We start from the raw sequence: 70,560 nt of genomic DNA on the forward strand, positions 1-70,560 counted from the left end.
ATGAACGTAATTGGCTGGGTTGTCCGGTATCATTTCAATGACTTGACCACGTACCACTCAAAATGCTCATCCATTCATACGGAACCAAAAAAAACATCACTAAGCCTTCCCTAATCAATCTTCCAAAAGAGTTATTCCAACACCTGCTCGAATCCCTGGTAAGCATCTGTGATAAGAGCCGTGATCCAATAAGACCCATATTACCAGCGTATGTCAGAATCTGGATGGAGTTATAGCAGACGCTCTCCAATGTTTCCACTCCCGAGACTCGGATCCCTCACTTACCTTTTTTCTTTAACGGGGAGAGACGACGTCAAAAGACGAACACGTAAGAGGAGGATGGATACGGTTGCCTACAGCGTTTGTAAACCGTCTGGTTAACAGTGCGGGATTCACCAGGTCCGCTAATTCTGGGTGAAGGAATTAGTGTCCTGGCGCGACCTCGCTAAACCACTCCTCGACCTGTTCCAATCCAGCCAATGCACTGAGATGCGTATTACTCCTTGCAGGGGCGTGTGTGCTGTGCACTCTTGTCGTCGATCCTCTGCTGCTGCCGTCCCTGCTCCGATGTCCCCTTTCTTGGAGCTTTAGGGAGGGTTAGGAAAAAGTCCAGTCCTCTGTGCTTACGCCTCAGTCAGACAGATATGACCGGTATCAGCCTACTCGTCTTTATTCCTGGAGCTGTCGGTTGCGTCCCTGCCTCTGCCCATTGTTGCTGCCAACGTCTTAGAGTTACCTGATGTCCGAGGATGTTCCACTCGTTGATTTGAATTCGTAGCGAATGTCCTCGTCTATCCGGAGCACAAGCGGAATGGTACTGGGACAACACATGGTGGTCATCTCACTCAGGCTGCGGCTCCATGTCAGACGATTATTGATATTGGTATTGGTAATATGATATTAATAGATAATATTGGTGACGTTCACCAGTGGTCTTCTTCTGCAGCTCCTAGGAACACGTTTGTTCGGCATCAAAGCGGTCAAGACGTAAATGATTCGTGTCGCCTTGTTGAAGATCGCTTCTAGATGCCAGCTGTGGTGCTGTTAACCACAGCTCTTATTCCTCCAGGTATTTAGGTGCCTCTGTCGAGGTGATCGAGTGGACTCCAGTCTGTAGCTGTCCTAGCTGCGGGATATAGTGGGTACAGAAAATAATAAATCCAGTCTTTTATTGGGCTAGTTCCAGTCCGATTCACCTCTCGATCCTCTCTAAGTTCGCTGAAGCCTGTGTACTGTACTGAACCATCAACGTATAATATTCGTTAAGATTCGTACCACCCATTTAATTTTATAAAGTTTTTGGTCATATTTTGCAAAACTCCAACTAAAACTCCACCCCCCCGCTCATCAACCGATCATCGTTCAACTGCAACCACAGTTACCACAATAAATCATACATTGTTTGAACGCTTCACCGAGCACCGGATGCAAAATTTTAAAACCCCCAACCGACATGGCTGAGAAAACTTTGCACCGAACACCTACACCTGACCAGTGACGGAGATTTATGAGGCACCCGGTTCGCTCGTTGCCATCCTTCTTGAGCTGTAAAATTCATCTGATTGATTTGTTTGCGTATTATTTTGTTAAGCATCATCCATGCAGGCTACAGCGGATAATCCAGTGGAAATTTCAGCACAGCAACGCAAAACGTGTCAAACATGAAGCGAGCAAATCAAACAAATGTGAAGCATAAGAGTCGGGGGGGGGGAGTGTGAGGGGGGAGAGGGGGGGGGGGTTGATAGGAGGAAAAGCATTTGCACACATTGACACGGCGCGAGTGCTGGGTCGTGGCAAGTCGATCAAGCCGAAACCAGCCAAACGTCAAATATTGGCAGAGCTAAATCGTTGTATCAACTTCGTTCTTTCGGTTCGCTTCTTGCCACCGTGAGGCCACTGCTAACGTTCGCTCGTGCACGGCTCGGTTCGGTGGGTACGGCAGCAGCACGGAAGGAAAAGAAAGCAGCACTTGAGATGAAAATTTACCCGTGCGCGGGTAAAATAAAAGAGCAAGCGTGGGACGGCAGCGGCAGTCCGTGGGAAAATGCGATAAACATAAACAGTTGCACGTTGCTATCAAATAAAATATAAATATAAAAAAGCACACACACACGCTAGAAGATGAAGGAAATGCTCAACTCCAAACCCGCGGCGAGAAAAAGCAGATGAATGTGTGAAGCACCAGGCGAGCATAACCACCCAGGGCAAAGCGAAAGATACATTCGGCTGCGAGTGGTTGAAGGATGGTGGAAAACATTCGCTTTGCCAAATATAAATAAATTTTCAAAGCAAAAATCGAAACACAAGCATAGAATCATAGAACAGAATAATGCCGCAACGTGTGGACGGTGACGGTAGGGGTAAACGGACGGGGCGGGGCGGGACGGGGTTATGCAAGGATGAGTATCCCCCGGTGAAAAGAGCTCCCCATATACATCCTTATACGCACGCACACAAACACACACACACACACACACACACACACACACATATCACTATTAAACGCGACATGTGTTTGCTCATGAATATTAATGAGCTCCACGGCTCGGCAGAAGTACCGGGCGCCTCCATCGGCTTTATTTCGCTTTGCCCCAGCCGTGGAGCGAGCGTTTTGACAAACGTCTACACAGCGTGCTAAGAAACGCATGGCAAGGGGCGATGTTGGAAGGGATGAGCGATACGAGCGAACATAAATAAGAAAAGTGGTGCTTAGCGTTTGGTTTCGAGGGAAAGCGGGAAAAGGCGAAAAGTTTTTGGCCCCGCAAAACCTAACCCACACAACCCACCCCCATCGCTCCGTGTCATTCTGCCACTATTAGCTACGCGGTGTATTTGTACGTGCGTATGGGTGTGCGTATGGGTGTGTGTGTTGCTGATGAAATATATGTACTCTACACACTCCTTTTCCACCGTAAGATCCACCCGGGGGGATTTATAAAGCACTACTTCCTGGGTTCCGTTGTTGTTTCGTGGTGCAGAAAATGAAAATGAGCTGCTGAGTTTGCATAGGAGACAAAACCAGCACGCTCCCCCCCTCTCCGTCTGGTCCGTTGGGTTTGTGGGGTATTGTTTTCATCCTTTTCTCGCGTTTTTTTTCTTTCTTTCTTCATTCTTTTGTTTTGCGGTAGCGGAATCACACCCAATACACCGTGCGCCACAGATAACGTTCGCCCTAGCGTTATGCTTTCGTGTGAGCCTGCCGCCTAAGAAACTTCACCCGTACTTAATGGTGGGCTTTGCGATGGAAAGGACAATTTGATACCGTCATCGAAAGTAGCTTACGCAGTGGATTAATAATACGTTTGGATGATAGTTTTGAAAGTGGAAGAATAGTAAGAAGATTTCTCATTGATTATTGTAATAGGCGATTTGAGCAAATAACTGTGACTCATATGAACGCAAATATAAGAAGCTCGATCTACTATTTAACTATCAACCTTCAAGTAGGCAACCCGGTTACCCGGGTATTATTTCAACTTTAAAGTTGCAATTACTTTTGATTCTCTGCTTGTATTGACCTGAGTAATTTTCAGTAGCCTCCCAACTTTTTATTTCCGATTTTTTTTTTTGGTGCATACATTGTAATTACACATTTACAATTGCATACATTTAATATTACATGCTTACATACATTTACAGCAAGCAGTAAATATTTTATTTTGATTTATTTTAAAATTTACCACGTTTGATACCCGGGTAGTCCATACATTTTGTATGGAGAATGACGTTTCTCTTCTTCTTCTTCTTTTCATTTTTTTTCTTTCTTCTTCTTTGAAGGGTTTAAAAAAATCACAATCCTCTCGGTCGTCAACCCAGCCGCTCCGGTCATCGCTCCAACACTACTTCGGGCTCCTTCGGGATCTACTAGTCGACGGCAGCGCCCTCTCTGGACAAATGCCACAATCTCGATCGGCTTGGTATAACGATCACGGTCGGACTGTTTACATTTGTTAACAATCATCCCTCCTGCTATTCCTTCTAGATGATTGCTAGCTATTTGTTGCCAATTACATGAAGTCGAAATAACGCGATGTTAAAACCATATCCCTCTTTCCCAAACAAACCGATCAAAATTGTCATATTTTCGTTAAGTTTTTGTACCATTTCACGCTCACTTGTGCTTTGGTGAAGTACAGATTGCTTAGCGGTCAATCTAATTCAACGCATACAGCTAAATACTATACAATATATTATGACAATTTATGATATCAGTACCAGCATTACACTATACTTCTTAAACAATATGTTCCGCGCTTTGAATAGGCACTTCTTGCTGAAATACAAAACCAAAATACAAATGTCAGCGTTAATATTTCAACCGTGCATAACATCTCATTTATTTTGCTGTTATCGAGCGTCTGAACGTTAATTAAGTACATCCTTGACGAGGGTGAAGCAACAACGAAACAAAAAAAAAATGCACGCCTTTTCACAAAACCGAACGACCGTTTGCAGTGACAATCAGCGTGCCCTCTTCCAAAGCGCATCAGAGAAGCGTCTCATCAAAAGCCTATCCCTACGCTGCACAAGCACAATATTTTCTGCGTTTTGCTGCACGGTAAACAACCCCAACCCTATATGCAGGGAGCAGTGATTGTGAAAAGCTCCTTCTCAAAACGGACTTTCTTCGTTAAATTTTTCATTTTTTTTTTTGCAAGAAAAAAAAATGCCACCACGTTTGGAGACAAAACGGGCAAAAAAACCGGGCAAGTATAGAAAAAAAAAACGGTTCGGCAAGTGGAAAAATTTAATGAGCACCTGTGTGTTGCCCAACCGCACACGCCACACGTGGCACAACCGGTGGTACATTTATGCACCGTTGCACTGGCGAAATCGGTCGCAGCACAAACAAGGGAACGGGGCAATAGCTTCAAACTTCAAACAAAGTTTCACCGACAACCGTCCCGTAGCCGGTGTTATACTGGAGTAAGTGAAGAGAAATCCCGGAGCAAATGTATTGTTGGCTCGGGAGCAACGTATACACCCGCGTTGTTTGTAATGTGAGCGTCCGTATCATTAGTGTAAAAGTTTGTTCGTACGGAAGCACCAGGTATAGACACATCGGGGAAAAGCATATACAGTCTGTGGAAAAATGTCGTTATTGGAAATCGAATAAAGAAATTGATTGGAGCGGTGTGCGGTGGTTCTGTGATGATTCATCGGTTTTTATAGTTTTTTTTTTAATTATTTATTATGTTTTCCATTTTTTTTTATTTGCCACAATCCCTATAATCTTTAGTCCACATATTTTGCACTCTGTCGGTCAGAATTCTTCGTTTGCTCATTCAAAACTAGCAAATATTCCACTTATGTCAAAAGCGGTATGCAATTTTACCTCCCTCCCCTCTCATCCCTCCCTCCCCCACCAACCCCCTTTTTTGTCGTTACTGTTCAGCAAAACCAAACAAAAGGGACCTTATTCGATCCCTCTTCAACACTCACATCACCCACACCCTTACCACCCTTGCCACTCAGCCATTTTGTACTCAACAACCCCATTGTACAACCCCCTCCCGGAAGGGCACAGCTCGGTTTACAATTAACCCACTTCCACGTTGCTTGCCGACACCAGCCTGTCATGCAGCCGTACGAAACCCAACGTCCAGGCCGAACATAGTACATCCGCTCGTCCACTCCAACCCTTGAATGCACAACCATTTAACCCGCTCCAAACGTATCGAAATGGCGTCCCACCCCCTCCCAAAAAAAAAAAAACGAGCTTGGGAAGGGATTCAAACAACAAACACGCTTTGCAAACCACTTGTTCCTGGTTCCAACTCCACTTTTTCAAACCTCCCCCGCCCTTCCCAGGGAGTCACATCACCATCATCTCACCCCCAGACCCCCCCCTCCCTCCTCCCTTTCGCTCAGCAGCCACCGTCAGCATAATTGTGCAAATTTGTGTACATTTATTTCGAATAAAAACTCAAATATTTAACGTTGCTCTGCTCTGGAAAACCATTTTACATGTGGATGTGGAAGATGGGAAAGCGCACGAAGATGGAGACGGCGGGGAGAGGGTAACGGGATGTTTGGGGGGGGGGGGGGAAGAATGACTGGTAGCATTTTTGTTGTGTATGTGTAGGTGCCACACTCTCGTTTTTTTTTTTGTATTTACACCCACACTCGCACCAGTGTACTTCCTTTTGTACACCGGGGAAGTGAGTCCGTAAAGAGTTTTTGGTGTGCAGTTTTGAGGGTTTTTTATTTTTTTGGTTTTGCTCTTTCTTTTTGTGTTGTTTGTTTGCCGAAGAACGACACGGGTGCCCCCCCCCCCCCCCTTCATTAGATTGCCAAAAACTTCACCAATCATCGATTGGCAGGAAGAACAGGGTACAGGGCGGAGGGGGTGGGGGAGAGGGGGGGGGAGAGGAGGGAGGATGTAAAGTATGTGGGTAAGCATGTACCTTCCTGCAAACGAAGCGCGTATAATAGGCAACACCGTCTCTCTTCCAACCGTTTCGACAGGAGGCAAGGAAGCTTTCAAACACGCGTAACGATCCCATTTGCGCGCACACCTCCATGCATGTCCCCCCTTACCGCCACCCATTGCCCACGTTTTATTGTTACCCACTTTCCCCGCCCGTACGATAGGATAGGTCTTCACTTTTTCGTCTCCATTTTTCATTCATACCGCACACGCTGAATGAGACTCGAATCTCGCTTCAAAACATACTTCAAACCTGGCTTCAAATATTTGCTCTACCTTGCGCGCCCGCACACACCCTGACTCTCACGTCAGCGCCATTGCATTGCTAACTCCCCTTTGGGCAGCCAAGAACGCAACACGACGTAGGTGGAATGCCATTGGAGCAAAATTAAATTTTGCATGCGTTAAAACTTTGCCGGACAGGGCAAAACTAGTTGCATAAAACATGCAACATTCTAGGGCCCGCATACGCTTGGCTAAAAATGGTTAACAAACTTTTGTTTTTTTTTTTTAATTTTACAAAAAACTAGAGTCTAATAATTGACGATTTTTGTGTTGTGTTTTTGTAGCATTCGCTCTCTCCGAAGCGTGGTTGAGATTTCAAAAATATTTCCAAAAATAAACAGTAAAAAAAAACCATCAGTGTCTAATATGGATCAACAATACGCCCAACGTTATGCAATCCGCACTACGAAACGTTTTATTTATTTTCTTATTATTTTTATCGCAAAAATTTTAACACCGCTCCGGTTGGGAAATGGTTCTCTCTTCATTCTATGTATATTCATATCTGACTATTTTGAAAGGTTATTGCATTCGTTTTGTTTTTGTATAAGAATAGGGTTATTCAACCCATTCATTCATTTATTGTGCGTTTGACCGTGTATAGGTCAGCGTCGAATGGACCAAACGGTCAACGGCGCAGCGGGATGAATATTTTTAACTAAACACACACCGTGTCGCCATCTTTGTTCGTCATTAGTACGCTGTTGCGGCTCACTATTGCTGCTTTTCCATCGCGAAACATTTGCATTCTATCATACCCTTTGCATACAATCACACACAAACAAAATGTAGCATCCCGTTTCGGGATTCCTTAGCTTTCAGATCGTTCAAGGTGAAACGAGGGATGGAACTTACCAGGAAGGGTGGAAACGAACATTTCCAGATAGACTGGATGCACATGTGGAAATACATTCTAGTGTGCAGCATCACAAACACTTCCCTTCCCCCTGCTTGGACATCCAAAAACCTTATGAAAGACAAGCGCTTTTTCAACGAAACATAAACCGGCACGCAAATGGAAAGTGAATGAAAAGTAGGCAAACTGCAAAAAAAAAAAGCCGGTAAGGGGTGAAAATGGGTAAAGGGGATAAAATAAAACCAACCGCCACAACGGCTTAACGGTGGTACGGTACGTTAATTGGAGCACTTGCCATGAATGCACACTACCTCCTCGCTAGACGTGACGTGGTGTGGCGTCAAGCAGGTCTATGGGAAATGGGGTTTGAAAGAGAAAAACTTTTTCCCACGCCACATCTTTTCCTTTTCATACCACTTCTTCTTTTTTTTTTTTTTTTGAAAAGCCAAGTGGCCCGGTCGCAATGTTCATTTAGCATAATTTTTGAAAAGTAGCATCGAGCGCCCACTGTTCGTACCGGGAGGATGCTCTCGCTTACCTTTGTGCTCGAAAACTCTGCTCCAAGAGTTTCTTTTAAGCAAAACCCCGTAAAAGAGTTTCCATGGGGTGCCAACACGAAAGGACATTTTCACAGCCACTCACTCGCCCTTCTCCTTCTCCGTCCCTAGCTGCGTTTTTTTTATCCGGAAGTGAGGCGAAAACTTCCTAGAGTGCATTTGAATTTCAAACGGAAAGTTGCTATTTGATTTCGAGGCAGCTACTCCTTCGTTCTCTCTCATTTTCTCTCTCTCTCTCTCTCTCTCTCTCTCTCTCTCTCTCTCTCTCTCTCTCTCTCTCTCTCTCTATTTTGATGCAGATGCAGATTGTTTCACCTACCCTTCCAAATCGTTCCCTCACGCCTACGCATCGCTTCTCGTTTCTTTAATACCTATTCGGCCTAGCAATGTGATGGGCTTATGGCTTCGTTAGGCACTTTAGGCTAGAACGCACACTTCCCTGACTTCACTTTTCCTTCTCTGTCTATATTTCCTTCTGAACCCACCCTTAAAACCCATTCACTCGTCAGGCTTCGTTAAACGGAAGCATCACTTCACTCCATCCCAACAAAAGCAATGATAGAAGTGAATTTGGCCATCAATGGCAACACTGTGACACACACATATTGCGGTGTGAAAGATTGAAATTTTAGCGCTGGTAGTAGTGGATCGGTAGAACAGGTCTGGAAGTAGTATTCCTTTTTTTTGCAGAAAACATTCACAGCAGTGGCCGATCGGACCGGGGTTCTAACACACTGTTTGCTTTAACTTTGGAATGTTCGCAATAAGTAAAATATATCTAAAAACTCACATAACGCTCTCAAACATATTTAAACAATTTTTTTACGAACTGATCACACAAACTACGGCGAGGTTACATACATACATTTTGCTATCTAATCAGTTCACAGCCTCTTTGGATGGTAAAGCGATATCTATTGACCTGATCTGTTCATCAATTTTTATTCAATAATACTCTTCCGTTTTCGGAAACGAAAATTTCATTACTTAAAACAAAGAGTTTAAAGTTTCAACCATGACTTAAACCACAGATAATGGGTAATGAATTTCACCTATAAAATTCGTCGTGTACACCCTACCTCGACTCGAGCGATAGATGTAATGAGATTCATAGCTATACGCCACTAATCCAATAAAATTTGTTGGTTAAATTCGGTGTTATAGCAGTGTCTGCGTATGTTATTCCTTGGCTCGCATCGGATCTATATCTATTACAGCGTACAGCGTAACGTAACGTAACTACCTAAGAGGCAATATTCAATTAATCGTAGTTCCTACAATGCCTTTACATCTTTATCTTTATCTGAGACCTTTGAGGTACCTTTCATTTTTGCAACGATGTTTAAAAATCATCTCTAAACCTACAATTGCTTACGTGCGCAGACGACATAACCATCTCTAGTATGATAAAACGTACACGCGACTTATCCTTTCCGCATTCTATCCGAATCCGCATAATGTACCTGGCCCAATCCATGATAATGAGTTCACATTCATCCAAGTCCTGCGCAGATCTTTCTCCTAGCCGGAAAGCACGCCGCTTTGTTACTGCAATCAAAGTTTCGCATAATTATTCTAGGTTATGATGATGATTATTGAAACGTTCATACTTACATACCGCTCGGCAATATTTGTCTGCTGCAGGAGTCCTAAGCTCATTGCGTCATTAACCGGTCGATCTTTCTGATGAAGTGTGGTTCGATTGTGTATCATGCTGTTGTAAGCGAGTAGCTACTCTACATCAAGAATCTTATAATGACCCTTGGCTTCTTAGGAAATTACACAATTACACAAGTTACGAAGTAAGTCAACCAGCCATCTGCTATCTGCACCATGTTATGTGTTGCAGTGTTACATATGTTGTACATTTTTGTAGCATTTCCCTTGTTATTGTTTAGCTGATAAGAATGCTTGCCAATAAAAGCGGCTGGTGATATGAACAAGTACATTCACCAACGACAAAACGCATCGAAGCCTAAGGAACATTCCCAACTTATTGAACATACCGAATAACAACACGATCAAACAGCTTTCCAATGTACGCATAAACAAGTATTACGGCTACAACTGCCTCTATATCACGGCGCAGAACGAAGCAACACTTCCGGATAGCGTCAGTATCATGAGTAGAGCCTGCGCCTGGTCGACACAGGATCGTGATATCACCAGGGATGGAATAAGCACAACGTTGTTGTTGAAATGCGACAGCCGAGCGGCTCCATCTTCAGTGCCGTCAGCAGTAGCCCCACCGTTAACGGAAGCTGGCATCTATGAAATGAAAGAAGGTGTTAATGTGTTACCGACTAATGCAGTAGAACTAAATGTAAGTCGTAATACAAATTACACATCTAATATCATTTCAGAACAGTTTTTTTATTATTTGTCACATACCAAATCATGTCTCAGAGAACTTATTGGTTTTAATGTATAATGCATATTGAAGGCGTAACAGTATTATGCTGACAAGAATCAGTTCGATCGTTCGGCCAACACCTTTCTTCTTGGACGATTCTATTCCTTGTAACATTCCTCGAAATTTATCTGCATTTCGCAACCGTAAGGAAGCAAAATAATGTTGCTAGCCATTTCGACTATTTTCTGTATCATGTCCTTAAAATCGGACAATACGGATTCTTCTTCATCGTGCTTCAGATCAAAATTGATACGCCAGGACTCTAAGCGGCTGGTATTCCAATATATGTGCATGATTATACCTTCAGTGGTATTCTTGTCAATACTATCTGTAATAAAACACTTGACATTAGTTAAAAAACCGACAAAAGAGCTATATTCGAACAAAATATAAGAGCAGACAGTTTACCTTGTACCACTGCGATGATTTTGCCAATGTAGGTTTTAAAATCGTTATCGCACGGTACCAGCAGCGAGATGCCTTCGAACTCTCCACATTCGTAACCATTGGGCGGATGGTAATTCCGTTGGCAAAGGATGGTATATATTGCATGTTCTGTGAAAGTACGAGAAATCCACGGCTCAATACACATTGTTAATTGTGCACATTGTGCTTTTGTTAATTTTATACCTTTACGATACTTACTCACATATTCGCCCATCTTCGCCGGTGTCTGGTGTATTGTAATACAATATTCGCGATTTGGGATCATTTCTTAACAAAAATTTTTCACCAAACAATACAACTAATGGCTTGATTTCCAAGTAAATCTGTTGCGGCCAGTTTTTAAGATGACATATGCTGTTGAACTATACCATGACACAAGCTGTCAAATAACATCACAACAAGGTTTACGCATGCATGCGTATTTGTTCAACTAATTGACTTGTACAAACTAGTGATGGGAAGATTGGGATTCGGAAGCTTTTCCAATCCGATCCATTCAAGGATTCTATCGGATCGGATCCTGACTTGACGGGTTCTAAAAGGAGGGGAATTATATAGGGATTGGAGGATCCGAATGAGATTTTGTTTTGCTTTCGCACTATGGCAGGATTGATTATTTGTTAGACAGAGTGAGAAACCATGTTGTTTTGTTTTTTGGGATCCTGTTGGGATCCGTTGATGGATCGATGGTGACTGGTTGGGAAAGGCGCTGGTGTTGTGTTTTTTTTTCGCTGGCGCCAAGCAAAACCATCATATGACTGACGACATTCTTGTACGGTGAAGCGTTAGTTTTCGGTGGCATATGATCGAATCATCCGAATGATTTAAGCGATTTTTTATTGGTTTCTGGCATTGAGAGAGAAAATATCAAGTTTATATTTGCTTTTTTTGTCACTTGTTGCCCAAACGTTTAAAGCTAAAGCTTAACTCAATTCCAAGCAACCGGCTACCCGAGTGGTCAGGAACTTTTGGGGCTTGAAAATGGCAATGTACCAGTCCCCCCATCACCATCGCTCGTCGTATTCCGCGCAACATTTTGATTAGATTGGGATTCGGGATTCGAATCCCAAATAGGATCCCTACAAAGATTCGATTATCACATCACTTGTACAAACCAGTTAACACAGGTATATCGTTGCGTGTACAGTTCGCGCAAACTATTTGGCTTGCACAAGCCGAAAAATTCTGCAGGCGCAGACGTATTCGTTTTATTGTGGAATTTTGATCACACTTTTGCAATTTGTGCAAACTAGAATATGCTAACCAGTTAATACACATTCACTCTAATAATAAATAATAATAATAAATATTATAAAAAATCCCAATATTATTCGTTGTTCGAATGATAACCCATTGTTATCGTTACCATCATTATAGTGATCATTACCATCATCTCAGTTTCAATACTGTTGTTGAGGCTCCCTTTACTACCATTTATTGGAAGGATACACATCGCCTGAGCAATGTATGATTAAGCATCATCGAGGCGGCGAGACATAGTCGAAAATCGGCTTATAATATCCTCTTGAGTCGAATAAAAGATGACATTTTCTCCTGCCTGTTTACTCTCATAAGCATTAAGCATTATGTTGTAACGCTGTATTGAGCTTCATAAGACACACAAAACATTAAGGTGAAAAATTGGTCGAAAATACCTTTTATGTCACATAAAACATATGTTTTTAACTTTTTTTAATGTAATCTTTTTAACGAAATTGCATCAGGATTCGACTTACACGGAAATTGCCGAAAGGATGAAGGACTCGATGCTCATTCCGTTGTGAATGTTTCTGATATCGAAATCGGAAAGCCGGAAAATTAAACCTTTAATTAACTACACTCTCGACGAACACAGCCGATGCACACTGGCTTACACACACATACACACACACACTTCTTTGTACAAAAACACTGATCTCCTCTGCAGCTACTTGAAGCAAACTGATCGAGTGGTTCCATCAGTTCATACATCTATTTATTCCACCGTTCTTGAACATTTTTTTCCAAAGCCTCTTCGTTTAGAGTTTCGTAAAACTATTCACTCCACTTGCATAAAGTTCAGAAAGTTCGAATATATCGCTGCACAAAAGCTATAAATTAACAATTAACACCTCTCATGCACAATGCGCTTTTAAGCCTACTTCCGCTGTCACTGCGGCTCCTTGTGTCAACTGATCGCGTCAAGGTGTATATGTGGAGCTTAACGACACAATAGTTTTGCGCAAGGCATATGTGAGAACCGTGAGAAATTATCGATCATGTCGGAAGATTATATTAGTGAAGGGCAATCAGGAATGGATCCATCCATTGGATTCCTCTCCCGTGTCGAATCAGGTGTTAACTTCGGAGTCGACACCTGAAGTATCCACGCTGACGACAATATTGGATTTTCGGCTGTGTTCCACGAGATTTGTAGTAGATAATTTTTCTCAACTTTCCTTAAGATTTTCAGGTAGTTCCTTGGATTGTGTAGCTTTTTTCTAAAATTTTCACATAGTTATCCAACAAGTTCATTCTTGGTTGGCCTCAAATTTCGAGCTTTCTACAGTTTTCTTTCAACGGAATTTTCCCACGATATATGCAGTATTTCTCTTTTCCGTGTTCCGATTAAAGTATAGCACACTCTGGCGGATGTACATTTCGCACTCAAATCCCAACACTCCTTGTTGAATATTATTCAACGGTCGATTCGAATGCGACAGCTGGTTTCGACCGTTTGGCGATAGAGGGCGCCACATCGAGCTGTGCAACCGATCGAGCCGAACATCGATCCGAGCCGAGTCCGAATTGAGAGGATCAACGTCCAGAAGAAATGGCACTCTAAAAATCTAACCCGACGATGGAGGACGTAATTTTTTAGCTCCTTTTTAAAATAGTCAAATTGAGTCAATCGATCGAACATAAAGTGTGCTAAAATAAGTCCTGTTTGTGTGTTTTACTATGTTTGTGCATTAGTGTGTTAAGCAACGCTGTTGCTTGTCGCAACACACTCCTGCACCCTTATCTTTACGATCAGCCAAAGCATAATTGTGGCAATCGAGTGGACCCACTTTGAATAGTTCTGCCATTAGTCCATCGCAGCCAGCTACTTGGTCCCCTTGATAGCTTCGTCCAAGGATGGCGGAGACACCTCGTTATTATCGTGTCGACTGTCTACTGCTTTCCGCGCCTGGTCTAAAATCTCCTGCATTCACACCGTTAAGGTGTCCATCGAAGTAGCATTTCTACCTGTCGATTAACTCTCGCTTGTCCGTTAGGATGACTCCCTCTACGTTGCAGAACATAGCGATCTTGGGAGTTAACTAACCTGCGAGAATAACCCGCTCCGTGTCGTATGCAATATCGCCTAAAACTTACGTGTTTCCCACGACTAAGATAGGTGAAATAGGTGCTGCATTTGCAGTTTGCCCGACTCTTCAAAATAGGCTCTGCTAGTCCTAGAAGAGTCGGGTCTGCCGTCTTGTCAGTCGTGTGTAGTTGTCCAAGTTCTGCCGAGTCTCGAGTGCTGAAACTTTCCTGAGCTTGCTGCGTTGTTCTCAGGCATTGCTCGCTTGGACTCATCATAAAACCTGATGTATTGCCCTGAAAAAAGCCCCTCTATGATGGTTGGTCATCCTAAGCAAAATTTCAGCGTAATTTTCCCCCACACCTTTATTCCTTCCATCCAACCTTTTGTGTTGCACAGACCCAATAATAGCACAGCATTATTGTTGGACGATAGTAAACGAACGAGGACGCGAATCGTTCGCATGCATTGTTTCTACATTCATTAGACAAATCGCTTTCTACCATCTTCAATCAACTATCCTCCCGCTGACCTTCTCTTCCTCGTGCTCTCTGTACAAAATATGCCACTATGTCTGAAGCTGTACAAATAACTATCTTTCGATGCTGGACATACCACATAAACACATACACACACCATCACTCTTTCGCAAACTTCCACAACATCGGCCCACATTCTTTGCACGCCCGGTATGTTGACGCTGGTATGCTGGTCTGCATGAATGATGGAATTTCATCGTGATTTATGTCTGTCCGAAATTAGCATTCGATAAAAGTTACGGCTTGTGCACAGCGCCAGCGCAGGGTTTATTATCCTGTGCGATGTGTTAGCTTCTTTCGTTTATCGGCTTTCCTTGGCTACTGTTCTAAACGCGCTTATCGTTGGTTTCTGTGATGTCTTGTTCCTGCCCGCACTCCCAAACGTACGAGATACGTCCATTCTTTCGTTCGTGTTTCCTTCTTATCAATACACTCCGGCATTACATGTCGGCTGCTACGTACGGAGTTCAGCTTTGATGGGATCTTGCGGATCGAATGGCACCAGTAAAATGTTTGCCGACTGATGCACTATTTTATTGACTTTTTCGCTACTTGCAGGCTGATAACTTTCCTGGTAGACAATGTGGAAGTTGGAGCAAGCTTCATGGTTAGTATTGGTCATAGTGGTGGCTCATACGATTTATTTCTCAACCTGAGCCGGGTAGGAACTCTTGAACTCAGATTTTTTTCAAAAACTCTCCTATAACAAAAACTGAAAAATTCTAAAATGCTTTAGACATCCTAAGAACTACCACAAGTGAAATAAGAATTTATTTAAAGCAAGTTGTAGTTGTAGCAAGATTTTGTATGAAACCCTTTACTCCACTCCACTCCAGCCTATGGATCCAGAGCCAAAACAGTGCGATTCCCAACGGGATATTCTATGTTCGGTATATTGCTGACGAATCAACGAAAAATTTTTGTAGACATCGATTTTTTTTTCTCGGAACAAAATAAAATGATTAAAGCTTGTTTTTGCGGCATTCAAGGAAATGAAAAGGTTTTTTTTTATCAATTTGATATCATTTTTGCTACACTTATTTTTAGACTACCCGTACACACCTTACGGAATCGTTGCACCCACTGGACTTAACGAACCTACTCCGACCCGAAATCGCTGCACCCGTGGGTCGGAGTCGCTTGTGGTAGCTTGCACCTGTCTGTTTGCATTATAGAGACTTAGACCTCCCTGCTGTATTCGTCTCTAAAGCTGATTTTCGTGAATTTATCAGACGTAAAATCAGTATTTTAATATTTACATATGCTTCAGCAAACAAAAATTAAATTGTTGAAAGCATGCCTTGTGCTAGAACTATGTAAATTAAAACATGTAACACAACACTTGAGTTCCCAAGTAAGTAAAACTGTAGAACGCAATGAGCTCTTTTAGAATCCCGACCGAACTCAGCAAACAAAAATTAAATTGTTGAAAGCATGCCTTGTGCTAGAACTATGTAAATTAAAACATGTAACACAACACATGAGTTCCCAAGTAAGTAAAACTGTAGAACGCAATGAGCTCTTTTAGAATCCCGACCGAACTCAGCAAACAAAAATTAAATTGTTGAAAGCATGCCTTGTGCTAGAACTATGTAAATTAAAACATGTAACACAACACATGAGTTCCCAAGTAAGTAAAACTGTAGAACGCAATGAGCTCTTTTAGAATCCCGACCGAACTCAGCAAACAAAAATTAAATTGTTGAAAGCATGCCTTGTGCTAGAACTATGTAAATTAAAACATGTAACACAACACTTGAGTTCCCAAGTAAGTAAAACTGTAGAACGCAATGAGCTCTTTTAGAATCCTGACCGAACTTACTAGAGTAATTCGAATGTCAATGACCAACGAAACAGGTCAGGTCATGGTGGATGGTGCCTTTGCTACCACCAAAGGTTTGAGGCTCTCAGGTGAAGACACTGGGTACCATCTTCTGTAAGTCAATTCAGATCTTGAATTACGCTGATGACATTGACATCATTGGTTTACTTTTCTCCTCCGTAGCGAATGCTTGCCAAATGATTGAGCAGGCGGCGGATATCCTCGGATTGCAATTTTTCGAGGTAAAACTAACAAACAGTATCCTCTTAGCTGCGTTCGAAAGGAAAGCTCTAAGAAAGGTTTTGCTCGAAGAAGTCGCTATAAGATGAACTCTGTACTGAATTCACCAAAACTCTTTACGATTGGTCATGTCATGACCATGACACCGGACGACCGATTCCGCTAGGTCTTTTTAGGTCGCCCACATGGACAGACGTTGTTGTGGTAGCTCCGTCTGAGAAGGATTGATGATGTCAGATGATGATGGGTAATGGATTGTCAGACGAAGGACAGGATTCATGCAGCAGGCCAAGACCAAGAAGCAGTTGTAGCGCTTGATAAGTAAGTGATATCGATACTTAAAGGCGCCAACGATCTACATTATTTCAGGCATTCATGATGTTCAACCCGGTTAGGAAGATAGCTATACACCCGAACCCGAACGGTACAACCCAAAAATCTACACACACGCTGTTGGATAGTCTGTATAACACTTTGAGTTTATTTAAGTTATTGATTTTCTTTCTCGTCCATCAACCGTCCATTCGTCCCTTCGCACTATGCTACCACGTGCGCACTGAAACAATCTGGGTGTTTGTGTGTATATATATGCGAGATTGCGGAGAATGGTGTCTATTTCCGTACCCATTTATAGTATGCGGTATGCCAATTTTCACAACGATATCTCTGGGGGTCACAGGTTTCACACTATATTGATTGGGATTGTGTTTTTTTGTATTTTTTTTCTTTTATCTGTTACTAATTCTCTCTCACTCTCTCTCTCTCCCTCTCTTTATCTTTCTCTTTCTTTCTGTCTGCACGAAGGGATGACTATATGTATATATGAATATTTCCACCTGTTGCTATGCGGATTTCCGCCCATATTCGTACGTAATGGATCCGCCTGTATCTGTGCTATTGCATAAATGGTATCATATCTGTTTTGTTGCTGCTGCTCGTGTAGGTGAATAATATTACTTTCCGGTCGGTACAATGCACGGTACGGCGACGTTAAGAAACGAACTCAATGTCGGCCTATACTACCAGTGCAGGGGAATACTGAACTGTCTCGTTTTGTGTTTGTGGAATAGAGCTACATGAAGTAGTTTTACTAGCTGCAAAAGAAATATATTCATTCTATTTCGCACACCTGCTCTCTCTGTATGTCTGCCCACCTGTTACAGATCCTCGAACCCAACCAGACTAGGGGGGTGTGTGCAAAGTTGGCATGTTTCCAGATATCAACACATTCGTCCAACTCCGCACCAAACATCCGCCCGAACAGTGTGTAGTGTCTCGCAAATATGCTATGTATATCGTCATATATATCTACTTTTGGTTTCTTTTCTCATTTTCAGATATATGTATATATATATAATATAGCTATGTATATATGTATATTGTTTTCGCATCTCGTCGACTTTTCCCCTTTTTGTTTGTTGTTGTTCCTCCCCCAGTTAAGATTACCGTTTTCAAGCTATCTTCATTGCGCGATATTATTCAACGTGTCTCGCTATTCTCGGGTTTTCTGTTTGACTCTGCTTATTTTATATTATTACGGTTTGCCAACTGTCTCTTTTTTTAAATAATTTATAGGATGTTCGATTTTTTTCCGCTTTATACTTCATCTGCCCTGCCTATATTTCGATATTTTCATCTTCTTTTACCGGCTAGCAATAGCATTTCTATATTAATCAACCATATTACACGTACGTTGTTTCATTTGCTTTTCTATGTTTTAGCTGCAATTTAGTTTATATTTACTACTGTTTTTTTTTTTTTGTTTGTTCAATCAAGGTAAGTGTTATTTTTTGTGTTTTTTTTTTCAATGAACCATATATTCATGCCATTATAGTCACTCCATTCTGCAAGCACATTTTCCTCACAAAAGACGCCACCCTAATATGCCTGTTAATGCCAACAATAACTTGCCCTTTTATTCTGGGGATTTCGGTGGTGGGAGTGGGTTGGGTGTTGATGCATCCATCCCAACGTCCCAAATTATAACATAGCCATTTATTTAACAAACAACGACTCAATCGTAGTATATAATGGTTTGCGTTAAAGCATACGGTCAAACACTCCTTGTGTGTTCTTACAACTTTACTGCGCATTCGGTGTGGTTCTACTATTCGCAAAACATGGTAAGAACAACGACTTAGCATGTTGTGATTGGAGGCGGGAGAAAAAAACTAAAATTACATGAAACTGACACTTAACAAATAACCGCTTCTTTATCAAATCACTCATCTTGCTAGGTAGCATTATGCTCACATTATTAAATAAGGAACTTACGAGGAGTTGCCATTATGGGTGATGGCTGCGGTTGGAATGTCTAATGATATGTTACCATACGAACCTAGAAAGCACTAAACTGATTGAAACCAGTTCGGAGGAATTAGTAACAACTAACGTCTATTGCTGCTGGCATGCACGGGAGGTCGGAAGGTCCTGTCGTAAAAAGCCCGCATTTGGTCCGTGTATCCGAACCAAACCAGCTACCTGGCTCAAACTAAACTACATCTTAACAGCTTTGTATGCCACCGGAAAGGGTGGCGGATAGTAGTCGGAAAAAAACATAAAACCCATTAGTAGCTATCACTCTTGCTTGTGGACTCAACAACAAGCGTTTCAAAACCTGAAACACGCCCGACAACCAACTCATTCCCCTTTTTGTGATCTGTGCCGTTTTGGTCGAGAGGGTTGTACGGCTGCACGGCTACAGGGAGGGAATGTAATATTCATACTCTGCAGCTTGAAGTTATATCTATGCTCATCACCAATGCGCGCTTCAACGTACTCGCGTGCACGTGTACTGGAATGAAACGGCTGGCTAAGGAAGCGTACGTGGTCGCCGAAAACCGAAAACGAACCGACGCTCATACATGTATGTACAGTGGTGATGGCTTATCCGGGCAGGTGTGCATTACCTAACATAATAGTAGATAAGAGCAGCCGTTACACCTAGCCGTTGGGAGGATCCTAGCTTTGAAAGGGGTGAAGCTGTCTAAACTATTGGTAAATACTCTAGCACGTCCCGCAAACTACTCGTTCGAACCATCGCTTGAATCCACCTGTGCGTGAATGTGTATGTGGGCGTGCGTGCGATTGTATGACTTACGGTCCCTAAGTACCTGCCCTAATTAATATCTTACGCTGCAACACAGTTTTCACATACGCTACCCTCATACACACCCATGCACACCCCTGTTGTATACGGTATTGTTGCTGCTAACTCTGTTACACTTCACCTAACGCACCCACGCCGAACCAAACTGAACGCAATAAGTATTCGATCGAGCAAGCTTTGCAATACGTTTTAGATAACTACGGACATTGTTAGTGTCAAACGCTATCATTCCGCCATTGGTAGTAGTGCGTACGTTCAATTTGCTAAGCCCGTCATACTAGGTTGGCTACGACACTAGCGAGAAACAGTCACGCCTCTCTCTCTCTCTCTGTATATCTTCCTATCTGCCTCTCCCTCTTTGACCTACCCGAGTTCATGTCTGTGTCGTTTATTGTCCAACTAATATAATTCAATAACAGCTATAAGGTTCTATATTGTATGCATTCTTACGCACACATGTGTATGGGTGTGTTTTTGTATCAATACGTAGGAGTAGGTAGAATCCTTACGGGATTTCTGTGTGTTTATGTGTCCTGTGTGAGTATTTTGGTAATATACTGTAACTACCCTTCCATCCTTCTGACGGTCCCGAACTGACGTCAGAGCTTTTAAGTTTTGCTTTTTGTTTTCTGTTTTTAGTTCGAGTCGGAATCCGAATCGCTCGGTGCGATCGGTGTGGTCGCCATCGGTTGTTCCTCCTGGATAGGTTGCTTCGTAACGGTGGTCGCCGCAAGATAGGGATTCATCGACTCCCCTGTAGTATGTTCGATGCCAACACTGCACCAATGCGAATTAAAAACAAAAAATAGTATATCAGTAGGCTGCTATTAATAGGCCCTGTTCGTCCATACTCACCGATATTCATGGCGGGCGAGATAGCGCACATACTTTTCCGGTGGCTCATCGCTTTCCGAATCCTGTACACTTACGGAGCGGACCGTCGTGTGGGAGGCCTGCGTTGCCGGCATCGTAAACTCGACGTACGCGTACGGTGCGAGCTGCTCCGGGATCTGATCGAAGCTGGTGAGTGCCATCCGGCAGACGAGCTGATGCGTCGTGTAGGCACCCTGACCTTCCTTCGGCAGTCGTGGACACCGCCACACGATCGCACGATGGTGATGTTCGTACTTCGCCTGCCCGGACGTTACCTCAATCAGTGACTCCTGCAGCGTATCGACGGTACCCAGAATACGCTCGATGCCCTTAATCTTGCCCGTACGTCGATGGGCCGATTTTACCGAACCATATCTGCGAAAATTCGTTAGCGTTAGGAAATCGAAAGATGTGGGAGAACTCATCCAGCAAGCTACCTAAAATGTTTCTCTACGCGAAACAGATAGATCCAACACTCGGGAATGGGAAAGCGTATCGAAACGTCTTCGCACGGTATCTGGCCAAGTTTGCGAGATGCAAACCCGGGCACGAGTACGTCCGCCCGCAGCTCCACCTTGTTGCCCGTCACGCACCAGGTGGCCTTCAGCTGTAGGGGCAGCTCGCGATTCTTTGGCGGTCGGATGCGGAAGCGCATCAGCTCAATGTAGCACGCGTCTGGCGGCTTGAACTTGATCGTGCGGCTCCGTTCGTACTCGTCCTGCTGGACACAGGTGTGGAACTCGACGCCCTCCAGCCGGATCCACTCCTCCGTTACCACCGGTATGATGTCATGACGACCGACCACCTCCTTACCCTGGCGCCACAGATCGTTCACACCGAGCTCAATGTCGGGCATGCCTGAAAACGAGCGGGGTGAGCATTAAATTCACAACAAAACAATTGCGCCAACACTGTTTCCACACTTACCCGTGAGGAAGGCGAGGAAGAACAACCGGACGCGTGCGATCTGCTTCAGCACGTGCCCTTCTGCATCCTGTTCGACGTACAGCTCGTCCACCGCCGTCACCTGCACCTCCTCAGTCTTGTACGTCAGTGCACGATCACGGTGCACGTTCATCTTGAACAGTGCCTCCTCGATGGCCACGGAGAACTGCTTCATATCCTCGTAGTTCATCGAGCCGAGCTTGAACAGCTGCGAGATCTGGGGCGCATGTTCTACCGGCAGTCCAAGCTTCTTCAGATCGCTTCCCAGCTCCTTCACGCCCTGGTAATCGCCCTGGATCGCGTACGCCGCAAACTGGCTCAGCTTGTTCGTCAACCGCTCCGCCTTGGTCACCTGGCCTGGCCGCACACCCGGTCGTTCCTTGTAGAACACATACTGCAGCTTGACCGTGAAGATCTTGCCAAAGTTATCGTACTGCTGCGCACCGATCTCCGACACGGAGTAGCACGCCTGCAGCGGCAACTCCTGGAACGGTTCCTTATCGGTGGCCGCATTCAGCAGCTGCAGCACCGGGCTATCTCCCTGATACACCAACCGTATGAAGATCTTCTTCCAGAACCGCTGGCCGGTGATCTTCTTCTTGTTTGGCTGGCGCAGCTGCATCTCCCAACCATCGCCGTGGTAGATGACGCGCGGGAAATCTTCCAACGGTTGCGACACATCCTCATCGAACAGTGGCGTCGGAGGTGTTTCCTGCGAATCGGTACGCTCCAGTTGTGGTTCTACGGTGGTGAATAGAAAAGAAACCGATCAATAGTGGCAACTTGGCAGATATACTTGGGTGTACTTACTGTCCGGCAGGCTAACAGGGATCGGTTCACCTTCATCGCTACGCTCGAACGGGTTCACGCGCGGTGAAGAGTCACCGGAGTAAATGGAAGCCGTCTGCGGGCTCTTGGGTGGTGGCGCTAGGGCTAGCGCCGAATATTGCGTCTCCACGCCCTCCTTCGGCCGTATCACCACGTTGAATTCTCGACCTTCGTCCGAATCGCGCGAATGTGATCTACCGAACGGTGTGCCCTGTTCGAGACGAGACAATTCGAGGTTAGCAATCGGGGGCAGACGTTCAACACCCTCTCCAACGATACTCACCTCCGGAGCTGGTGGTGCCTGCATGCTCAGGAAGGGATCATCGAAACCATCATCGTTACCGAACCCATCGCCCTTCGCATCGTCGAACCCACCGCCGCCTCCCGTGGGTGCTCCAGTGCCCCAGGCATCTCCACCGAATGCGTCCAGGTCGGCGACATGACCGCCTCCACCGAGATCACCGTCATCGAGGAAGACGTTCTCTGCACGTCCCGACGCACCCGTCACCACCCCACCGACACCAACGCCACTCTGCTTACCCTCGAACTTGGCCGCGAACGAATCGAACGCATCCGGTTCCGGTGGGTGCGTCACCATCGTGTTGTTGTTGTTCACTAGGTTGGTCGCCCCGAACAGCTCGTTCGCGTAGGCTAGCCCACTGTCAACCGGTGCCACCGTTACCGGCTCGTCGTCGTCTACCATCGCGAAGGGATTCACCGTCGTGCTGCCATTCGTTCCGCCACCTATCAACTGATCCTGTAACGTTTCGCCGTAATACTGCGTCACGGTGCTAGCCGGCTCGTCGAATAGTGCCTGCTGCTGCTGATGTTGCTCCACATGATTATAATCAACATCGGTGTCGGTTGGTATTGCTGGTACACCACCACTCACCGGGTCTTCCGGTGCCGTATCCATCTCCATCTCCATACCGCCGTGCGGTGCGGTCGGCAGGTTGACGATACTACCCGACACAGAGCTGGGAATGTTGCCGGACGTGATGTTCGAACCCGTCGGACTGTACTCGGACGATACCTCCGAACGCATCGCATCACTCGGATCCGATGCTGGTGCCACCTCCAGCACGATCTCGGGCGACGGTTCCACGAAGCTTTCCGGGGCGGAATGTTCCTCTTGCAGTGAGGAGTCCTCCTGCAGTAACTCTTCCTGCACTGGTACTTCCTGTGGTGGTGGCTGCTGCTGTTGCTGTTGCACGATTGCCGGTGGTGGAGGCTTTGGTGGTGGTACTGCGGCAGGTGCAGCTTGTACCACCGTCGGTACGGTCGCCAAAGGCTGCACAACGGTAGCCAGATTTTCCGCCAAGTTCGGCACGAACGCAGCTTCCGGTCCGGCACCGGTTGCCGCCGACATCCCACCGAGCAGATCGTCCAGATCGTCACTGAGCAGATCCGGCTGGGAGGGTCTCGGTGCCATGGCGGCCGTAGTCGGTTGTGCCGGCTGCGAGAATAGCGACAGGATGTCTTCCTTCGTTTTCGGTGCGGGTGGCTTTGGTGGAGCCGCCGGTTTCGGGGCCGGTCCCGTACCAAACAGATCGAACAAATCCGGCTCCTGCGCGGTTGTGACCGGCTGCGGATTGACTGGTGACGATGCCAGCGAACTTTTCGGCGGTGCCGGTCGTGGTGGTGGAGGTCTCGGGCGGGGTGGTTTCTGCACGGCCGCCATGGTGCCACCACCACCGTGCGCTGGTGGTTCATCTGCAAATGGATTGTCACCGGCGCCGGTGAGGGTGGAGGCCGGATCTCCCGCACTACCCGTCATCAGGTCACCGTAATCACCCGGCGTAGGGCTGGGCGAGTGGAGATCACGCATAGAGACCGGACTGGGCGTACGCGTAACCGGTATCTTCTGCAGCAGGTTGGTGCTGGTCTGGTCCAGCTGGTCCGCGATCGAACTGATCAGCTGCTGGGTGGCGTGCGAGGGTGGTATCGGACGGGGCGGTACCGGTTTGTGCGGTCTTGCACCATCGTCATCGTACAGGCCGGCTCCACCGTCCGGATCCATCAGCGCGGCCGTGGTGTTCGAACCCAAGTGCAGGTGCGTTGGCTTCGGGATGATCAGATCATCCTCTTCGTTGATTGTGGTGTGGAAGAAGTTCGCGTTGACGCCACCGTTCGGTGCACCCGCCGTTTGGTCCGGCAGCCCACCCGTAACACCGGTGGCGGCCGCCGTCGACGTCATGACATGATCGCTAGCGAGAAACAGTTGCGCACCGGACGTCACGACGACTGGATCACCGCCACCGAACAGATCCATTGCGGCAGTGACCGCCATCGGCATATCCTCATCGCCCCCACCGCCAAAGTCCGCAAACGGGTTGCTTCCGCCACCCTGTGCGAGAAACGGATTGTCCGACTCGTCGGCCACCGGACCATCGTCCCCGAACAGAAACGGGTTCGGTGTCGGATCGCTGCCCCCGAGTGCCTCATCATCCATCAGGAAAGGGTTCGCCATTGCTGGTTTTGTAGTCCTGCGTGCGCTCACTTACTGATCAATCAGCTCACTTTCGAGCAGCTTAATTTCTGCCCGTCCCGGTCCCAAACTCGGCACGAACGACGTATCGAACGGATCGATCTCCTCCGGTTCGATGCCACCGCCCAGATCGATCGAACTGTTGCTGGCCTGCGGTGTTAGCACCTTCACAAACACGGAACTAGCTTCCGGCGCAACGTCCGACAAAATGTCCGACACGACACTGCTGTCCTTGGCAACCGGCGGTATGAGCTCGTCCTCCAGCAACTTCAGCTCGGCCCGGCCCGGCTGCAAGTTTACTGCGATGGATGTGTCGAACGGATCCGCCTCAACAACTGCTGCACCGCCACGTGCGGGTGTTAGCACCTTCTGCAGATGTTCCTCCTCACTCACGCCGAGCAGATCCGAACGGGTGCTGGAAGGGGCTGCCGCGGTGGAGGTGTCGGCCCGCGGATCAAACTCCGGATCGGACAGGCTGTGGTGCAGCGATGCACTGTTTAGTTCCTGCTCCAGCAAGCTGAGCTCAAGCTGTGTCGGTGCCACCGACGGCACAAACGACGTGTCGAACGGATCAGCGTCTACGTCCGACAGCGACGGTTCACGGTTGTAATACGGTGTTAGGGGTTTCTTCGCGATCGACTGCTCACCGTCGAGCTTGAGCAGATCCGGTGTCGGTACGGCAAATACTACCGACTTGCTGCGATTAGCACCACCACCCCCTACTGGACCACCGTTGCCGATGTGCAGACTAAGAGATGATTTGCGCTGGGCAAGGGATTGGAAGTCTTCCTCGGTACGCTGCTCTTCCTGCGTCGTACGATGGTCGTCCTCGCCTTCGGCACGCGGATCAAAATCAGGATCGCTTAGCGAATGGCTTAGACCAGGGCCACGATCCGTGAGGAGTTCCTCCTCGAGAAACTTTAGCTCGGTCTTGCCTGGCGCTACAATAAACTCAACGTCGGAGGTGTCGAATGGATCCGCTGTCGACGAGATCGACGCTGTTGGTACTCCTCCCGCCGTACACTCGAGTGGTGCGTGAGCGATACCCGCTAGATCCGAACTGCTGCCAGACAGAAGATCCTTTGTAAGCGCTGCCGCTTCTGGAGCGACCTGCAACGAGTTGGTTTGATCGACGGAAAATAGATCCGGTGTGCTCGGACGCTTCTCCTCCCGTTCGGCAGCCCGTGGATCAAAATCAAAGTCGTCCTCGGGTACTTCCGGTTCTTCCGCACGCGGATCAAACTCGTCGTCCTCAACGGCGGTGGCAGGTAGGATCCGCTCCACAAACCCGGTATCGAACGGGTCGTCTACGGGACCGTCCTCAAACTCGTCTAGATCAACTACCGGTAGGTCGGCGTTCGCTGGAACCTTTTCCTTGGAACCTGTCACACGGACAACAAAAAGAATGTGTTATGGAGTTATGAAGAATGGAAGATTCACGCAGAAAAATCAACACTCACCAGAATCTCCAATCAGTAGCTCAAAGTCGTCACCACCAGCGATAACAGGTGTACGTTTCTTGAGATCGTCAAACTCGTCTAAATCGAGCTCTGTTCCCGCACCGATGTCGCCGGTTGCCTCTTGGTGGAGTTCACCCTCTTCCTGCTGTTGCTCTTGGTGCTGCTTTTGAAGCGTCAGATGCAGCGATACGCTTAGATCGATTGGAACGTCCGCCGGTAAATCGGCCGAATCATCCAACAAACTAAACGCCTGCGGTTCCTCTACTTGCTGCTGTTCCGCAGGCTTACCTTCACCACCAAGCCGTGGCTCGGTGGTCTCGTTGCGTCCCTGCTGCTCACTCTCGTCGAAGCTTGCGAGCAGTAGATTCTGTATGCCACGTCTCTGTCGATTGCCCTTGGTCGATCCGGTACCGACACTCTCAACCCGTCCCGTAAGTACCTCAACGGCCGATCCGATATTAACGATCTTCTTGCCCCGCTTCGAAACTTCCGGCCCCTTGATAACCTTTTCTGCGTACGATGTGTCGAACGGGTCTTCGCCTTCGAACGATTCGAGCACGGGCGATTCGGGAACGTATGCGATCGGTAGCTCACCACTTGCTATCGCATCGATGTACCCGGTATCGAAGATATCTTCCTCGGCTTCCGAGTTCGGTTCCGATTCGGAAAGCTCAACAACCGCGTTTATAAGCTCCTCAGCCGCCCGCTGCTCCTCCTGGACCTTCGCCGCTTCTGCTGCCCGTTCGCGTTCCTCCTGCTCGCGTCGTTCGCGCTCCTCGCGCTCCCGTGCCTCCTGCTCGACCTTGGTCGGTACCTTCTGGAAGAACGAGGTGCTCTTGATGCGGTCTAGGTCGCCCTGGGTTTTCTTTAGCACCGAATCAATGCCACTGGTCAGTGCGGCAAACTTCGACCATTCCTCGTCGTTTTCGGACTTTTCGCTACCGCCCGGCTGGTCCTCGCTGTCCGATGGTGCCGCCGAGTTGAGCGCCGACTGGTTCTGGTGCTCCCGGCGGTACTGCTCGAGCTCCTCCTCGGTAAAGAGTTCCTGATCTTTCTTGGACTTTTTGCCTTTCTTTTTCTTCTTCAGTCCTTTGGGTAGCTTAAGCATTATCTAAACTACCGAGACATCGAAGCGTCTGAAAAGTGAGAAACAGGGCAGAGTTGGTTAGACATATGCCATTGTTGGGGTGTGTACAACTAATTCTACATTGCATCAAACGGAACTTTCCCATCGGCTTCTCAATCCGGTACCGGATGTTGCCATTACCGACACCAACACTTTGAGTGCATTCCCGACATATAGAAAAACATTACATAATCTACCGAAAAGCTGGCACACTTCCTCGGGACTGCTCCCGGTTCAAGGTCATTCGTATTTTATCCAATCAACGAATCCTTTTTTCCTCTCCATGCTGATGTAACAACTCCCATATATTGCCGGACATAGTGGGGCCGTCATCAGCATGCAGCATACCTTTCTTTTTTGCGGATACATTCCGCTCCCAAAACCGTAACCGAATGAAATTGCACTCACAAAGAAAAAAACAACAAACTTATCCTTCCGTGCACAACATCTGAGAACACTTCCGCGGTCGGTTGCACCGGGTCATTTTATGCTCCTGCAAGAAGATCTAACCTTTTTCTTTTTTTTTGTTCTTCTACCAAACAGCAAAGGTGATGACGCCGAACCAATAACGAGTGAGAAATTCTGTTCATGCAAAGGACACACTACACCACCGTTTTGCAAGGCACTTTCGTAAACGAGAGGACTTCAAGCGCACGGTAGAAGCAGATTCTGAGCTTCCAGCAATGCAAAAGAAAAATAATAAAAAAACCCCTCTTCGTCAAACAAGAACCGAGTGGCAGATGTGGAAGAACACGCGTGCGTACATGTTGTTTGTCTATCGATGGGACCCGTACTGGTGTTTGAAGGTATGCGTCTGAGAGTGCTAATGTGTGTGTGTGTCTATCTACAAAAAGAAAGAACAAAATTCTGAAGCTTTCGATCGAAATAGTACTACCTTTATCAAAGAGCGAATCTTGTTTGCTTGCCGTAAAATCACTTTGACTCAATTAAAATCTCGATGAATAAAATCGGAACCTTAGGCACTTGGGTCTTCGCAACATTATTGTAACGCCTAGAAAGAACTAGAAACCTTCTACAACATCACCGGTCCACATTCCGACATATGTCCAGAAGCAACTCCAACCTGCAAAAGATCTTTCCACTTCTTCAATTATGCACCCTAATTGGTAATGTCCGGACATTAGACGAGGGAGAGTTATCCACCACCAGGGTACGGTTGATTGGTTCTCGGCAAAAGTTTGATAGGCTGTCACCACCTCCAGCAGTAAGTGCGGATATTGGTCAGAAACCCACTTCTCGTTTGGCGGATCTTGCCGATTGCACCAACCAGACCTTCCAATCGCCTTTTGTAAAAGACTTCACCTTCCATCGCAATTCGCGCAAACGCTCCAAACACTTGCTCACTCCGTTCTCGCTAGCTATTCTCACGTGATGTACACATCTTCTGCGCTCGCAGTGGAAATATTCGCAACACCGAGTGCTTTTGTTCCAATCCCGCACCACAGGAGCATCATTTGCAAGCGGTAAGCAACGTTCGATAGCTCCAACAAGCGGAGTTATCGATTTTACCGGAAAGTTTGACACATTTTTTTTTTTTTTTTTAGGGGGGATTCAAACCTCAATCTGAGTAAAGCTTTTACACCGCTCCTCCGGCCAGTGGCGATGAATGGGAAATGACTGCAGATGAACAGCAGCTTAATGATACGCAGCTCGTTAATGATGCCTGCAGTGGAGTGTTAAAGCAGATTTGATGTGAAGGATGGAGTTATCTCCAGGACGTTATGCTTCGTTTGCTTGTTGATAACTCCCCATCCAGGTCTAGCTTAATTGTGTAGTGTCATGAAGTCTCGTGACCCTTATTGAGATATCTTCAACAGGGTAGTATTTTTCCCACTCTAGCTGGAATAGAAAACTACTCATTGATTTTGGTGTTTTCCCTCCAGTGCTCCAAATATGTTCATGTGTTACAAACGTTCCCACCATCCCTGTCGAATTGATCAAGATTCCTACTTACGTCTCCTCTTAAACGGTAAAGCATAGGTGCGCCTTTGTCGCAAGCGTGTTGACTGAAGTTGTGTTTCACTCCGCGGTCTCGACGTCCAGTGTAGCTGATCGCCCCTATCGCACAAACACGCACAACACCGTCTTCATAACCTGCAGATCAAATTTCAGGGAAAACGATTTGCGGTACAGCATTAGTCACCAGAAAATTTGCACAGAACAACTCGCGTCCTCCAACTGTGTATCCGTACTATCGATTGTTTCTATTTTTTCCCTTTATTCCCCCGCTAGCTTCTGATTATGTCAGTCGGACCAGCTAGCTCGGAAGAGGTTCTTGATCTCGTTCAGGACCCTCCTCAGCTGCTACGTTATACTGCAACACACACGCCCCTATGCTGAATGTGCTGGGGCAAAAGAACATCACTTGACGTTCGAGCCTGCCCCGTGTCTGTTCTGATGGGAACCCAAGTGGACAGCACTCGGCGTCCCATTTTCTCACCCTTCCTCCATCGCGTATATTGTTACTGTGTGCGTGTGTGTATGTGTGCGCGCCCGCGCACATCTGAGTGTACGTGTGTTTGTATGTGGGTGTGTGTGTGTGAGTTCGTGTGGGAGGATGAATTTTTCCTTCACTCGGCGAACAAAAGGTGGATTGAAGACAGTTTGACGGCGCGTTTACTAATCGGATGCTTATCTTTTTTCCCCCCCTTGCGCTGAACAATTATTCCCACACTGATACACTCGGACTATTATTTCCCAATATCCTTGCAGATGTAGGAGAGCGGGGACAAATTCGCCTGTACGTTCACCCTTTCCCTATTTCCCTATGGCTGTGGGATGTGTGTATGTTGTGTTAGCACTGGCTGAGAAAATCACCTTACTGCACGGACACGCTATCGGGAAGCCTTTCTGGTGAGTACTGACTGATGGCATCAGTTCGAGCACGCTTGACCATCAGCCTCGTTTTCCAGTGAGTTTGTGCGGAGCTGCGGTCCGTGCGTGGTGGAACGAACTTTCCGAATTTTTCCCGGCACATGCGCATTGGGCTAGTGTCAGTGTTCGTGCAATTGCTCTTGCACCGATCACGATGTGCTGATGACGTCGAAACGACAATCTATCGACTTTCCACCGTCACGCTACCGGAAAACCGACGACACTAGGCACAATTTTATTTGTCCATCATCCAGATATAGTTTCACAATAAGCTTAAAATGTTATCCTGAAAGTATTGGTTGTTGAGAAATTCCTAAAAGTAAAGATGAACAAGCGATTTGAAAAAAAAAAATAATATCTCTTACATTACCACCCTTCTTATCGATTTGTCCATTCACGTTCTGTTTCTGCTGGAAGGGTTTCGTGCGTCGGCGCAATATAGACTCGCCTTCCAGACTATCCTTCCAGTGTCGCTCGTAAGCCAGCGGATTGCATAACGTGCATTTTTTTTCCACCACCCATTCTCGAGCCGTGCTGCAACAACACCGTATGCGCGGGCACACACACCTACATCCAAACGGACGCACGCACGCACGCACGACATCTCTTCGTCCTCGATGTACCTGTAGCCCATCGTAGCTGACCTCCTTTGCCTTGTGGATAACACACAAGGTTCATAGATCTATTCCGCACAGATGACATAGTAGTTGGTGTTCGTTACGCCGAGTTTGTGCTTCCAGTGATTTGTGAACTGCTCTAAAAAGTAAAACAAAAATTAATGATGTAAAGGCTGTAAAATATATGCTCACACGAACAAAACTGCAAATCACACGTGGAGAGTTGACACTGATTTAGTCACTTCTTGAATGCACATTGTTCACATCTTCCTGTCGAAAGTTTCTCATTTACTATACTTCAAATCGATATATTAAATTTGGTTTTTAACAATTACGACGACATGCGTAATACTAATTCTTATAAAGTTATTGTTTTTTTTTTATTTTCACGACTCTTTGAATTCTTAATAAATGTTTATCAGTCACTTCCTTGCTTATCAGCGTGTAACCTACTTCTTTAGTTTCTTTTTTTGTTTTACAATTAATTTGTACCTATATGTTTTACTTAGCAGTAGTTCATCAATTGAAATATTTATTTTGATTTTTATGAACGCTCACACCAACGAGATGAAAACGAAACTGATCAATAGTGTTAAGTACGGGGCAACAATAGTATCACAGTGATCTAAATTTATTCGTTTACTATGTTCGTACACGTATGATACTGAGCACGCCTGCGCTGAACACGTGACATTGTTACACCAAGAACGTCTTGTTATTAGAAACTACAACGTGTTCCAATTATAACAAACAGGCTTTGAAGAATGATTTTAGGTAGTTAAGTTTAATTCATACATCAGGCCATAATCCATTGCAATCCATAACCATTTTGAGTGATTCTTAGATTCAAATATATCTTACATTGAATGAAATTAGAAAGGATGCAAAAAAAAGCTGTTAATATGCCTCAGTTTCTGGTACTGCATGAGGCTAAATAAACAGACAAAGCATTAGAAAGGATGTTTAAACCATCACGCGCAAAAGGAATATTCCACACAGGTTTAATGATAGCTAGAAACGTTTATAACAAACGGTACAAATATTCAACCAGCGAATTCTTTCTATATGATACTGAATGAATCAAGCCCTAGATCGAATGTCTAGAAAATCTTATACGATAAATCCACCATCCACATTGTTTCTACATGTTAACTAGTGTAAAATGCTAAGGAGAGTAAATTGTTACAACTTCAAGCAATGAAAGGATGATTGAAGTAACAAAATGAATGTTTGTTGTATGGAGTATGGAATCCTTGAATTATCTTAATGGTTATTTCAGTTTTCCTAAGATATAATTGATAGAAAAGTTCGTGCAAACAATTCTTGGCACTTGACACCTAAAACAAGCTCTTTTGTCGTAGTCGTAGAAGCTCAAAAGGAAAAACAACATTTCCAAATAAATTCGAAGTCGATGCATAAAGTAGCATTCAACAAATACAAACTTCACCAGACACATAAAAACGGAATAACAGCAAAAATGTACAAATGATGCATCAATAGCTCAATATCAATATATTGAGGTGCAATTTATGCATCAATAGCTCAACATCAACATATCAACATTAGCAAGAACTATAATTCACACTCGAATAATGCAACCGCCCTAGTGTAACTATTTCGTTTAAGCTGTGGATTAAAACTCAATCTTGGGCTTTGCCGTGCAAGCATCGTCATACCACCAAGCCTTAATGTTGCGATAATACTGTACCCTTTCCCGTGCATTCACGCTGTGCAGCTTTACGCAGAGATCGCAATATGAGTTCGTGTTCTCGAGTGCGTAATGTTCCTTCCACCAAAAGTACTTCACATACTCGATCGGATTGTCCACCAGGTATCGCAGATGGTCCACCAACTCGCTTACCGTCCCGTAGTCTTGCACGTTGATGTACGAACCGGGTGGCATAAACCGATTGTAGTCAGCACCACCGAACACGATCGGCACAATGTTGTGCTTCAGTGCGTTGTACAGCTTCTCAGTGACGTAGTCGACGCACAGTGAGTTTTCAAACGATAGATAGAACCAGTACACCGTGTCCAACATTTGATCGCATTCCGTATTCCCCCGGGGACATCTGGGAAAAAGGATGAAAAGAATCAGGCTAGTACGAAAGACAAGTAGGGATTAAGGCAACGGCAGTACTCACTGTAATGGGCCACACTTTCCGTACACATCCACCTCCAAACCGACCGACTGCATTTTCTTCACGAGTCGATCGCGTCCGGACAATGACCCGCAGTGTGACACAAACTGGGCCGCCATTCGTTGTTTGCCTGCCACCGTTTCCGCGAGGATTGTGTTGTTATACTCGTAGAACCCGTTTCGCCAAGCGGGACGCAACGCCGGGCTTATCACTTCACCACTTTCCAGATCAACAACGTTCATGTAGTTGAACAACACGTCCGAATCCAGTCGGTACGTCATCGTCCAGTTGAAGTAGGCCCCGTCCAGACGGAGCGTGTGTTTGGTGTGTGCCGGTGACTCCATATCGGCGGCCACATACACCTGATGCGGGCTGCGAACCACCGGCATGGGCCCACCCCAGCGCGTGGCTACGTGGAACACGACCGCATCGTAATCCGTAATGGACGGCAATAGTTGATGGTTGGTGGTCTGCACACAATCCGTTACCGGGCAGTGCGTCATCGAAAAGTAGTCCGGTTCGATCGTTTCAGCCGGCAAACCCCAATGCTTATCCTCGAAGAAGCTCGTGTAGAGCAGTATGTAGCGAGTGCGTTTACCCTGCCCAACATCCTGCTCGATCTGCCGGGCCCGGGCACGGTTGTGGTCGTCCAGCACTTTGTACGAGTTGATTGTTTCGACCAGGCACGTCTTGTAAATGAAGAATAGGAACACCACCAGCAAAGCCGCCCACAACAGCAGTATCGACTTAAGATGCACCTTCCGACTGTTGAGTGGTGCGCAAAATGCGTTAAAGAAATGCGTGCGAGAAACTCCTTGATTATGAATACGTGACTTACTCTAGCAGGGCAGCCATGACGCACAGCTAACAGGCGGATAACACTTCGACTGAAGACCGAACCAGTGAATTGTTGGTTATGTCCATGATCCATCGTGTTTATCGATCTCCACCGTTCTTTATTTCCTTGTTTCGTTTCCGATAACGACCGGGGCTCTGATAAGAACAAACCTCTTCAGCCACATTACCAATATTTGCTCTTTCTCTTTCTTGCTAATGACAGCTGTCAGCGGGTGTGAAGCGTATCGTTACTATTTACAATTCGATAACGATATTTCACACATTTTATTTCACAGAATCTAAACGCTCAATTACGACTTGCACGACAACGAATCGAACGCTCGAACGTTCGTTTGGGAAATGAACTCGAACAGGGAAGTTAAAATAGGTGTATTTTTCATATTGTTCAACAATTGAATTAATAAAATTCGTACACCTAAATCTATAATCTGTAATAGTTGTGAAGCTTGTTTTATGTTTAATCATTGTCTAAGTTGCAAACTACGAACTGCCGTTTTCTATGGAAGTAATGTAATTAATGGGACTTGGCTAGTTAATAGTCTTGAGCAGCTTTAATGTTTGTAATGTTTTGATTTTATTTTTATACATAATTTGCTGCACCAGCTGCAGACAGATAGTTTCGCGTTCATCGGACCGAATGGTCGCATTCGTAGCGGCTATGCGTTCGGCTTATCGCCTTTCCAGTTCGGTTTATGGGTCGATTTGGGCCTGCCCTTAACAAACCAAAGCAAACAAGCGTTTGAATGTTTCCGTTTTGCTTTCTGTTTCCCATGCAAACACGTGCGTACGATGGCGGGATTGCTGTTAGGTATTTGTTTATTTTTCCTTTTCTGCTTACCCCAGCTGATTCGTGTTCGGGTTTAAAATGTTGAAAGATTTTTCCAACTGGAAACTTTTGCTATCTCGGTGTACAGATATTACGTCATCGCCCAAGCAATGGGTCAAAACAGATCAAACATACTGCGACGGGTTCGAAGAAACGATGGAAATGTCTAAAATGTTTAACTCAAATGTACGTGCGTTTTATTCTTTCAAATCTAATGTTGGGGTTCGTAGTCCCCAGCATCTAACAGGAACAGGAAGCACCACATCCAACCGTCGCGCTCGTGCCCTCCTCATTGATCTGACCACCACCGGTACATCCACATCCACCCTGGCTAGGCTGCAGTTGCCCCGACTCGTCCTGCCGTCGGTCGTCGCTTCCGACCTGCCCCGAACCGAGGCACCTACTCGAGCTGGTGTTACAGCTGCAGGTGCAACCGGAATCACACACCCGAGCGCCGCAACTGCGCTTACTCATCATGCGCAAACATTTGCAGTCTGCGAGATAGGGAGAAAGAAGGCAGAGGAACAGTAAAAAAAAAAAAAACATCGTAGCAAACATACTGAGGACGACGAATTGAATAATAGTTGGGCCAAAGTGGGAACTGATGCGTTACCTTGGCCGCACGTTCTGCAGGGCATGATGATAGCTTTGTAGTTTGGCCGTGCAATGAAGATACGGTCCTACTTGATAGTGTGACAGTGGTAATCACGGAGCGGTACAAACGGGTTGAGCTGATGGTGAGTGGGTCCGGGTATTGATCGATGGTCTAGTAATGCACGTGCTGCCCGTATATTTCCTATCGACCACTCCAGCCGAATCTGTTTGAAGTGCAGCTATAATTGAATTCGGAACAGCAGCCCTTCACGAGTCTACGGAATAATGCACTTTCAAACTTTGACTCCCGCTAACTTAAAAAAAAAACAATCCTGGGAACAATTAGCCTCCAATGCCGAGAGGTTAGATAATCCCTGTTGTGCGTTATGCGCTAAAAACAACAAAATTCGAACTGCACCAACGCACTGTCGATCGGTAACTAATTGCCAATTGGCAACATGCATCCGGCCATTGACTGCTTGCTGGTTTTGTTTTATTTTTTTCTCTCACACATCGTGAATCTGCAACTGCACGCACGCACAATTTGATTGAGGAAAAAATAGAACTAGCACAGCTAAAAATGCACGCTGTCTGACTCGTTTCGCGTGTCGGAATGATGCGACACATTCCTATACACTCGCACACATGATCTTGATGACCTTCCTTTGCGTGAGATAGTGAATGTTTTGTTTTTTTATTTTTGCCATTTCATGTAATGATAATTGCATTCAACCTTGTTAATGGGGAGTCACGCAGCATGCAATCTGCACTCGTAAGCGAGACATTTATACGCTGATGTTTAATCTTTCAATTTATTACCAACAAATTGTCCCGTTTCTTATACGGTCACCGTAACGATTCATTAATGCATTCCTTATTTACCGACGCGAATGGACGTTCCGTAACGATTGACCTCTGCCCGTTTGTGATGTGTTTGGGAATGTGATGGACGCGGGGTTTTACTGCCCCTGGAACGGATCCTTCGCGATGTACTTATCCAGCGCCGCATTGCTGGCGGGATCGAGTGCGGACAGGGCGGTAAAGCCCTCCTCGTCGACGAAGCATATTTCGTGCCCGTCCGGATCGGCGAGAATGATAACGCGCACCGTCGCTTTGCCGGGTGTGTCGAGTGTGATTAATGGCGTCAGTATGGTGCCATTAGCCTGCTGAATTAGCTCATCGATCCGTGGCTGCACATCGTACGGCACAGCAAAGGCAATCCGTCCATACGCTTTTGCACGGTCCAGTGCTTGACCGGCGTTCAGCTGCCGTAATTCCAGCACAAACTTACCTTGATCGTACGAAAGATCAAGCCGATTCGGTGACGCGTCGGTTCCGACCGGTACCATCGCAAGTGTGTCGGCCCAGTAGTGGCGCGATTTGACCAGATCCGTCACATTCAGTGCGACACGCTTCACCGGATCCGCCGTGGTTGCTTCCGGCACCACAAACACCCGGTAACCGTCCGGTGAACGGAGTAGTGACGGTTGGTCAGCACCACCTTGCTCTACCGGATACCCATGCGCACGGGCACGCTCCACAATGTCCGGAGACGCAATCGTTAGTCCGGCAAAATCATTTCCCAGTGTGTACTCCTTTACGCCATAGTTGTACGTGAGCTCGATCACGAAGTGGGACGCTTCCGGTCCGTAACCGATCATCGTTTTACTCCATCGATTATCATACGGTCTGCGGGATCGCAAGAAAGAATTAGTCGGAAATTCCCACATATTCCTAACACAGCTTACCCATTGCAGGCGGCATCACAACCTTCCGTAAACTCTTCGTGACGTAGTACCTACAAAAGTAACAGATAGTTATTTCATGATATAAAACCTCAACCACACATAACAGAGCATTACCTTCATGCCGAGTATTTCGCGGAAGAAGTGAATGTTCTTCGCCCGGTTACCAATCTTAAACACATAATGCAGCGCCCGAGCGGAAATCATCTTCCAAGGTGGGACACGTTCCAGGTGGCTGTGAGATTCCGGTTGAGATCACACGGTTCTTATGTACTCTCTTGTCTGGCTGGTATGGGCAGGCCGGCTCGAACACTCGGTGTTGTTTGACCAGTGGACACTGCTAGAGTACTTTGCTATTTGCTCGCTGTCCAAGCTAGAACAATGTATCGGTTGCGATGGAAGGGATAATGATTTTACTGCTCGAGTGGGGGCCTAAAAATAAAACAAAACGGTGAACTGAAATGAAGCGAACGACAGCGATACTGTGTACGGCTGGAGATAGTGATTTTTATTTGTTTTGGTAGAGGATGAAGCTGTGATCTCGTCGTGTCATTTCACTGACGCTAATGTTTTCGTATTAAAAAGTGCTATAAAATATGGAAAATTGTTTTTGTTCTATTGATTAATATATAATCGTTCGATTGCTCTGCTCATAATCATCTGTTCGTTTTTATTTTGTTAAATTATATAATTTAAAATACTGTTTTTGAATGTCGAGACCATGCCCTAACCGTTTTGACGTTGTATGTTGACATTTGCGATGTTTTTTAGTCCGTCATTTCGGGCACGGCCGCACTGTTTTATTACGAAATGCACTCGTTCCTTATGTTATTAAAATAAAACTGTAATCCTGCATAACGGCTTTGATTTTATTATTCACTAATTGTTAATTTATCTTAAATAAAACGTAGATATTTTCATCGCGCACATATCATCGCAGACGAACTGTCAAAATTAACGAAGGGAATATTACAGCGGATCATATTATTATGGCAAGTCAATTGTTTGATTTTACCCTCCAGGGCGTAGCTACAGCTCTGCCGCATGCGATTTTATCGCTTTGATTTTATTTGAAATTTAACTTAATCACGGAACTGTCATTAACGTTAAAATTCATACAAAAGCATGCTGCCGCGCCTTAGTGAATCCCCATACATCAAGCGTTCGTTGCAATATACCAAATATGAACGACATCAATCTTACTATTTCCACCTGAACAATTTGACCAATTGAGCAATTGACCTGTGGTACAGCATCGTGAACGTTTTTATTTCAGACGACAGTGGATATTCTTCGACTCGTCGTGTGTTTGACACATCTGCTCTACTTTGGCACATTTTGTATGCGATCTTGTATGCATACGCCCAGTGGGCAAACTTGTACGCGATCCCGCCGTTTCCCCTGGTTTCACTCTCGCGAAAACCCACAAGCGCGTACTTCCCTCCAAGATTTGTGTACGCTGATTCATGCTGTCTTTTTCACACGTACCGCGCTGATCGTGCCTCCTCTTTCTGACACCACAGCATACCGCTTTTCTTTGCGCTTCTTTGCTTCACACATAGCCATCCGCTATACGTGTGTGTGTGACGAGTTGGCACACGGCAAAGGATTCCATTAAGCAGAGTGTCATTTGCTGAAATGTTGTCATGTGATGTGTTGCATATTTATTCCCGGATCTATCACGGTGAGTGCTATTTTAATTATACACGATAAATCGTAGCAAATATGTTTCAAGGTATCTTCATCTTTTAATTAAACAGCAAATCATCGGACCGTGTAAACGTCGGCGTTGTATTGATACACCAAATGTGCAGTTTTGTTTTCTATCCCAACAACCTTGAAGATTGAGAAATTTTTAGTGTGAACAGGATGGTGACAACATTCATCATTCACCATCAGTGAAATGAGCAGCATTATCATCGGCTGATCATTAAAGTGTGCAGTGGTAATGAAGTTAACGAGTGCGCGGAAGGATCTGTCGTTGTCATCAAAGCAAACAAGAGGATTGGAAAGTTCCTTGTGAAGCAGTATGGGAACAACATTCATCTTCAGTTTGCGACGGTCCGGTGATCAATTCACCTATGCAATATGCAGCTTAACTAAAGGTGATAATAGTTGAAAATATTAAGTGCTATCATTTAAAAAATAATCAATAAAATGTGCGATTAATTATGCATTAAACCGAAACTTTCTTGCGAGTCACTTTTCAATCCATCCGAAAGCACGGCTAGGGTAATGCGCATGTAGTAGTGAGAAGCACGGCAGCAGCGGCGCAACACACGCACACTATGACAGCGCTTGGACGCAAGTGGGTCATTTAAAACTCTTATAATTGTTCCCAAGTAGACCCCCAGTGGGCAAAATTGTATGCAATCCCATACAAAAACAACAGGGTCAATTAAGGGTCTACTTGGGGACAATTATAAGAGTTTTAAATGGCCCACTTGCGTCCAAGCGCTGTCGTAGTGTGCGTGTGTTGCGCCGCTGCTGCCGTGCTTCTCACTACTACATGCGCATTACCCTAGCCGTGCTTTCGGATGGATTGAAAAGTGACTCGCAAGAAAATATCGGTTTAATGCATAATTGATCACACATTTTATTGATTAATTTTTTTAAATGATAGCACTTAATATTTTCAACTATTATTACCTTTAATTAAGCTGCATACTGCATAGGTGAATTGATCACCGGACCGTCGCAAACTGAAGATGAATGTTGTTCCCATACTGCTTCACAAGGAACTTTCCAATCCTCTCGTTTGGTATGATGACAACGACAGATCCTTCCGCGCACTCGTTAACTTCATTACCGCTTCACACTTTAATGATGCACCGATGATAATGCTGCTCATTTCACTGATGGTGAATAATGAATGTTGTCACCATCCTGTTTACACTAAAAATTTCTCAATCTTCAAGGTTGTTGGGATGGAAAATAAAACTGCACATTTGGCGTATCAATCCAACGCCGTCGTTTACACGGTCCGATGATTTGCTGTTTAATTTTAATTAAAAAATGGAGATATCTTGAAATATATTAGCTACGATTGATCGTGTATAATTATAATAGCACTCACCTACTGTGATAGGTCCGGAAATAAATTCAAAGCACATCACATGACAACATTTCAGCAAATGACACTGCGGAATGGAACCCTTTGCCGTGTGCCAACTCGTCACACACACACGTATAGCGGTTGGCTATGTGAGAAGCAAAGAAGCGCAAAGAAAAGCGGTGTGCTGTGGTGTCAGAAAGAGGACGCACGATCAGCGCGGTACGTGTGAAAAAGACAGTATGAATCAGCGTACACAAATCTTGGAGGGAAGTACGTGCTTGTGGGTTTTCGCGGGAGTGAAACTAGGGGAAACGGCGGGATCGCATACAAGTTTGCCCACTGGGCCCTTAATTGACCCTGTTGTTTTTTGTATGGGATTGCATACAATTTTGCCCACTGGGCGTGCATGCGCTCACAAGTTGCAGATGCATTCTGCACCGAAAATGGAAGTACCGACTCCAGATCTCTTTTAAAACATTTTAATTTAAATGTATCGCAATGTCGTATCGGCTTTAACCACTTGAAATCGTTTTAGACCACCAGCAGATTGTTTCGTTTCTAACTTTTCCTTCAATTCGTTGCTGCAACGGAAGCGGTTTGGCTAAAACTTCTTTCCGAAAATCTCAAATTTAATTTGCATTTTAATGACTTAATTAGTTGGATTTGATGTGAGTTTATTGGAAAGCGCAATGTCACCCAACCGCCAGCAGCATTCCTCGCGTGGCGCGTGGTGTGAGCAGCGAAACCAAAAGTGCGTTCCAGAGAGTCCGATCCCTTTCCGTGCGGTTGATGGGTTTTTCGTTGCATCTCCCCATTCGTTTCGCCTGCAATGTCATTGATGGCGGTCTTGATGCTCATAAAAATCCAAACCCCTCTCCACAGATAAGAATGAGCGAGTTGACAGCGAAGAGCACCATTACCATAAAAACTCCAATCACGGTTAGAATAAGCAAACGTAAAAACGAAAAGCAAACCCCGTCCGAAAATGGACCGTAAAATTTAGCGTGAAAAAGCAAATCGTCCGGGAAGTGCTACCGGTCCTGCCGGGTATTCTACGCTTACCCCTTCCAGGCTCGTCTCATGCGGTGCAGAGATGATGTTTCAATTTTCCGAACCAAATTCGAACCAGAACACAGGAAGATTTCGGTTTCGGTTTTGCGTTCCCGATGTCTTTACCCTTCGTTTTGGGTTGTTTTTTTCGTTCCCGCTGTGGGAATTTTTAAGTTCACAAATTCTGGCGAATAGTGTACCTTGGACCACCCGGTAGCGGTGTACAAACTGCTGGTGTTTGGCAACATTCTTGCGAAGAGTGATCGTCCTACAATTGGAGGGACTTCTAAGCCTAAGCCTTCAATACCGTGTTAAAAACGATAATAATACACACGGGACAAGCGATTTAGAGTCAAATGCGCTGCAGAGCACAGTTTCGTGATCATTCTCACTCTCTTGCCGATTGGGTAACTTCCAAGTTGGCTTCAATTTCGTACCTTCATTGCGACCGGGGTGGTCATACGGAATAAGTCTAGATGCGTGAGTCATAATCAACGTGACGCTACCGCGATAAACCATCCGCGCGTCGGAAGTACACGGCGACTGAGCACGATAACTTGTTATTCTTGTTCTGGGCGTACCCGCAGCTTCAGGATCTTTGAATCGTACCGCACCGACAGATCATTCCGAAGCATGTGATGATGATGACTCTATTATAGCATCGTGGTTACCGTTATTGCAGGCTAGATTACAGCAGGTCCTGCGTGAGGTATTGTGCTGCATCATGCTCGGAGAAAGGAGACTTCGTCATCGTTTCGCTTATTTCTTTGCTTGAGATTCCACCATCAAACTCTGAAGCATTCTTCACATTCCTAGTCACATGCCGAGACGGTTTCTTGTTATCCCAAAAAAAAAGAACCTCTCCGACGGGTCTAGTCTGTTTGGGTAGCTTAATTTGCCTACACCCTTTAGCGTAAACTATTTCCTCATCGATCCTGAACCAACGGGGGTAGAATTTTGATAAATTCCACTCACCGGCAGGACTTCCAACGGAGAAAAGGAAACAAACGAAACCCCCCAGCGTTTATCTTCCTGAGATCACCGCGTTTTGCACTGTGTCTCTCCATCTCCTACTCTCCCATAACTAAGCTGTCACGTAAAGCTGGCCTATTAAGATAGAGGAACTGCATTTGGGATGATGGTTTCATTAGAAACCAATCGTTGCGTTGGGATGAAAAACTGGCTCGTTTAGACGACAGCAACATCTTCACCACCGTTTCCACTTCCACTGTACGGCTGATCTTAACTGATGGGTGCGATCTGGGACTGATTGCCACACGCTGAACTACGATTTCCGCGCACGGGGTTACCGACAGTGGGGGTGAATTTATTTATTCATCTCAATCCCGGACCGGGCCCAAAGCCGTCACTGCTACCGTTTCGTTCACTTCACCATTTGCCCCAGTGTTTCGGGTGTGCTCATCTTTCGGTTAGAAGTTGCAGTCCTCTGCTCCTGTGCTTCCGCTGATCGATTCGTCCGCTTCGATCGCTTAATTTAGCGCCAATTTGCTACGGGATAGATTTCGATCTTCGATCTTCGCGGGCTGTCGCGTGGTGGTGGTCCCCAACGGTACGGGTTTTTTTTTTGGGTAGTTTGTCCCACCCGTTGCGGGACTTACTGACCGACTAACGAGCGGTTTTTGTGTGTTGGAGTTTTTTTTCTCCCCCCTCACTTGGTACTTGGCTTTCACATTAATAGGGAGGATCTTTTCTGTTCGCTTCCGAGTGCGATCGTATCTTGTGCCGTATTTTCCGTGTTGGTTGTTTGTTTTATGCTCTCGTCCATGACTGAGTACAATTTTGAAGATATACTGCACAGTGCGACGCGGAGTGGTAAGAACTTTAAATATAAATATAGCTACATTTATTGAACTATATCTTAGGAACTCACTCAACGCATGTATTGGAGGAATATATTGTTCAAAATATTGGAGAAAAGAGGAGTTCTGTAGTTATCAGCAATTCAGGTTGCTGAGATATCTAAACGTCCAAAGGACGACCTAATTGATAGCCACGAATTTCAACGGGTATTCGACGCCACTTTCCGCATAAAACCAATGTTTTTAATGCAATCGTCTACAAACCACCAGCTATTTCCCATAGTGATGTGCAATGTTTCGGGGGTTTCCAGTTGGAATTCATGCACTGACATCTTAACTTCCTTCGGCAGCTCTTTTGCAGTAGCGTCGTACGGTTTGCAGTATTGTAAATCCTTACTCGTCAAACTATGAATGACTCTTCACCTCTCAGGAATTCATCTCCAGCGTTCGGGTGTCTTCTTCCTGGAGGTCCTGCCGCTATTTTGTGCGTGCCTTAGTGTGTTAGGGACCCGATGTCTGGATCTCTGCGTCAGTTTTTTTCTTCTAACATATCACATCCCGTAACAAACGTGGAGCTCAACGATGTTGTTTGCTGCTGTTCGCTGATCGAAAGATAACGCTGGAGCACACGTAGATTCGGGGTCTGAGATTGCGCGATGGGGGTTTTGCTGTTTTCTCCTTCCATTACTGAGCCGATGTCGTCATGCGATATCTTGATCCAGGATCGTCCGATAAGCGTGACTTAAGAACGTTCTCGTGCAGCAACGGTTTCATTGCTGGTTCTCGTATGCGCCGAAAGCACATTTGCATTGTGCCGCGTCGTGTGGACGAGTTGCAGTCGTTACTGGTTACGCTTGGGACCTCACGCTGCGTGCCGCGTGGTGTGGCCTGGCATGTAAAGGAGGTCCTGTTTTGGGCGATTTGCGAGATTTAGGTAAGTAGCTACTGGCAGAAATAACGATCTTGCTTTTTTTGTTTGGCAGGGGAGTACCTGTTACGGTAAGGGTAACACAAAACCCCCTCTAGGACCCATCACCGTTGATGATGAAACACCACATTCACATTTGCGATCGGGCCCAATTGTCGACCTGTTTTGTGTACGACCGATGTCATCCCGCAGTGGCTTTTGTCAACAGCTGCCTGAGCTCCCAAAATGAAGCAAAAGGAAAAGAGAGAAAGGAAGAGATGGAGAGAAAACTCCACCGAAAGGTGCGTGGACGCACTCGCTTCACCCTTCGGACCCTTCACCTGCCTACCGTCCCGGTCCCGGTTGGCTTCTGGCTTTTAAACCGCAACCCGGACCCGGTGTTGCCCAAAGGTGCGATTGATTGCTTACATGCGGGCGCATTTGCAATTTTACTTTCGGGGGGGCAATTTATGGTCTGTATGGGTTTGTGGAAGGATACGGCGCAAGCTGCTGGAGGTGCATGTGAAACACAGGACGATGGATGCGTTATCCAGCCGGTCGTGTGACACCTTGTTTTGTGGTGTCAGAACGCACGTAATAAACGTGCAAGTGTTTGATGTGCAATCTTATCCTTGCTTCCATGACGCGTTGTTTTAACAGCTACCATTGTGTTCGCTCTTACGCAATATTAAGAAGTTCTTAAGGGGTGTTTAATAATGACATTATAAAAAGGACTCATGAGACCGTGAGAATTCGTGAGAACACAGTGTAAATAAACTTTAAAAGCATAAAATTTTCCACAATTTGCTTCTTGACTCTTACCAGAGTCAATTTCAAGAGAGTCTCTTAAATTGAGAAGACGAAAAACAGCAAGCGACGAACCCTTGAGGACGATCATAACTTTAAGTTAAAGGAAAACGAGTGAAGGTGAAGGGGGTAGGGGTAGGGGGGGGGGGGGGAATGAGAAACAGAGATACAAAACGATAACGATAAGTAGAAAGTGTTGACATAGCGTTGGTTTTGTTTTATTTTAAAAGCCCCCGTGGGACCCTGCTTCGGACATGGGGCGAAGCGAAGTCACTGTTGTGGTTTATTTTCTGCCTTCTTTCTCTCTTTTATTTACGATTTAGACCAATTGCTGCTGGCGTTACGTAGCCGGTGCCAATCTGACCACCGGCACAACTTGACACCTACCCAATCGCACTGCTTGAATGTTTGCGGTCCACCATATTAACGCCTGTCACGAAAGTAAACACATAATTATGTATGCACCCGCGGTACGATGTTTTTTTTTTGGGGGCCGGGTGTCAACCGACCGATGGGGCCACGGGGCTGGCGATCTAGGCAGCCGGCCACACTTAATTTATGCCGAACTTTATTTAACGACAGACGATGGGGGCCTACCTAGGATAGTAAAAGGGCCCAATTTGCAGCTCGTTAATGCAAACCGAACATCGAGCATGGAGTACCGGGGAGCGGTGTACGGTGTCTAGCCGTGCGACAACATGAAACGCGATTGCCGAACATTTTTGCATCAGCCTGGCAAAAGCTGTGAAAATTGCCCACACATAATTGGTGCTAATTATATGCACGATGCGTTTAAAGAATAGGTTCGGCTTAATCAGGTGTCGGAAGTCTAGTTTAGAGACGCGTTAAGGTGTTGAGGTGTTGATGCCACTTGATTTTTTTTCCCCCGTTGTTGTTCAATCTTTTTTGCAACGTTCATCAGGTTGTCGAGCAGGAAGGGTAATCACTTTGCGATGAGGAAGGCGTAAGCAACAAAGCACATTTGGTTTTATTTCTACCTATTAAAAACGGACAATATAAAGATGCAAATATCTCCATCAAAAATCCAGACTGGTACAATTGCCTGCCGGAAAGAGCTTGAAGACCTCTACTCGCGTTATTATGATCCTTGAGGGTATTATCCAATCGTCTGATGAAGAGTTCCCAATGACAATCCAACTCTGTGAAGATGAGCAGTTGTCGCTGACGTAAATGTCAGCGGCAATGTGGGAGTTGTTAGTCCGTAACCGCTTCGGGGAATCCGTTAGTTTCCTGTTGAAGATTCTCTTCTCTGACAATCCAAAAAAGAAGATGAGCAGTCGTCATCATTGGAGAACGATTGGTTGACTATACTGTTACTGCTGTCCGACATCTTCATCAGGTGCTCCAGACATCTTATTCTTCCAGCCTTGGTCACCTTCTGAATGTCTACTCCACCCAACAGCTCAGCTAGCTGAGATGTTTTTGGTTCTTTTCGATACGCCCTGATCCCAAATACGCGAACTTGATCTCGTCCAGGACTCCCCCAAGAGGACTACTAAACCTGTTAGAATGCAATGCATAATATTCTCCAATTTCTGATGAAGATTATTATAAGATTCGCCACAATAGTGCTGTTGTCCAAAGTTACGATCGTTCGTTATCAGAACTTCTCTACTACTTCAAGATCGCCACCATCAACAGATACTCTGCTTACCAGACGGGCAGTTCTGGTCAAAGTTCGATCCTCAATTGATAAATGTTAAAATTTGTTTTGTTTACTCATTTAAAAACTTGAAGAGTTCGGTAACTTCCTTTACGGGCGCCAACCTGCTCCATATGTCATATGTCATGATCAATGCGCCTAAAAGCAGCTCAAATGGTGACGAATTCAGCTTAGCGACCTGGTTCTATTGGGAATTGGAAGGGAATTGGCTATTAGGAGTTGATTCCACATAGTTAAACGCTCTATTTAGTTGTGTACTCTCAATAACTGGAACGTTTGAAGCTCAGCAATAGCCAGATGTTTGTTGTGTTCCAACAGGATTCCTTGAGGCCACGCATGTCTGTAGTGACTTGTTAGAAACTCAGGGATATTAAGTTGGAAGTTTTATATTTAATATCTTAAACTAAGTCACTATCATCTTTTTCTGGTATTGCATAACAATTCTGAGTAGTGAAAAATTGGGAATTTATTTAAAATGGAAACAAAATCTCCCATTTCCTATTTCCCAACGTAAAATGTTATCCAACCGGAACAATTCTCAGCAGAAACCAAAAAGGAAACCATCGAAAGTAAATGTGCTCCCATTATGCAGGTACCAGTAAAGCATGGAATTTATAGATTTCACGATACGCAGTGGCGTTAGCGATTGAAATTGACGATTTATTTGTGCTCCAACCCTTCACGGTTTGTGTGCCGTTCGAGCAGCCGTTAAAACAGGAGGTCACACGAGGTATTAATGCGGCCTAATCGATACCATTTCATGTTCACCCCGTGGCTTTGCGCCATCGCAGCCGCGTGGAATTTTGGGATCACCATTTGATTAGCCCTCTAGTGACTGGGGGTTGGGTTTTTTTTGTTGTTGTTTTTTCTAGCCTTCACAATACAGCGCGGTGCGTAGACGACGAACCCGAATTTAAAAGAAAAAAAAGCATGAACAATCGTTGGATTGGGAAGGAGTGTGAGGTGGGATTAAAAAAGGGGGAAAGCGATATAGTGTTGGGGACTAATGATTTGTGAAGCGTGCCCAACAGTTACCTTCAAACAAAAGCCCCTACGATAAGGACGGGGGGGTTGGGGGTGAAATGTAGTCTAGTGGTGCATAAATTAACTTGCTGTTTTCGGTAATATTCGGCTCCCCTTTTTTCTCTGTTGCAGACCGTAGCGCCCCCGGTGGTTGTGACGGCTGGAGAGCGCGGTAAAGGGGCGTTGGTGGTGGGTCATCTAATTCAATTAACAAATAGCCAACAACAGCGCGCACGCACGGCAGCAAACGCAGTGCGCATTTGCCTCGGAATGGTTCCGTGTAAGGGCGTATAATTATTATGACATCAAATTAACATGTAATAAATTGTTCGGAATGTTCGCTTCGGCATCGATGGCCCTTCCGCGTCTCGATATGGCTGCAGGTTGTTCGGCATGGAATCGACCCAGGATCCGATAGAAACATTAAAATAAACTAGCTAGAGCTGGTAGGAGAAACGATTTAAAAAAAGGCAACTCGAAAAAAAGAAACCCTTCCACCGCTGGCCGAGAATATGCAAATGAAGGGACCGAAAAAAGGGACAATGTTAATTGCTTAACAAGCATATATTCTCCCCCCGAGCGATGGGCGAGGGCCTGGTGTTGGGATTTTTCTACGCGGTGGGGCTTTCGCATTGCTTTACCTAATGAATCATGCTGGATTAGTTACTTTATTTTAATATTTCCCTTTGTTGCTAGCTTGACTTTTCTTACTCCTGAAAGTGTATCTTTACTTAAGATTATTCCCTGCACATTTTAAACGTCTTTGCGCTTCCATTTTATTTGGACACCTTTTGGGGATCATTAAAAACGGGTCACATAAAATCAATGCTTACACTCATTCGCCAAACATTAAAACATGCTTCCTCACCAGTGTTTGTGTGTGCTTTTTTTTATTGTTCTTGTGCTATTGCTTTTCGTCTTCCAAATCCTCCAATTACCGCTACCAAACCACTCGCAAACACACCGTGAGAAAAAAGCTCCGAGGTCAAACCAATTATGCTGGATCTGAAACTGCAGCACTGCGCGATAATCACCCAAATGCGGTTCCCAGTTCCTGGGGGACCGTGGGGAACCGGAAAACCTTTGCCGAAAACTGAACCAAAATTATGCTTAAGTAAACCGAAAAGCGCAACTAAAAATATAGCTTCAACCAAATGGCTGCCGTGGTGGCTGCTTTGTTCGGGGTGCTACCGTGCGGGCAAATTACCCCGCAAACGCTTATATTTGGCCTGCATTTCCTTCGGTCGGTGGTGACAAACTGTCGCTTCCGCTGTTTATTACCGTAGCCGTCAGGACCTCTTCAGGCTGGGCCTGCGTGGAGGACCTTTGTTTTTGGTTAAAATATGCAAATTACATAATAACGTACGTGTGTCAAGGGGTGTCCGTGAGCGGGCGCATCGAAGTTTGAAGAGTTGTTCCGGATGTAACGAGACATTAGAGACTCCTTTTACGAAAGGTTTGCAGGACAGCTTAAGGCGAGTATAAGGCCAGTATAAGGCAGAAGGGCCTACCAATCACTTGGAGATGATTGTTTAAAGCCATTAAAGTGTTATTTTAATAACTCGGGAGATAGATATACAGCCAGTTTGTTTGAAGACAATAATAAAATTAAGCATTTGTATTCTCTTGGAGCTGTCGGGTCTCACAAATTACCTGTGAACGGACGAATGAGAAAAGCCTCAAATCACATGCTTATGTAATCAAAATATAAAAATATGTTTAACATTGCTTTTTGAACGTCAACGTGGGCATACATGGCACAATTTGTGGCACACTCAATTAATTTAGGACTGGATTATAGAATCTGGAACTGGATCTTATTTTAAAGTTTGTTGAAGTTTTTGATTATCGATTATTATTGGCAAAACTTGACTTTTATCTAAATAATTTTAATCACGTACTGTAAACAATGTATTCTTGATCGAATATTTCCTATTCTATATTTGACCATGTTTTCCTCGCGGAATTATATACAAAATTGACTTTATTTTGTATTTATAAGGATATATCTCCTCGCTTTTATACATGGAGTAAATCGGAGATTTCAGGGAGCATATCTCAGGCATCAAACATCTACTGATAATGCCCTCAATGAAACCTCACCATGCATTTCAAGGATATCAGCTAGGGTTTTACCTCGGAATTGCCGGGTATAAAAGACCATGTCCATGACCATGACCATGACAAAAGAGATTCCTTTGGTTGACATCGTAGAAGCACCTGGACCTGTCTCAATATGTGCGGAGATGTATCCCATTCCTGTTGCCACAATTGTAGCAGTCGTCTGATAGTTACAGCCGAACATCTTCAGTGATAAAAAGATGCAGTGATGTCATTCCTGTTATCACACAGCATGCATCATGTGAAGAGGTGCGAAAGGCACTGCACATACGTTGCACATACGTCAAGCTCGGTATATCTTCTATTCAGGTCGTTAGAGGGTTAGAAACAAGTGTTGTAATTTTACGAAGAGTCAGTCATGTTTAACAACAGTCAAATATTCATGACATAATTTCGTATATCTGCCCTTACATGATGGCTTATAGTACGTTGTGTTGCTAGCTCTTGATTGGATAGACCACTGCAAGTACCTAGACCAATGTCCTTCAACATTCACGAATCTTCATAGTAGAGATTGAGACTCTCTTGTTCAGATTAACCGAATACTATTAGTGGAGGCGCTGGTCTTCATACGACAGGATCGATCCAGGATATCATAAGAACTAATACCTCATACACAGGACTGACTATCAAGTTGTGGGTAAATATAGTTAAAGTAAGCCAGGAATGGCAATCTCTTGAGGTTGTCGTTCCGCTAAAGAAGATGACCGCAATTAAATATTGATGTTTTATAAATTATAAATAATAAAATAGGTAGAAGTATTTGTGTATTTTTTTATTAAAATTAAGTAGTAAATCAAATTATAGCATTGTTTGAACTATTAGGATTGTAGCTAGGAAATTAAGCACCAAGTGTAGACGAACCGGATAATGGAAATGACAAAATGAACTTTTAGAATGAACTTAGAAATGGACTGTAAATGGACTTAGAAATAAACGAGTTTCAACCGGGCCCCTAAACGTGGTTACATCTATCCCTTGAGAAATAGCAATATCGAACAGGCATGTTAAAAAAAGGATAGGAAATGCCTTGATATCTTTTTATTATGCTGCCAGTAACGTTGACCGCGTGAAAGGTTGGAATTCTGTCCAATTAGAAGCAGTACTGCAAAATTTCCCATTAACACGATTGTTGCCGCTTAATTAGATCGCCTGTTTTAAAAAGTGGTACTTTTAGAAGTAACTTTGAAAAACAAATATAAATAGTGCCCAGTTAGGTTCCCGCTCAAGTGGCTCTCGATGACAACAAGGGAATCCTTAGCCCTGCTCATCAACGGTTGCATTATTTTCTTTCGCTTCTGCTCCAAACTTGCTCATGCGTAGAATGATCCTGCTAGTACACCTGTACCTGTATTCCTTTCTGCTTTCTCTCTCTCTCTCTCTCTCTCTCTCTCTCTCTTTCTCTCTTACTCTCTCTCCCCTCACCTTCCTCCCGTGAGATACATCCAAATTTTGTCAGCACGATCGGCACCTTAAGCAGCTTCCATTCCAGCAGCCTTTTTTTGCCAGGGTTTTCTTTTGCGCACTTCGCTTTGAAATCTGTTTGAAAGGGCAGGATTAAACGCAAACCCCTCATTAACCGGGCGCAACATGGACGGGTGCGCATGGTGCGGGTTTTTGGGACGCAGCGCAAATCATACCTTTGATTTTAATACCGAATTCGTGCCGTGGGTACGATCGTATGAATTATCACTTTTGATTTTTATTTAACTCAACATGACACGATCAAAAGCATCCTATGGGGATGCTGTAGAAGGGGGGGGGAGTTTGTTTGGGAGATAATAATAATTGAACGCAGCTCCATGGTCGATGGTCGAAAGCGACCCAAAACCGAAGTTAATTTTCGCTCACCTAACCACTGGGCACTTGCCGGTTGCTTGCTTCTGGTCGGATGTTGGGATGCACCGGCACCGGTCTGGCAAACATCTCCCGGACCAACCCCTCCGCCCCCTCCTTCCTCACCCCCTTTTTACTTTTGCGCCGCGCTGTCGCGTGGCTGCTTGTTGGCCTGCCCGCCTGCCCGCCCAAACGCACCACAACAACCACACGGTGTCCGGTGTTTGCGAATGGTAGCTCGCGGAGCAAACCGTGCAAAGGAAATAAAATAAATAAACTACAAAAAAACGTGATACGCTCGCGTGGCCCCGCGCGCTCGGTTTGGTTGCCAGCCCGGTTCCTGGATCCGACCGACCGAACGAAAAAAAAAACCCGGGCGTAAAATTATTCGCCAGCGGCCTTTAAAGGGAACGCCAAACATCGCTGAAGCTGAAGCATAAGAAAACGCGAACGGACCAAAAAAAAATGCGTCGCGTCTCGTCTCGTGGTAATATTTGGGTTTTGCGAAGCAAGCGATGGGAACCTCGGAGAGTCGGCCTTGCAGTTGGGATGTTGCCTTAGGACGGGAAGACGACGCTAGCGCACAGTCTTTGAAGCGTTATAAAGCGGCGAAGAAGAGCTCGGCCCGAAACAAAAGGGGAAAAAAAACGAAAAACCAGCCCTCGTCGACACACGAAAGGAGCAAAAGCAAACGACTGCATATTATGCTGCCCCTGCCTTCACCCAGGGGGCCCCGGAGGGGGGGGGGGGGTTGTCGGTGGGCTGCAGTGCTCCCTCCCCCAATTCCCTGGGAGGCGCCTTATCGTGGATATCATCATTCGTCATTAGCGAGCAAACCGAGGGCTCCCCGGCTCCAAAGGCTAATCTAATGCGCCCCAAAACGAAGAAGACAACGGCGAGGAAGAGGAAGAAGGAACTGGAGTAAACCAAACGCAAAACAATGTTTGCAAATCGCCATGTCACCTTGTCCCATCCGATAATTGTGTCGATGGGATAACCGCGAACCGCGTTGGCCACTATCACCGTGGCCCGGGGTGGTCCTTTCAATATTTCTCGTTGGCGCAGCGGACGCGGGGGGCGTGACGTTATATCGCATAGGGGGCCGCATTCTAATTCCCCGCAGCGGGCCGACGCAAATGTGCATTTTAGAAACCGACAATTGAGCCACGAGACCACCCCAGTACAAAAAGTTTTTGTTTTGCTGTTCGTTTCGTTTTTAATGTAAGCGATCGTCCGGCAATGGGGGTTGTCCAGGTTTTTTTTTTTTCTTGGGGAGATCCTGACGCTTGCTAAATGTCATCCGTGATGCAGTTGTTTCGCTCTGTGGCTCAATGTTTAATTCGCGGTGGATTAGTGTTCGCCGAGGGCGTTAATCTTAGTGCTACAAGCCACAAAACCATGCACACAATGCACACATCGTGCAACTGTGGTGGTCGGTCCTGGTTGTGGCCCGTTTCCGGTGCATCATCCCCGCGAGGCAAAAGGGGGGGAAAGCTTAACAACGAACCAAAACATTAAAAATCATTGCAATTATTATTAAGAACCCAACTCCGTCAGACTCCCTGCCCAAAACAACCGAAATGGGCAGAAAATGTGACGGCGATAATGGTGCAGGCTTTAACTTCCTGACATCCAAGCGAAAAAGGGATGAGCGCTGTGGCGCTCATTGATTGAAAATTGATTTACGTCCCACGGCGGGGCCAAACGAATCGGTACCTAACGCAGGCTCGTGACCGTCCTGTGCGGTCCGGTGGCGATGGCTTTGGTTTTATGATGAGGTAGCCCGGTCGGTGTGCTTACGGTTTGCAGCACTGCCAACGTTTACGCCTTAAATCCTTTTTCCGGCCCCATTGCAATGAAATCTGCGTAGAATTCGTTTATTTCTTTGGGTGGGGTGGGAATTATGTTTTTCGCTTCTCCACTCGTATTTTTCGTTTTTTTTTTTTGGTTGGTTGGTGGGTGGTCCTGGCACACTGTCAGTGGAGTTAGCATTAATGGCCCTTGCGACTAGTGGCGCTTGTTAGTTTTAATTGAATTTTGGGCCAGCGTAATAGATGCAATTGGGGAAAAAGTTCCAATACCCCTTTTTCCTTTCCACCCCTCTGCTCACCCTCTCCCCTCGAAGTGGGACGTGGATGTGACGCATCCGGATAGGCAGTTGGTGTTGATTGATGAAGTAGGGCGGACACACGGGAGCGCAATTAAAAGTCACTTAACCTGATGCGGGTGATTTACACCGTAACGAGCTGCTGTCATCACGTGGTCAAATTTGTCTTTCACGCGCGCCAAATAAGAAGATTTTCGTTTTCAATATTTTCTCATACAACTCTTTTATACAAAAAAACAAAAAAACAAAAAACACACACACCCGAATGGAAAGTGATTGTTTTGACCGGCAAACAAAGTAATCGTGAGATAGTACCTGGTACGAAGCGTTCCTGGTGACGTTGATGGATTGGTTTTGATTAATTTGTTTTTCGTTCTTCTTGGTTCGGTTTCTCTTTCAAGCGCTCTGGGCACGCTTATGAGATGGCTGCGGGACCTGCCGAAAATGTGGAAAAGCTTCAGGTTTAACAGGCTCTCTTCTTCGTTTGGGCTCATCAAATGAGATCTTTAAGTGACAGGGATACTGCATACTGTATCGTTCCAGTTACTAATGAGTTCGAGGTTGAAAGTAGGAGAATAGTGGAGTCCTACAGATGTAGGTTTTACTGGACCTTTTAAATTCTTAGCGAATTACTCAGATAAAAATCATCTATTGAAATGAATGAATATTATATAAACAATAAAGTCTTAAAGCATTTGGCACAAGTTCTTCAAGGTGAGCTTGAGAACTAGTCTGATTTGTACAACAGCAACAGAGTCAATTGAAATGGAGTGGTCGAATTAGGATGATGTAGTTCTACGCACCATCCAGGAGCAACAGGTAACACGAGATCTCCAAGTCTCCACCTATGTCAAGGAGCTCAAGGTACGTATTCGGTGACTCCGACACTATAAAGTAATGTAGAGTCGAGAACTACTGGAAGTAGTCTAGTAGTCGAATGATGAGGTCATAAAAGTATTAAACTTCCAGGAATAATAGCTCGTTTTCCAAGAGGATCTCCACATCTCTACTTGTTTCAAGTTGCTCGTGGTAGGTTTTTGAAGAATTTCTCTCATTATTGCTGACTCCGACACTGTTAAGTGATGTAGAGTCGAGAACTAATGAGATCATGATCAATAGGACAAATTGAAATAGAGTTGTCGAATGAGGATGCCATAGAAGTATTAAGGTTCCAGGAATATTAGGTAAGTAGAGGATCTCCAAGTCTTCACCTATTTTAAGTTGCTCGTGATAGGTAGGTAGTGGTAGTGATAGGTAGATAGGTAGTGATAGGTAGTCTCTCATTATCGGTGACTCCGACACTATAAAGTGACATAAAATAAGTAAATTCAGATGCTTAGACCTTGAACTACTATACGCAACACGTAATAAAGTAGTGTCTCTCCTTTTAGTCCTCTTAGACAAGTCCTCTTGGTATTGAAAAAGCAACATCTATTGCTGATACAACTTACCTTGCCTATATAGCTGAATATTTGTGAATAGTTATACCTATATCCAGGATCGTATCGGTGGAGTTGTTTGAAAAAATAGAAAATAGACAACTGACCTATTGTAGGCTTTTAGCAGATATTCGACATGATCTACATAAAACATATCAATGCAATCAAACTTTTCGTTTCTAAACACTGTTTTATCGAACGATATGTGAATAATATTGAAAACTCCAACCAGCTCCATGAGGAAATCTGCCGTACACTCTGAAAGCTCGATTAGTGTCAAAATCAAACGTCAGAACTGTCAGTTTTGTAGCGAACTGTATCGCAAGTGCAGTGACCTCAGCGATCTCCGGGTGTGTAATTTCGTGCCCATCTCATCCCCAAATGCCACCAGCGGATGTAACAAATCCTTAGCCTCCGTCCCGCCCATTTCCATTCTTTCTGCGTTTTTATGATGCGCAAACGTCATCACCAATTACCGATTATCGATATTTATGCTAAAGCAAGAAAAAAAAAAAGAAACAAAATAACCCCCAACACGAACGCACATGGATGCGAAAGGTTAAAGCGTTTATCAAAACACAACGCAGGACAAGAAGCGGTGCCTCCCAATCGCATGCACATGATGACAGAAAATTATACGGCTAGCTTTGGAATTAGATTTATAAGATTACACCGGTGCGGAGCTAGTGCGAGCGCGGTTCGAGCTAAGCGGTTTCGGGGTTTGTAGCACCGATTGCGTGCCGGGTGCCACAATTGCAGGGTTTCGGCAGGCTACCGCACAATAACGCAACATAATCACTGACGCAATAAGCGCAGCAACTCCCGGTGCACGGCCCTTTTGCGGGGTGCTGTTCTTAGTCGCTCTTCCTAACGATGAGGTGTCAATTGGTTGCCTGCGCAAAAGGGCTCGCCCTGATGGTGTTGCCGTGCAGCACGCTAACGAGCGTCCAGCTCATCACCGCCTGCCACGGCTGGGATGTGAAATGGGGGATGTGAGGTGAAGGAAGATTTTCATGCTACGAAGGGATAAAAATGATGGGTTCCCGTATGCAACAGTACGCACGGGAATGGCACATTATCGCGATCATATTTTATTGTACATTCGAGCGTACAAAAAAAAAATCCCAAAACCATCGTTTGACCGATCACAAATCGTGCCGCTTCTGTGATGATACTACCACCCAACAGGAGTTAAGACGCAGCAATTTTAAAATATAAAATAAAAATAAAAAAAAGAAATTCCTTCCAAAGCTGTCACATGCGTTTGACAATATGAGGAAGCTTTAATACATGGAAGTTAGGGGTAGAACTAAATGATCACGAATAATTATCTGTTCCCTCATCATCACCTCTGTTTAACGATGCATGAAACCGCCTGCCGGTAACGATGTGTGATTATGTCGCTTCCCACACTCATCTCTGCCGGGTCATGATTACTTGCCGCTTTTCTCATCTCGTTTTATTTATATCTTTTCTTGTTGTTGCTGTGGTCGAGAACGAATTTAAACGATGATTTCCATTCTAGCCCCGTTCTAGGGTTTAACTCGTTCGTCCTATGAAAACCTTAGATTGGACAAATATTTAACCACTTTCCACTCACAGGGCATCTCTCTAGCGGAAGCTGCCCGCTGGCCGGGATGGAGAGGCAGCAAAGCAAAAAAAAAACGGACGTTTAAGGGAGGCACTCTCTGGCTGCTGTTTGATTAGGTTCGAAAGGACGGAAGTGGCGGAAATGTGATGTACCCCTTGGAGTTTCAATAGGAGAAAAAAAATTCCCCCCTCTGACCGTGACCGTGCAACGGAAGCTGGTGCTGTGGTATGTTTATTTTTCTCATCGGGTAAAGGTGATTCTTTAACGGTGGATCGACAAAAAATTCGAAAAAAAAGGATTGCTCAGCTACCGGATCGAAGCATTAAGGATACGGATTGTTTGGTAAATGGAGGATTTTTTTTTTCTCCACGACACTCGATACTTCGATCTGTCTATTTGCATTTGCGTACACTCGACAACGCGAGAATAACTGTGGATTGAAAGGACTTTGACTTCCGGAGCTCTTGAAAATAAAAAAATCCCCAAAACCGGAGCAAACTTTCTTAGAACGCATAATTCTTCAATATTTGCCGTGAAGTAACGCAGCGAAAATGCGACCCCAAAAACGCATAATTAAATTTCCAACCGTTCCATTCCTGACGGAACGGTACGGATGGTACCCCCGGTGGTGTAATCTTCCCGAAAAAAAAACATAAAAAAACAACCTCCCCACGGCCCAACGCAGCAAAGCCTACCGAGAAAAATAAAACACAACAACGACGCAGCACATGAAACGATAAATAAATTCGCCACGCGAAACGTCAGCCTGTTTCTGGGGGGGTGGGTGATGGGAGGGAGGGGTGGGGGTGGCCTCCGTGTCCAACCGTTCAAACCCACCGTTTTGCTGCAGTCCGTTCTCGACTTGCCGTACGGTTGCTTCTCACGCTGCAGATATTCGCGCGGTTCCCCGGGTTTAACGCACGACGCCACGTACATGTACTGGCCATTCGCTGTTTAAGATACGCGCCACGCGAACACCCTTGTTTTGTTGCTGTTGTTGTTGCTGTTGGTGATGATCGAACGCTTGCGCGAAGTGCTGCCGAATGCAACTCTTTCTTTTTTTTTTGGTTGCGTGTGTGTTTTGTTTTATTTTCCCATTTTGCATCTCCCATTTCTTCAGTTCGCGAGCGCGCGCGCGCTCGCGAACGCGTTAGTGTGGTGATGGATATGCAACGGGGTACCCCAGAGTACCTATCGTTTGAAAGCAAGAGCCCAAGACAGAATGCAAAACTGCAAACATGGGAAAAAACTCACAAACAGCCTGTGGAAGGGTGATGAAGGGGCAGAGAGTTTGAAATTGGTTCAGAAGTAAAGAGAGACAAAAAAGCGAAAAATGTTAAGCGACCAGCGTACGGCGGCACAGTGATCGGTAAGTCACGATCCACGAAAAGGTACATAAATTACCCGTGGCGATACCGGCCCGGGTCCAGCATCCTCGGAATATAAATATATAACCAAATAAATTAAGACTGCTCGCGGTGATTGGTTGCACCTCGCCGTTCCTCTGTACCACGGTGGTGGTGAGCTTCAAGCAAGGGGTGAGGGCAGGGGGATGAAGGGTGGTAAATGAACTTGTTGCATCGTACTAATGCACGCAGCAGGCCGGTCCGTGGTGCACAACACCCCACACGAATATAATGGTCGAGTTTCAATCAGGATGGTCCCTTTTATCCTGCTAGCTGGCTGGAAGCCCTTTAACCATGTTGTTTTTCGGTTTTTGGGATCTCGGATCTCGGGAATTATATTGAAAAATATGAAAAATCGAAGCCGGCAGCAACGTACGCCAACGAACCCGCTCCGAACGGGGTGTATACTGTGGCGATTATTTATCAGACATTCCCCGCACCGAGTACCGTACCGTATGTCCGGGAGCTGCATCGTACCATTCTTAGGTGGTACCACCGGAAACACCATGCGGATCTTACACACTTTGGAAAGATATCAGAATAACAGAACGAACTTCATGGTGGAATTCTTGATCACATCGTAAAAATCCCACCACGCTGTCGTGCCTAGAATTTGCGCCAAGGATGAAGTTATCCTTGCGTGAGGTACTTGAGGATTGCTATACAACAACAAAAAATCACACACTTACCAGTGGGGATGAGAAAAAGAGGAAGAGAGAGGATGACAGAAAGAGAGAGAGAGGAAGAGAGAGAGAGAGAGAGAGAGAGAGAGAGAGAGAGAGAGAGAGAGAGAGAGAGAGCAGGTCATCAACGCCTTGTTTGGTGTTAAGAACCCGATTGAAAAGCTCGTTTTGTTAGATGTTGAACCGATTCGAACCGTGGTGCGTCCGGATACCAGAATTGGAGCAGAACAACCAAGACCGACCTGTTAAGCCACCGGATATGTATATCATTTTTAGGATCTGCAAAACTCCACGTTCGCCCCTACCCCCCCCGGTACTAGCGCCCAGCGAATCACGCACAACCAAGATCAATACTCATCCGGGTGGATTTTTTTTTGCGTTAGTGTCCAGCTCCAAAAACCCTTCCCCCACGTATTGTTTTGGTTTTTGGTGCTCCGGTTCGCATAATTGGCGAAGATGGTTTCGGTGCGGATGCTATTCGTTTCCTGTTTCCTGGAACAGGCCGCGGGCTACTCATTTTTTTGTGTGTTGTTTCTTTCATTCTTGCAGTTCCCTTGCTGCACGACGTTCTGTGCCATAGCAGAATGAACAAATATAATGCTCAGCCCAAGAACTTTGGTCAGCGCGTTTGTTCTTATCTTTGAACGGTCGCGGTTGTTGTTCTTTTTTTTATTCGTGTGGGGGAACGAGGAGGATATCTTTATTCGTCGGTCTTTTGTAGCAACAACTCAACTAGATCGCTCGCGATATCAACAACAGTTCATTTGGATGCCCTCAATTCACAAATGATGTAATACACGCCGTCTTGTAGCAAGGATCCCTGCATCCTTCATTATCAAACGAATCAAATCTTTCACAACCACCAGCAAAGCTTCCAATCAGGCAACGCATCATAACGTCCCGCAAGGTCCTTTTCTACCATCGTCACGCGAAACGATACATGCTCTGTCAGCAAAGCGGGAACGAAACAATTAAAGGATTGTGAAACCAGAAACCACAAACAAAACAGCCGTGTTTCTTTAAAAATCATGCCAGCATAATAGAAAACCCACCGAAACGGACCCAAGATCCACGATAGATTCCTGATGTTTCTGGAGGGTTTTTCTCCGGTAATATGTTGTTAATAGTCGTTGCAGCAAACTGCAGCTTCATCGTTCGTCCGTTATCGTTTCGTTGCGGTGGACGTCCATCATCGGAAAGCATTATTTTTTTTAAATTTTGTTCCCACTTCCAACCCCTCCCAGTGGTTCATAAATCGGTCGGATTATGCGTCTGCCCTTCCATTCGTCCTTGTGCCCTTGCGATTGCTTTAGCGCATTAGCAATTCCTTTTTATCGCTGCTCCATTCCTTTCCCCCCGGGGGTTTTGCGTGTAGAGGATGTTTCCTCACGGTCCAACGTATTTCTATCGCCGTTTAAGTAATTTGTTATTCATTTTTTTTTATCTCTTATCCAGGTGTAAGGGATATATGGACCTAAATCGAGATCGAGCTAAAAGGGCAGACGGAGTATATCTTAAAAAAAACGGCTGTCTGATCGATCGGATGACTGTTGAACGAATTGATAAATTCCATTCCTTCAGTTTTTTAGAATTTAACAAGCCAGCAGACACTTCAATTGTAACACACCGTTTAGAAACCCAGCCGCAGGAATCAAATGAGTAGAAAGACGAGAATGATAGAAGGGTGCAACAAAAAAAAATCTTCCTTGATTTATGATGAAAAGGGACGACGCATCTTTTTGAGGTGCAAATGTATGCTCCGGAGGTTGACAGATCGCAGTTTGCAAGGATGTTCTTCTTGACATAGAGGAGGGGACTACTCGACTGGAAGGCTGCTCCCGATGAAGGTGTTCCAAATTGCGTGCTGTTTATTGCAGAAATAAGGGCTCATTCAGATATTACGTAACGCTGATAGGGGGGGAGGGGGTCAGTATCAGCGTTACGATTTGTTATATAGGGGGGAGGGGGGGTTTAACTTTTTGTTACGTAACATACAATAAGATCATACTAAGTTTCCCGCTTCATAGTCTATGTATGAAAAATTAACTTATTTAAGGGATTTTTATACAAATTCCATGTTATCTATTCACCTGTCGTTTGTTTAAAGGTCATGTCTCTTGGTATCTTTTGAGAACTTCTGGTGTCTACTCAGATGGTGATTTTGCAATCTTGTGTGTTGTAGTGACAGTTGATTTTAATGGAGCTGAATTTTACGAATCACTGTAACCGTTTTTTTCCCTAATCAAATGCAATTTTTTATTGACATTCTAAATTAATGATGTTCAATTGGGTGTTTAATGATAGCAATGGGTTTGAGTTTTGAGTTTTCCGGCACTTGGTGGTCTTGGCCTGCTGCAGGATTTCTCTTAACCACCTACGGACAAGCGCCGTCGTTAGCCAATCCATAATCCCGATCTGTCTGTTGAACTCATCAACGGCATCCCTCTAACTTCATTTGGACCTACGAAGCCTCCTCTGTCCATGAGGACTACCTAAAACGGCTTTTTGAACAGGGTCGTCCGGTGTCATTCTCATGACGTGATCAGCCCACCGGGGCCCAGGCTGGTTGAATCCGCTGTACGACGGTAGGTTCGTCGTACAACTCACAGAGCTCATCATTGTAACGGCTTCATTGTCCTTCCACACATACGGGGCCAAAAAACCTTCTGAGCATCTTCCTCTCGAACGCGGCTAAGAGAGATTCGTCAGTTTTGAACAAAGTCCATGTCTCAGAGGGTCGCAAATTGACAATTTTTGCGTTACGTAATAATTGAATGAGCCCTAATAGAATATTGCATAATTGAAGGAGATGCTCGAGAGCAGGTGATGAAGATGTTGACAATGCTCGTAGCTCGTAGGTACCTAACGGGAACGATTTCGCTATTAACGGGATAACACCGTAACGGGTTGTAAGAGGATACCAATGTACCGTTTATGCAGCTCTTAAGTTACATCTCTTAAAGATCCAGAATTTCTAGAACATCTTCCCCACCCTAGCAAAGCGGAACGTGTCTCAGATGTGACCTAGAATCTGCCGAATACATTGCGGAAATAGAAAGTATCACTCAGGTGTTTGCTGATGTGCCGACAGAAGGAATTAGGTGGTACCGGTACCGGTATCTGGAACACATCCGTCAGCTGCAATTCCGCACCCCGGAAGGCGAGCGCAGATGAGTGTGCAAATAGGGCGCGTTTTCTTTTTTTGTTGTTGCTGTAACTGTTGATGCAAACATCAGTGCGCCACAGATCAAAAACGAACCAGCAATGGGCAATTTGGTGGAATGATGCCGATGCGCGCACCTTTTGCATGCGCAGTGTGGCTAGATCAATATTTGCCCAACGCCACGCCACGAGGTGCCTCAGAGCTGACGGCTAGGAAGTGAGCCGTTGCGTTGCGTGGGTGTATCGTACCGCTGCTACCAGACAGCTGGCGTGATACGAAATAGATTATGCTCTAGGTCTCTGTGTTGCGTTGGAGACTCGTAACGGTTGCGCTTCTATGTTGCTTCGTTTTTTTTCTATAATCACTCCAACAGGGACCGTTTGGATCCTTGCACGCCCTCAAACGCCGACGCTTTTCCGACTGTGCGCGGTAGGATCGCGCACCCAAACAAATACGCGCTACAGCCCTGCTCACCTGCACAAACATGCTGGCAACACAGCGCACGAACACAGCGCATCTTATCGTTTGGGTGCGCGTGCGCAAATCCCCATACCGTTTTGTGGGGATTAGATGCGTTTTGATAGAAATTTTATTTAGCGTTAAATTCGTTCGCTTTCAGGGTAAGTTGCGCTTTGAAAGGGCCGGGACTCTTGCCTACAGCAACGATACCTGGACCTACGGGTTTTATTGTTTCAGTGGGTGAGGTTAGGTACATACGCACAAACACGATCATATCTTCCACGAGCAATTGGATTTGTTTCCTTTTGCGTACTGCACACCTTGCTCCTTTGTGGACCTTGTCCCTAATCTTTGCATGCGCTGCCTGTTTTGCAGGCCCCTTTACGGTTGCTTCTCTAACATTCTTCACTGTGTAAGTGGGTTTGTGTTTTTCTTTCTCTATTGCCAGCACGATATAGTTCTTTAGTTTCTTCCATCTCAAGCTAACCTTGGCAAAGAAATTTAAAACCTCCTCTCTATCCTCAACACGCGCAGCAAATCTTCCCGACCGCCAAGATTGCTTGTTTTTTCTTCCATACTGTGCTGTGCTAGAGAAGCGGCCAAACATGATCCAACACAAAGTCGCAACAATGCGCTGTAAAACATTGGAACGCTTTTTCTTGTGACTTGGTACTTTATGTTTACTTCCATACACTGCAATGGTTTAATCCCGTGCACGGCACACAGCGCGATGTGGGTGCTGAATTGAAGGATCAATTGTTTTTTTTCCTTTCATGTTCGAGCAGCAGCTTTGGGTGTTGAGACCATTAAGCGTCGAGTGCGTATTATTGTGCGTGCATTGCATTAACCCAAGACGTTCATTTTTCTAACGATATTTGACTCTAGTCACTGAAAGACCTTCGTTGAAGCGTTAGGGAAATATTCTATACAACACTATCATCTGGTTGAATTACGATATCATCTGGTTCTGGTGTTATATGAGCTATCAAAATTGCAATAAATAAAGATTTTTCAGTTAAAATATGTAAAAGTGTACTAAATATTTCAAATATTGCTATAAAATATTTATAAACCAGGCTCGTAAATATAAGAAAATTTTGAAACGTATTCGGTGTCGCATTTGACACTGAAATTAAGTCAAAGCTTACCAGAGGTAAAAATAATCCTAAATAATATGATAAAAGCATTAGAACTCTATTATTATGACCCAAATAACATTAATTTCACAATAAATAGAGAAGGTGTCAAGAAGAAAAAACAATTCTTCAGTTAAGATTTGTCAAAAATTCATTGAATTTGTCATTACAGGGTTCCGACTTACATAAGGGAACATTTCAACCGGTCGGGGGATTTGAGGGATATTTTCAGTCAATGAAGAGAAATTTGCACTCAAAAAGAGGAATGATGTGTATGTATGTATATATTACGATTTCTGTGCTGTATCTATCAAAGCAACTCACCAACATTTAGTTGCTAATGAAGCGTTGTTGTTGAATTAAAATTTATTTTTATTATAATAAAACATTGCCGAATTTTAAGCAAACTAAGGACAATGCAACCAAAAATAAACGATAACAATTAACAGATCACTCTCCAGAGCATTTTTAACGCAATTACCCTGAATGTTTGCACATTTCCCCTTTATGATTGCAAATTTCTCTTCATTGACGGAAAATATTCCCCAAAGAATTGCGAATTTCCCACGAACGGTTGAAATATATGGTTGTATATTTCTTCTTTTGCGGTATAATATATGGTTATTTGTGAAAAAAAGGTTGAAAATTCGAATTATATGATTCGAACCCTGTATTTGAAGCAGGACGCATTGAAATTTACACGAAAATATGTTACGGTGAATGTAAAAATAAAATGATTGAAAAATAAGAATAAAAATATACCAATATAAGACGCAATAGAGATGTAATTAAACAATATTTTTACTTAAATGTTGTGTAGTGAAATTTGCTCCCATATATGTACAAAAGTTTAATTGTTAGACTTCCTCGTTTGCATAAGCTGTTCCCAAATGTCCGACGGCTCTTTTACGCGCGTGAGCTTGCGTGTGTGAGTAATATCCTTTACTGGCCGGCTGCATCTGTACAGGTCGGAAGCAAAAGATAGATGAAACCAGGGACCAGGAGCCAAATTCGAATTGATCGCATCGAAAAACGAAAAAAAAAAAAATAAAAAAAAAACAACAACGACAACGATGCGCTCAACAACCTCTCCTATATCGCGGACCGGCAGGTGTGTAACGATGTACCTAAAACATCCCTTCTCTTCACTGTGTGTTTTTGTTGCTCGTTGGTCGTTTTCTCTCCCCACCGATTCCCTGTTCGTTCGCTTTCATTCCCTTCGCGCTGAGCAAAAAGGGATTCCGTCCCGAGCGGACCTAGATCAGGACACACGCCGCGAAGATGATGGAGATCGCGCCTGTCTACAAGGGAGCGCAAGACCGGGAATGGGAATGGGGAGAGGGTGTAGGAGCGGAGGAGGAGAGATAGCTGGCACACGCCACATAAATTGGAGCGGGGTCTTCCAAAACACGCGCCGGTCCTTCCCCAACATGCTCCGGCAAATAAGGTTCGTGCTGCGATCGGGGGAAGATTGTGGCACTCTTTGACGGCAGCTGCTCATTTCGATTCGGGGGTTTTTCGTTTGCTGTTGCGCTGTTCGCCGCACGAGCAAGGAGTAAGGGTTCATTTTTCCGTATCCATTTTCCTACTAACCCCCCGGATCGGAAGCTACCGGGGTGGAGCAGGTAGGAGAAAGAGGGGGTGGAGATGAAGGGCGGCCAGATTTAAGACGTAATTATCGTCAATTTGTCGCCCCTGCCATTTCGGGCGAAGGAGTTGTTGATCTTTTAAGTAGACCTCAGACATGTCAGATTAACGAGTGCTGCTAGCTAGAAGGGGGTATCTTCCGTTTATCTCCTGGTCGATTCGAGGGTTAGGAAGAGCATAAATCATGTTGCTTTGTGTCACCGTGTCGTGAATTACATACCGATTCACGGACTTAATAGATGTTCTTCGGAGCAATCGAAGCTTAGACGAGGTTTTGATGAATATCTTGATGCCACTCGAAAACAAAACAATGTGCTCTCCATAAGCCATTAAGGCAACATATTTTTAAGGCCTCCTGCATGAAATTGAAATTAAAAATTCTTTTTCTCACTTGCAATAAAGCATAAAAACAAGCAAGTAATTTAAAAAAAAAAACCGCGGAATGTTCTTCACAATCACCAAACATTTCACTCTCCGCTCCGAACATTCGCTTTCGCTGACGAAACACACATTCCTGTTGTGAATGTGTCGTTTTCGTATTTTACGGAGCATAATTTATTACAAGTGTTCCCGTATCCCTTCTGCCGTGGCAGCATTTGATGAGCCTGCTGAAGGTTCGGCACATGTACAAGCGGGAAGAGCGATCAAAAAAAAATGCCCCATCCAGATACTAATGGGTTACCCTTTCGTTCGCCATTTTTTTTTCTTTGGTTGTTATTTTGCTTTCTGCAGCGAATCGAGCAGCGAAGGGCTATGGCAGACCCTTTTATCAGGCCTTTTCGTACGGTAGTACAGCGCATCATTTTTTAATGAATAATTTATGCCATCCCGGTGCGTTCGATTGTTTTAATGTTTGTCTGCTTATCGACATGTGTTCCGTTTACGCACCCCTCGTGTTCACTACCAGCGAGTGAAACGTTATGTTGAAAGTGACAGTTAGTGTGAATGTGTGTATTTTGAGAGTAGTCGTTTTTGTGGGGCTTTTTTTTGCTTTGTGTGTGTGAGTGGTAAAAAAACACACATTCTTCCCGTTTTTTTGGATCGTTATCACTTTCGACCGTGGGGATCTTTTGCAGGAAAAAAAATGCGCGAATTAAATACGCAAAGCGTATAGTATGGCCGTATAGAAATACTTTATATTTTATTTAAGAGTTGTTTTGATGAAGGTCTCACCTGATATCCCAACAACTGGTTTTCGATAGATGAAGTTATCGTTAAGATATTTAAACTTCAACAAAAAATTTTTGGATACATCGGTACAGGTTGGTGTCTGTAGTGTCAGAGAACTACTTAAAGGGACAGTAGAGGGGGATCACGTACATGATCAACATCAACAAGATCTTCTCTGCATAATAGAAATGATAGAATTCCTTGGGAATTCCTTGAATATCTACTTCTTCATGTGTTTGTGTCAAACTTTGTTGAGTTTTTAAAATATAATTTAAAAATAATTTGACTAATAGTTCTATTTTAAACTTGACAATTGCAACTACACTAAATAGAGCCACATAGGATAACTACGTATAAAGGACATATTAAAGGTCATGTTATTCAATTTGTTTAATCAAATCCACGTTTGAAAAGGAAGGAGTTTCTGGCAATTTTAATTTCTTCTGACTTCCTTAAAGAATAGCAAGTATCTAAATGTCTGAGTAGTAAGTTGACTGTTGTTGCCATCGTAGGGGTGATTTTTTTTTTAAATATATTGAAGCATTCCAACAAAAGGGCTAAAAAATTAAAAAGCTCGTGAAGAATTGAAATTAGCTCATCTGCATTATAATAATCGGTATAATAATAGATATGATAGATCTTCCATGCAGCTAGATTTAGGGGCAATTTTGAAGTGAATCCTCGCAAGGAACTGAAGTTGAAAAAAAAAACATCACTAAATTGGATCACAAATGTGAATGTGTCTTTCCCAGGTTTTATTCTAGCAATGATGTTTTTTTATCCTCTTCTTAAGCCTCAAACCTCTTGACAGAAATACACTCAGCTACACAACACTTACCGACCATAAATCAGGTGGTTCTTGCTCGAGACGATCCCGGCTTCTTCTATCGGTAGGTAATTTTGATAGCTCATAAAACAATAAACGAAAGAACCGTGCGACCGTTTCCACGAACTGTCGAGAGTTTTATTCTGGACGGAATAAAAAAATCTAGGTCGGATTCCTCTCATTCTGTTCGCCTTCCTCGCATCCACGGCTCTCGCCACGGTGCTCGTTTTCATACCGTTTTATTAAAAACGTAATAGGCAAGCACGCTGTAAGCCCAAATTTATGACAATGTTTTAATGATCCCTTCGCCCATATCGGTAACCCTGCTTTGTCATAATAGTCCTATTCGCAGGATACGCTGCCCAGCCACCGGATGTGGATGGGCACAGTGCTTCGTTATAATTAGCGTATGGAAAGTGGCTGTAATCGCAAAACACAATTGCATCCGGCACATCCGGTGCTGGTGCAATTGATTCCTTCCTTTGTGCGAGCGGAAGAAAAAGAAAAGGCTCGGCCCAGCCATTGCCCCAAAACACATGCAAGGATATCCCGCACTGTGGCACCACATTTGACCGTTCCGATATGCTTTCGAAAATGTGTCGGTTTTTGGTGAAATTCGATTTAATTGTCAGCTTTCTTTCGGCGCTGCAGTGGTGGAACGGAACGTGGCCGATAAGACGTGGTTCATATATCCCGCCGGTTACGCTTCCAACAAAAACCCACCCCCCGGCCCTTCGCGATCAACGATCCTGTCGCGAAGAAAGCACCGAAAACGAGACGATTGATAATAACTCAGCCGGGTGAGCGCGCGCGCGCACGCGTACGTTCCATGCGCTAGGGCTCTGGTTCGCCCGAACCATTGATAACAATTATGCGTAATTATATGCGTTGCTGGCCGCGTTTTATGATGGGTTCTGATGGGCATCCCTAGCCCTTCCTAGCCACCGGTTTGTCGGCGGTATTCGCGCTGGTACTTTGTTGAAGGGAGGATGTCGAAGCGGTGTTTGGGTGGTGGGACCGGGCGGGGGCGCGAGAGGGTTGATTTTATTTCCAATTCCTGGTGGGTTTTGTCGAACCGGGACCTGTTCGGAAGGAAAAGTTTTGCGTTAATATGCATCCCTGCTTTCGCCCGCCTGGAAAGGGGATGGACGGGAAGTAGATCACTCGGGGAGGGAGAAAGGTCAAGGGGGCGGACGGTAAAGCGATAAGAAGAAAGTAGCGACTCTATAGGATGCTGTTTATCATGCAATTCAATATGTTCAATATCAAAAACATCAGATTCATAAAACAAAAATATTTTTATTATTGTAAAATCTTATCTTATTGTCACTCTTTTTTAAGGTTTCCTCTCATCGGTTTAAATTGCTTTATGATTTGTTTTATAGTGTTATAATATTAGATATGTTAATATTAATATCAGTAAATTGTAAAGTAAAGGTCTAAAGGTGTATTGTCTGATCTAACAACAACTGTACAAAACCGAAATGAAAAATAAAAATAACCTTTAATCCAAGAACGCGAAATCGCCGCTTCTGGAATAAATAATTGGGAGATTTTTGCATAGCAAGAATCCCCAAACATTCAAGAAAAATTAAAAAGTTATCTTAATTAAAAGTTTCTTGAGTGAACATAAAATTATAGCCATAACTATAGATTAATTTAGACCATGGCAAATAATATTGAACCTAACACTATTCAAATAGTATGAATAAATAAAAGATTCTATTCTTTGCAACGTTAAAGGACAACCATGTACCTATCTCTGTTTCTTTAAAAAAAGAAATAGTTGTATAATTATGGTACCTACTGTAAAAATGTAAAAAGTATTGTTTCCCCAGTTAGGTTAATTGATCAAACAGTTAAACTTTTTCTATGAAAATATCGCAAATTTGTTCACCGCCTCATCGTCAAAGAGCTTGCCATAAAGGCATTCCACCACGTTGGTATGTATTGCCGGTAGTTGCTGATGGTTCAGGATGATGATAATCGATTGCACTTGAACCTGAAAAGTGCGAAGTTTCTGAAGCGAAAAGCAAGAAGGAAATGGGTAATGTTAAACCGTAATGAAAGAACAAACGCATAGCGTGCGGGATGTAAGCGAAAGAAGAAAAAAACAGGAGAGTAAGAGAGAGAGAGAGAAAGAGAGAACGAGAAAAAGAGAGAGAGGGAATAAGGAAGCAAAGTGCATCGGTTGCATGGTGATGAACCTGTGTGGTACAGTCGACTTTCTTTCCCGAGTGTCCTTTATGCTTTTTGTATGCTTCTTCGCCTGCAGGATCCGACCACCGGTGGTGACGTGCGCCCGTGAAAGCCTTTTCCAACCCCATTTACTCACTCGTTTCTTCCCCATACCCCAAAAATTGGGGAGAAGTTAAAAAAGTACCGTTTTCGTACAGAAGCATCCACGGGAATGAAATGTTCCCATATCATCCTGACCCTGGTCGGTGATGGTGAAGGAGGAGACGAAGCGCTTAATTGGAGCGCACCAGAGGTGGCACGCGTAGCTGTTAGTGTATGTGTGTGTGGCGTTGAGGGGGTCAAAATTGATCGAGTGACCCATTTCGAAATGGTATGTTATGCATGCCGCGATTATGTGTCAGAATGGTAAAGGAAGCGACTCCGGTGCACTATCCGCGACGCAGAAGGGGGTTGGGGGTGTGTTCCAGGGGTACGAGGCATCAAAAGGGTTGGTTTTGGATCGCGGAAGCGCATAATTATGCTTCACATTTTCGCATTTCGGACTCGCCCGACGTACCGTGGCAGTAAGCGATCCGGTTGGCGTCGCGATCGCGATGAACTTGATCGCAAGGGCCGAATGTTCCACCACTCGATCGTTTAGGCATTAAAGGGAGTGAAACAATGATTGCTTGACGTTTGGAGTAAAGGTACAATGCCCTATGTGTCTGTGTGTGTTTTTTTTTGTTGTTGCCTGGTAGCAATCGTCACCAAACTTTAGCGATCACATGATCACCAAATGAAGAAATAAAGAGTTGAAAGAATAAGGTGCAAATAGTAACAATTCAATGTGACAAAAGCAAAAGAATTGTTTGATCATGAGGAAAACTTAAAACAAAACTTTCGTAAAGGAATTTGAGAAAGAAAATAAATAACTGAGTTGTATAAAAAAAAATTAATGAAACAAACTTTATAACTAACGTTAAGTCCAAAGAACTTAATAAATACCACAATTTAAAGTTTTTAGCGCTTATCAAACTGTTAACTAAATTATAAAAAATAAGTTCTGATAATC

General features: G+C 44.8%; 6 protein-coding genes across 6 annotated transcripts; all 6 read right to left on the reverse strand.

Annotated features, from left to right (window-relative positions):
- Nucleotides 1-10,418: 10,418 nt before the first annotated feature.
- Nucleotides 10,419-11,345, reverse strand: LOC128307165 (uncharacterized). Its single transcript, XM_053044901.1, has 3 exons — nt 11,187-11,345; nt 10,950-11,096; nt 10,419-10,869 (listed from the first exon to the last, which is right to left on the reverse strand). The coding sequence occupies exons 1-3, from the start codon at nt 11,251-11,253 to the stop codon at nt 10,640-10,642; spliced, it is 444 nt and encodes a 147-aa protein (XP_052900861.1). The 5' UTR covers nt 11,254-11,345; the 3' UTR covers nt 10,419-10,639.
- An 8,582-nt stretch (nt 11,346-19,927) lies between these two features.
- On the reverse strand, nt 19,928-25,234 carry LOC128306314 (protein stoned-B). Its single transcript, XM_053043776.1, has 6 exons — nt 22,914-25,234; nt 22,613-22,841; nt 21,785-22,543; nt 21,295-21,715; nt 20,840-21,232; nt 19,928-20,761 (listed from the first exon to the last, which is right to left on the reverse strand). The coding sequence occupies exons 1-6, from the start codon at nt 25,098-25,100 to the stop codon at nt 20,620-20,622; spliced, it is 4,131 nt and encodes a 1,376-aa protein (XP_052899736.1). The 5' UTR covers nt 25,101-25,234; the 3' UTR covers nt 19,928-20,619.
- Nucleotides 25,131-30,565, reverse strand: LOC128306315 (protein stoned-A). Its single transcript, XM_053043778.1, has 4 exons — nt 30,543-30,565; nt 29,680-29,819; nt 26,579-27,714; nt 25,131-26,500 (listed from the first exon to the last, which is right to left on the reverse strand). Exons 3-4 carry the CDS (start codon nt 27,684-27,686, stop codon nt 25,131-25,133), a joined length of 2,478 nt encoding a protein of 825 aa, XP_052899738.1. The 5' UTR covers nt 27,687-27,714; nt 29,680-29,819; nt 30,543-30,565.
- Nucleotides 30,566-32,568: 2,003 nt separating this feature from the next.
- LOC128307021 (alpha-(1,3)-fucosyltransferase C) lies at nt 32,569-34,316 on the reverse strand. The gene is made up of 3 exons (XM_053044729.1): nt 34,196-34,316; nt 33,361-34,122; nt 32,569-33,288 (listed from the first exon to the last, which is right to left on the reverse strand). The coding sequence occupies exons 1-3, from the start codon at nt 34,210-34,212 to the stop codon at nt 32,850-32,852; spliced, it is 1,218 nt and encodes a 405-aa protein (XP_052900689.1). The 5' UTR covers nt 34,213-34,316; the 3' UTR covers nt 32,569-32,849.
- Nucleotides 34,317-35,226: 910 nt separating this feature from the next.
- Nucleotides 35,227-35,899, reverse strand: LOC128307260 (uncharacterized). The gene is made up of 2 exons (XM_053045021.1): nt 35,655-35,899; nt 35,227-35,535 (listed from the first exon to the last, which is right to left on the reverse strand). The coding sequence occupies exons 1-2, from the start codon at nt 35,677-35,679 to the stop codon at nt 35,282-35,284; spliced, it is 279 nt and encodes a 92-aa protein (XP_052900981.1). The 5' UTR covers nt 35,680-35,899; the 3' UTR covers nt 35,227-35,281.
- A 137-nt stretch (nt 35,900-36,036) lies between these two features.
- Nucleotides 36,037-37,862, reverse strand: LOC128306757 (glyoxalase domain-containing protein 4). Its single transcript, XM_053044358.1, has 3 exons — nt 37,498-37,862; nt 37,384-37,433; nt 36,037-37,324 (listed from the first exon to the last, which is right to left on the reverse strand). Exons 1-3 carry the CDS (start codon nt 37,585-37,587, stop codon nt 36,595-36,597), a joined length of 870 nt encoding a protein of 289 aa, XP_052900318.1. The 5' UTR covers nt 37,588-37,862; the 3' UTR covers nt 36,037-36,594.
- Nucleotides 37,863-70,560: the final 32,698 nt, after the last annotated feature.

The sequence above is a fragment of the Anopheles moucheti genome, chromosome X, assembly GCF_943734755.1.
Source record: "Anopheles moucheti chromosome X, idAnoMoucSN_F20_07, whole genome shotgun sequence".
NCBI classification, from domain to species: Eukaryota; Metazoa; Arthropoda; class Insecta; order Diptera; family Culicidae; genus Anopheles; species Anopheles moucheti.

What these genes read in the sequence shown, in the direction of transcription:
- LOC128307165 (XM_053044901.1), bottom strand. Translation starts at nt 11,253, where the DNA reads ATGATCCCAAATCGCGAATATTGTATTACAATACACCAGACACCGGCG. An exon ending in GAAGATGGGCGAATATGTGA is followed by an intron (nt 11,097 to 11,186) that starts GTAAGTATCGTA and finishes GTACTTTCACAG; the next exon opens with AACATGCAATATATACCATC. An exon ending in AATCATCGCAGTGGTACAAG is followed by an intron (nt 10,870 to 10,949) that starts GTAAACTGTCTG and finishes GTTTTATTACAG; the next exon opens with ATAGTATTGACAAGAATACC.
- LOC128306314 (XM_053043776.1), bottom strand. Translation starts at nt 25,100, where the DNA reads ATGGCGAACCCTTTCCTGATGGATGATGAGGCACTCGGGGGCAGCGAT. An exon ending in AGGCACCACCAGCTCCGGAG is followed by an intron (nt 22,842 to 22,913) that starts GTGAGTATCGTT and finishes CGTCTCGAACAG; the next exon opens with GGCACACCGTTCGGTAGATC. An exon ending in CCCTGTTAGCCTGCCGGACA is followed by an intron (nt 22,544 to 22,612) that starts GTAAGTACACCC and finishes TCACCACCGTAG; the next exon opens with AACCACAACTGGAGCGTACC.
- LOC128306757 (XM_053044358.1), bottom strand. Translation starts at nt 37,587, where the DNA reads ATGATTTCCGCTCGGGCGCTGCATTATGTGTTTAAGATTGGTAACCGG. An exon ending in GCGAAATACTCGGCATGAAG is followed by an intron (nt 37,434 to 37,497) that starts GTAATGCTCTGT and finishes TTACTTTTGTAG; the next exon opens with GTACTACGTCACGAAGAGTT. An exon ending in TGTGATGCCGCCTGCAATGG is followed by an intron (nt 37,325 to 37,383) that starts GTAAGCTGTGTT and finishes GCGATCCCGCAG; the next exon opens with ACCGTATGATAATCGATGGA.
- LOC128307021 (XM_053044729.1), bottom strand. An exon ending in GGAAAGTGTGGCCCATTACA is followed by an intron (nt 33,289 to 33,360) that starts GTGAGTACTGCC and finishes CCTTTTTCCCAG; the next exon opens with ATGTCCCCGGGGGAATACGG.
- LOC128307260 (XM_053045021.1), bottom strand. Translation starts at nt 35,679, where the DNA reads ATGCCCTGCAGAACGTGCGGCCAAG. An exon ending in CTGCAGAACGTGCGGCCAAG is followed by an intron (nt 35,536 to 35,654) that starts GTAACGCATCAG and finishes CCTATCTCGCAG; the next exon opens with ACTGCAAATGTTTGCGCATG.
- LOC128306315 (XM_053043778.1), bottom strand. Translation starts at nt 27,686, where the DNA reads ATGCTTAAGCTACCCAAAGGACTGAAGAAGAAAAAGAAAGGCAAAAAG. An exon ending in GCTACTGATTGGAGATTCTG is followed by an intron (nt 26,501 to 26,578) that starts GTGAGTGTTGAT and finishes TCCGTGTGACAG; the next exon opens with GTTCCAAGGAAAAGGTTCCA.